Genomic DNA, 67086 nt, shown 5'->3' on the forward strand with positions numbered 1-67086 from the left:
TAAATATATTTTTCGTATTTTATAATATGGATGCAAAAAGTAAAGATGCAAATAAAAGTAGATTCAAAGCAAATATGATAAGAGATAGACCCGGGGGCCATAGGTTTCACTAGAGGCTTCTCTCAAGATAGCATAAGTATTACGGTGGGTGAACAAATTACTGTCGAGCAATTGATATAAAAGCACATAGTTATGAGATTATCTAGGCATGATCATGTATATAGGCATCACGTCCATAACAAGTAGACCGACTCCTGCCTGTATATACTACTATTACTCCACACATCGACCGACTCCTGCCTGCATCTCAAGTATTAAGTTCATAAGAACAGAGTAACGCATTAAGAAAGATGACATGATGTAGAGGGATAAACTCATGCAATATGATGTAAATCCCATCTTGTTATCCTCGATGGCAACAATACAATACGTGCCTTGCAACCTTTTCTGTCACTGGGTAAGGACACCGCAAGATTGAACCCAAAGCTAAGCACTTCTCCCATGGCAAGAAAGACCAATCTAGTAGGCCCAACCAAACTGATAATTTGAAGAGACTTGCAAAGATAACTCAATCATACATAAAAGAATTCAGAAAAGATTCAAATATTATTCATAGATAAACTTGATCATAAACCTATAATTCATCGGATCTCGACAAACACACCGCAAAAAGAGTTTACATCAAATATATCTCCACAAGAGAGGGGGAGAACATTGTATTGAGATCCAAAAAGAGAGAAGAAGACATCTAGCTAATAACTCTGGACCCGTAGGTCTATGGTAAACTACTCACAACTCATCAGAGGGGCAAGGATGTTGATGTAGAGGCCCTCCATGGTTGATTCCCCCTTCGACAGAGTGCCGTCGAAGGCTCCGAGATGGGATCTCGCGGATATAGAAGGTTACAGCGGTGGAAATTGTGTTTCGTTGTGCTCCTGGATGTTTTCGGGGTACGTAGGTATATATAGGAGGAAGAAGTACGTCGGTGGCCGCCCGAGGGGCCCACAAGACAAGGGGGCGCGCCCTACAGGGGGGGGCGCGGCCCCCTATCTCGTGGGGCCCTTGTAAGCTTCTTGACTTGCACTCCAAGCTCTCTGGATCACGTTTGTTCCAAAAATCACGCTCCCGAAGGTTTCATTCCGTTTGGACTCCGTTTGATATTCCTTTTTCTTCGAAATACTGAAATAGGCAATATGGGCTGGGCCTCCGGTTAGTAGGTTAGTCCCAAAAAATGATATAAATGTGTAAAATAAAGCCCATAAACATCCAAAAGGGGTAATATAATAGCATGGAACAATCAAAAATTATAGATACGTTGGAGACGTATCAAGCATCCCCAAGCTTAATTCCTGCTCGTCCTCGAGTAGGTAAATGATAAAAAGAGAATTTTTGATGTGGAATGCTACCTAGCATAATTCTTAATGTAATTTTCTTTATTGTGGCATGAATGTTCAGATCCAAATGATACAAAATAAAAGTTCATATTAACATGAAAATGGTGATACTTCAAGCATACTAATCAAAGTAATCATGTCTTCTCAAAATAACATGGCTAAAGAAAGTTATCCCTACAAAATCATATAGTCTGGCTGTTGCTCTATCTTCATCACACAAAGTATTTAGTCATGCACAACCCCGATGACAAGCCAAGCAATTGTTTCATACTTTAATAATCTCAAACTCTTTCAATTTTCACGCAATACATGAGCGTGAGCCATGGACATAGCACTATATGTGGAATAGAATGGTGGTTGTGGAGAAGACAAAAAGGAGAAGATAGTCTCACATCAACTAGGCGTATCAATGGGCTATGGAGATGCCCATTAATAGATATCAATGTGAGTGAGTAGGGATTGCCATGCAACGGATGCACTAGAGCTATAAATATATGAAAGCTCAACGAAAGAAACTAAGTGGGGTGCATCCAACTTGCTTGCTCACGAAGACCTAGGGCACTTTTGAGGAAGCCCATCATTGGAATATACAAGCCAAGTTCTATAATGAAAAATTCCCACTAGTATATGAAAGTGACAACATATGAGACTCTCTATCATGAAAATCATGGTGCTATTTTGAAGCACAAGTGTGGAAAAAGAGATAGTAGCATTGTCCCTTCTCTCTTTTTCTCTCATTTTATTATTTTTTTCTCTTTTTCTTATTTTTTTCTTTTTTCTTTGGCCTTCTCTTTTTTCCTTTTGGCCTTTCTCTTTTTTTTGTAAAGTCCAAAGTCTCATCTCGACTTGTGGGGGAATCATAGTCTTCATCATCCTTTCCTCACTAGGACAATGCTCTAATAATGAAGATCATCACACTTTTATGGATTTACAACTCAAAGCTAGAACAAGATATGACTCTATATGAATGCCTCCGGTGGTGTACCGGGATATGCAATGAATCAAGAGCGACATGTATGAAAATTATGAAGGTGGTCTTTCCACAAATACAATGTCAACTACATGATCATGCAAAAAGCAATATGGCAAAAGTAATGCATGTCATATGAACGGAATGGTGGAAAGTTGCATGGCAATATATCTCGGAATGGCTATGGAAATGCCATAGTAGGTAGGTATGGTGGCTGTTTTGAGGAAGGTAAATGGTGGGTATATGGTACCGGCGAAAGTTGCACGGTACAAGAGAGGCTAGAAATAATGGAAGGGTGGAAGGGTGCGTATAATCCATGGACTCAACATTGATCAAAAGAACTCATATACTTGTTGCAAAAATCTAGAAGTCATCAAATCAAAGCACTACGTGAATGCTCCTAGGGGGATAGATTGGTAGGAAAAGACAATCGCTCGTCCCCGACCGCCACTCATAAGGAAGACACTCAATAAATAAAATTGTGCTCCAACTTCATCACAAAGCGGTTCACCATACGTGCATGCTACGGGAATCACAACCCTTAACACAAGTATTTTTCATAATCACCTCAACTATCATGACTCTAATATCACTACCTCCATATCTCAAAACAATTATCAAGCATCATATTGATCATAGCATCCAATTCTTTTCTATGATAGTTTTTATTATACCCAACTTGGATGCTCATCATTCTAGGACCAACTTTATGATCATAGAAAATACCATGCTGTTCTAAAAGACTCTCAAAATAATATAAGTGAAGCATGAGAGACTAGCAATTTCTTCAAAATTAATACACCACCGTGCTCTAAAAGATATAAGTGAAGCACTAGAGCAAAAACTATCAAGCTCAAAAGATATAAGTGAAGCACATAGAGTATTCTAGCAAATTCTAATCAAATAGGCTTCTCCCAAAAGGTGTGTACAACAAGGATCATTTTGGTAAACTAAAAAGCAAAGACTAATATAATACACGACGCTCCAAGCAAAACACATATCATGTGGCGAATAAAAATATAGCTCCAAGTGAAGTTACCAATGAACGAAGACGAAAGAGGGGATGCCTTCCCGGGGCATCCCCAAGCTTAGGCTTTTGGATATCCTTGAATATCTTGGGGTGCCATGGGAATCCCCAAGCTTAGGCTCTTGCCACTCCTTATTCTATAGTCCATAAAAGCTTTACCCAAAACTTGAAAACTTCACAGCACAAAACTCAACAGAAAATCTTATAAGCTTCGTTAGTGAAAGAAAACAAAACCACCACATAAGGTACTGCAATGAACTAATTCTTTATTTATTTTGGTGTTAAACCTACTGTATTCCAACTTCCTTATGGTTTATAAACTAATTTACTAGCCATAGATGCATTGAAATAAGCAAACAACACACGAAAAACAGAATCTGTGAAAAACAGAACAGTCTATAGCAATCTGTAACTAACGCAAACTTCTGGAACTCTAAAAATCCTACCAAAATAGGAAGTCCTGGAAAATTTGTTTATTGAACAGCATCAAAAAGAATCAACGCAAAAGCATGTTCCTGTGATTTAACAAAATTATATTTGTATGTGCAAAGTTTCTATTTTTCAGCAGAATCAAATCAACTATCATCGTAGGTTATCCTATAGGTTCTACTTGGCACAAACACTAATTAAAAGATAAAAACACATCTAAATAGAAGGTAGATGCAAGATTTATTACTAAACAGGAGCAAAAACAAAAAAACATAAAGAAAATTGGGTTGCCTCCCAACTAGCACTATCGTTTAACGCCCCTAGCTAGGCATAAAAGCAAGAATAGATCTAACGAGTGCCATCTTTGGCACTAAATTCATAAGTAGCACGCATGATAGATTCATAAGGTAATTTGACTTTGTTTCTTGGAAAGTGCTCCATGCCTTTCTTTAATGGAAATTGGAATCTAATATTCCCTTCCTTCATATCAATAATCGCACCAATCGTTCTAAGGAAAGGTCTACCAAGAATAATAGGGCAAGAAAGATTGCAATCAATATCAAGAACGATAAAATCTACGGGCACCAAATTTCTATTTGCAACAATAAGAACATCATTGATTCTTCCCATAGGCTTTTAATGGTGGAATCCACAAGGTGCAAATTTAAAGAGCAATCATCAAGATCATGGAAACCTAGAATATCACATAAAGTTTTCGAAATCATGGAAACACTAGCACCCAAATCACACAAAGCAAAAGACTCATAATCTTTAATTCTAATCTTTATAGTAGGTTCCCACTCATCATTAAGTTTTCTAGGTATAGAAACTTCCAAATTAAGTTTTTCATCATAAGATTGCATCAAGGCATCAACGATATGTTTGGTAAAAGCTTTATTTTGACTATAAGCATGAGGAGAATTAACAACGGATTGCAACAAGGAAATACAACCTTTTAAAGAACAATTATCATAATCAAATTCCTTGAAATCCGAGATGGAAGGTTCAATATTATTAGAAGTAGAGGATTCTCCAATCTCACTTTTACCAAATTTAGCATTAAGATCTAAAGACTCCGAATTCTTGGGACGCCTTCTAGGCAAAGTTGATTCATCATCACTCCCATAATCATCAAAATTCATATTGCAAAACATAGATCTAATCGGAGACGCATCAATAACTTTAAGATCCTCATCATTATTTTCATGGAAACTAGAAGAACACGCTTTTATAAAGCTTTCTTTTTTAGCACGCAATCTAGCGGTTCTTTCCTTGCACTCGTCAATGGAAATTCTCATTACTTTGAGAGACTCATTGATATCATGCTTAGTAGAATAAGATCCAAGTTTAAGAGAATTAACATCAAGCAAAAGTCTATCAACGTTCCTAGCCAAATCATCAACTTTGAGCAATTTTTCTTCAAGCAAGGCATTAAAATTCTTTTGGGAAATCATAAATTATTTCACACTATTCTCAAAATCAGAGGGCATCTTATTAAAATTACCATAAGAATTATTGTAGGAATTTCCATAATTATTAGAGGATTTACTAGGGAACGGTCTAGCAATAAAGTTTCCTCTATAAGCATTGTTTCCAACAAAATTCACATCCATAGATTCATTATTATTCTCAATCAGGGAAGACAAAGGCATATCATTGGGATCAAGAGGAGTATTTTTAGTAGCAAACATCTTCATAAGTTCATCCATCTTTCCACTCAAAACATTGATTTCTTCTATAGCATGCACTTTTTTACTAGAAGATCTTTTGGTGTGCCATTGAGAATAATTAGCCATAATATTTTCAAGAAGTTTTGTAGCATCTCCTAATGTGATTTCCATAAAGGTGCCTCCCGCGGCCGAATCTAAGAGATTTCTAGAAGCAAAGTTCAAACCGGCATAAAATTTTTGTATGATCATCCATAAATTTAAACCATGAGTAGGGAAATTGTGAAGCATCAATTTCATTCTTTCCTAAGATTGGGCAACATGCTCATGATCAAGTTGTTTAAAATTCATAATATCACTCCTAAGAGTGATGATCTTAGCGGGAGGAAAATACTTAGAGATAAAAGCATCTCTGCACTTGTTCCAAGAATCAAAACTATTTTTAGGCAGAGATGAAAACCAAACTTTAGCACGATCTCTAAGTGAAAACGGAAATAACTTCAATTTGACAATATTGTTATCCGTATCTTTCTTCTTTTGCATATCACACAAATCAATAAAATTGTTTAGATGAGTAGCGGCATCTTCACTAGGAAGGCCGGCGATTGATCTTTCATAACAAGATTCAGCAAAGCGGTATTGATTTCACAAGACTCAACATCATTAAGAGGAGCAATCGGAGTACTAAGGAAATCATTATTATTGGTATTCGAGAAATCACACAATTTGGTATTATCTTGCGCCATGGCAACAAGTAATCCAACACACAAGCAAACAGAAAAACGGCAAGCGAAAAAGAGAGGAGGAGATTGGGAAAGAGAGGGCGAATAAAACGGCAAGGGTGAAGTGGGGGAGAGGAAAATGAGAGGCAAATGGCAAGTAATGTAAATGCGAGGGAGATGAGTTTGTGATGAGTACTTGGTATGTCTTGACTTGAGCGAAGACCTCCCCGGCAACGGCGCCAGAAATCCTTCTTGCTACGTCTTGAGCTTGTGTTGGTTTTCCTCGAAGAGGAGAGGGTGATGCAGCAAAGTGTAGCGTAAGTATTTCCCTCAGTTTTGAGAACTAAGGTATCAATCCAGTAGGAGGCTCCTCAAAAGTCCCACGCACCTACGCAAACAAACTGAGAACTCGCAACCAACGCAATAAAGGGGTTGTCAATCCCTTCACGGCCACTTGCGAAAGTGAGATCTAATAAAGATAGTATGAGAAGATAAATATATTTTTGGTATTTTATAATATGGATGCAAAAAGTAAAGATGCAGATTGAAAGGAAATATGATAAGAGATAGACCCGGGGGCATAGGTTTCACTAGAGGCTTCTCTCAAGATAGCATAAGTATTACGGTGGGTGAACAAATTACTGTCGAGCAGTTGATAGAAAAGCGCATAGTTATGAGATTATCTAGGCATGATCATGTATATAGGCATCACGTCCATAACAAGTAGACCGACTCCTGCCTGCATCTACTACTATTACTCCACACATCGACCGACTCCTGCCTGCATCTAAAGTATTAAGTTCATAAGAACAGAGTAACGCATTAAGCAAGATGACATGATGTAGAGGGATAAACTCATGTAATATGATATAAACTCCATCTTGTTATCCTCGATGGCAACAATACAATACGTGCCTTGCAACCCTTTCTGTCACTGGGTAAGGACACCGCAAGATTGAACCCAAAGCTAAGCACTTCTCCCATGGCAAGAAATACCAATCTAGTAGGCCAAACCAAACTAATAATTCGAAGAGACTTGCAAAGATAACTCAATCATACATAAAAGAATTTAGAAAAGATTCAAATATTATTCATAGATAAACTTGATTATAAACCCACAATTCATTGGATCTCGACAAACACACCGCAAAAAGGAGGGGCGCCGGATAAGGGTGACAAGATCTGCGACAGCCCACCATCGCCTTCCGTAGGTAGTCGCCTCAACTTTTTTTTGCCGCCGTTAACGCTAAAGGAGGGCCCAAAATTAGCGCTATGCGGTGGTATTAGCCTACAAGGTGGCGTTTAGGGCAGGCTCAAACATGTAGCACGTGTGAGATTTTTCTTTAGTTCTTTAATCAATTTGTTTCACTGTTTTTACACGGTTTTTTTCTTTCTTCATTTTTTTGGTTTTCACTAGTTTCCTGCTGTTTCTTATTCTGTTTTATTAAACACATGTCTAAGTTTTTCATACACATTATACATTTTTTCTATGCATCAGGAACATTTTTATTCAAGATTAACATTTTTTATTCATGATTAAAACTTTCTAGCGATATATTTTGATGTCTACTCCCTCCGTTCCTAAATATAAGTCTTTTTAGACATTTCAAATGGATTACAACATACGGATGTATGTAGACATATTTTAGAGTATAGATTTAGTCATTTTGCTTCGTATATAGTCACCAGTTGGAATCTCTAAAAAGACTTACATTTGGGAACGGAGGGAGTACATTTTTCCATACACATTGACATTTTTCTTGTATACATCTAATTTTCTTGTTACATTGTATAACATTGTTTTGAAATGTCAATTTTTTACTGCTACATACATTGAGAGTTGAGTGACCATTTTTTACAGTATGTCTACATTTTTCTTAAAAATAATTTGCTTTTTATAATTTATGAATATAGTACTTTTCTAAATAGAAACAAAAATTTAAAAAAAGCACGACACCAGTGTGGCGAGACGATGTTGCTACTCTCTCCCTGCAGACAAACCTCATCTAGGAGACGCTACGAGCGATATATAGTCGCTCCCGGCGCTCTCCTATTTGGCGTGCAGGTCACCCGCGAGCGATCTATCGGCCGTCCCATTTTAGGTATATTTTCTCACCAGTTTTCGTGTCTTTTCTTTGTTTTTCGTTACCGTTTTTTATTTATTTTTCTTTTAACTTTTACGTTTCCTTTTCTTTTTTTCGTTTCTTCTCTGTTTTTTCTTTTCCTTCTTTTTCTTATCTCTATTTTTTCTGTTTGTTATTCCTTTCTCTTTTTGGCGAACATTTTTAAAATACGTTGACCTTTTTGCGAAATCATGAACTTTTAATATTGTTTTTTTCTTCTGTTTGTTATTTTTTCATTTTTATTTCTTTCATCTTTTATGTGTTTTTTCTTTTTTAACTTGCGTACATCTTTTCGAATTTATGAACTTTGTTTTGGAAGTTTTGAACATTCGTGATCATATGAACATTTTTTAAAATGGTGAACATTATTTAAGTTCATGAAATTTTTTTAGAAATTTGAGATCATTTTGAAAACCCAGGACATTTTTTGAAATTGCATAGCTACTTTGAAACACGTGAACATTTGTTTTTTAAGTTACAAACATGTTTTGAGATCATGTACACTTCTTGAATGAGCAGATTTTTTTTTGAAATGTGCGAACATTGCTTTGAAATTCCTGAACATATTTGAATATTTTCTAGGAATTTTTGAACATTTTTTGAAATTCATGATTTATTTTGAAATTCATGTTTTTGAAATTGTAAACATTTTTTGAATAGATGAACATTAATTTTGAAATCACAAGAATTTTTTGAATCCATGAGTATTTAACATTTCTAAATCATTTTTTCAAATCATGTGTTTTTGAATTCATGAACATTTCACAGTTTGCAACTTATTTTCATATCATGTTTTTTGAAATCACGGTGGATCAGGTGGCAAATAGATGAGGGCATGCGGCAATCCCTGCAGCACAGCCAGGCTCAACTTTGTTGCACGCATTGTGTTGTGTTCGTGAACTGTAGTTCGTTTGTTTTCTCTCGTTCGCTATTTGTTTCTTTATGCCAGTTCTTTTCTGTTTTTCGTTTTTTTTGTACTTTAAGGTTTTTTTTCTTTTTGTTTAATTTTCACTTTAATCTTCTTAGTACATGGTGAACAATTTTGTAATACATGATGAACAACTCATTACTTTACGATGAATACACACTAAACATTTTTGTAATATAAAATGAATATGCTTTAATATATGATGATTTTTATTTATTGCAAAATGAATATTTTTTAATACACGCTGAACATTTTTTATATATAAGCGCTCTTTTTCAGTATAGGGTGAACGTTCCTTTAGTATACACTGAGATTTTCCAAAATACATACCCATATTTTTCTAAAATATAGTTTTATTTTATGATGTTTTATAAATATCTAGCTCCGTAAAAAGCAACCGATGTTTTGGAGGAAACCCGATTAAATGCGAAGACAAAAGCAGAAAAACTTCTTGAGGGAAAGTGGGCCGGCACATTTGCCCAAGCTTTCAGGTGTAGCCTCTGCTGTTTGATGATGTCTCTAAAATCGCATAGTTGTAGCGGCACAACTATAAAAACGTGATAGCAGGGAGAAAACGGATAGCAGCGACCAAAAAAATATATAAGTCCTTGTTCAATTTTGAGGCTATTTTGATCTTGAATTTGGCTAGTACTTTCTTCGTTCAGAAATACTTTCACCGTTTCTTTTTAGTCTGCATATAAAATTTGGTCAAAGTCAAACTTTGTAAAATTTGACTAACTTTGTTGGAAAAATATAAACATCTACAATATTAAAGCTATATGGTATGAAAATTAATTTCGTGATGCATATAATAATATTGGTTTTATATTCCGAATGTTGATATTTTTTTCTATGAACTTAGTCAAAGTTGATAAATTTTGACTTTGACCTAATCTTATATGCAAACTAAAAAGAAACGGATTAAGTACGAACTACATACAAATGAGCGAACAAACACACTAAAACGTGTCTATGTACATTGGATTTTAAAATAAAAGTTAGAGATCTTATATTCATGGAACGGAGGGAGTATTACGATGTTATATAGGGAAATACATTTGTGTTCCTGGTTGTATATGGACCCTATATGGGGATTATTTTAATATTTTAATAAAAAGTCAAAATAGGTAAGAACTATTTTGACAAAACACTTGACTTACTTTTGCACTAGTATATAAATCTCGACGAAAAAAAATAAAAGTTGACCTCACAGCAAAAAAGACAAAAATTATTTGCTATTATAGGTTACTATCCACACTATTTTAGCCAAAAATTTGTCTTTTTTGAAAAGAAGTCAAAGGAATATTTATTTTTTTGGATTTTTTCTCACAAGTATAATAGAAGGTCAAGTTTATTTCAAAAATATTTTCAGGAATATTCGACTTTTTGTTGTATTATTAATTTTTTTTCCATATAGGATGCATATGTCCCATAGACCAAAAGTTCCCCTCCATGTTATATATCCCTTCTTTTGTCGAAGGAGGCAATGCCTAGCCGCCTAGGAGTAGAGAGTCCAAGCCAAGTTCACACCCTTTTTTCATCGGGAAAAAACTGCACGCCTTCTTTTCAGCTGAAAATTCAAGCATTTCGCTCCTCTCGCATCTTTTTTCAAAGAGCATTGCTAAACAGGTGACAATTGCTAGCCAATACATGCACGACATGGCTCCTCACACCATCGATTAGCAATTCCGAACAGCCGTAGGCGCTTGGATTTGCTATCGTGCAGGTATCGTTCAGCCAAAATGAAGTAATATCACTGGAAGACACAGAACTTGCGCTTTAATTTGGTGCTAAAACTTTAAAAATACGGTTTTGTGGCCACCTAACTTGACTCAAGCATGCAGATACGGTCATAGTACGTGTTTGCGGGTGTATCCATGTGTATGGCCCCACTTGTCGGTGACTAATGGCGCTAGGCGCGACGTATTTTTACACAGAACATCCTGTGTTTATTTATTTGCGGAAAAAGTCAACCACACTGATGCATTTTTTCCCAAAACACCCTCACTCTTTTTATTTACAGAAAACAGGACCACAATGTTGCACATATATGCGAAAATTAACAACAAAAAGCGTATGCCAGGACTCACCAACTAATTTTTAACAATTGAATGCAAATGCGAAAATTAACACCAAAAAAGCATCTAAATGTACATGTATTGAACGAGGACAAATGTATGTGGAACTTAAATGGCCTACAGATACTACGGCCTATTCTGCCCGCGCTATTTTTAAACATATCAACATGTGTACTATACAAATGTGCATACTGCATATTTGTATTCAAAATTACAATTAAAAATATTATATTAATTATACGAATATTTCAATAATTATGTGTACGCAGACTTGTATAGTTTAATGTTTGTATAGTTTAAAATATTAATAATTTAAATTTTTTGTATAGTTAAAAATATTAATAATTTAAAATTTAAACTGTTAATATGAATATTCAGTCATGGCTAATACTTAAGTTATATATTTTTTAAATATAAGTCCTGAATATTTTTTTACACAAGTGAATAGTCATGAATATTTAGTAAATGTTTGTGTTCAATGTTTTATATAATTTAAATATAAGCTGCAAGTGTATATTTTTTGGATTCATTAAACATATTTATCTAATAAACATTTTCAACGTCCAAATTAACTAAATATTTTTTACATAATACACAGATTTATATTTAAAGGTTTTATTTACAAATGATCCTTTGCATATATTGTATTTATACACACAAATATTTGAACATAATTTTATAAATTATGGTTTAGAATTATCTTAAATGTTTTTATTACTTATGTAGTTATGTTTTACTAAGTATGAAATACATAATACACAATTTTATATTTACATGTTTTTATCTACTAATCGTTTTCTGTACATATAATATTTTTTAACACAGAAATATGTGAACGTAACTCTATTACTTTTTAAAGGGTTCGTAACTTTAATACTTTTTTTAGAAACTCGCAACTTTATTACTTTTTTTGTGAGATCCCTGACTTTATTACATTTTTTGAGACACCGCAACTTTATTGCTTATGTTTTACAAATTATCTCTAAAAAGTTAGCACGCGCAAAATGGGCCGTGGTATCTGCAGCCCAAGTAAGCTACACATGAGTCGTTGTGAAGTACATATAAGCTGCTTATCCATATAAAAGAACATTTTTTTGCGGGAAAAGTGTGTGTTTTATTCCTCGGTAATAGAATTACAGTATGCTAATACATCTTCAGCTACACTCTCTGGCACACGGCGCAACCAACAAGCGGTGCTACCGCTACCAATATTAGCAAGGCTATGAGCAACTCTATTTTGATGACGCTCGATTTTCCGTGGAATAAACCCATGCAACTCTAGAAGTTTCTTGATCTCTAAGATAAGATGTCCATAGGAGAACATGACTATAAGTTCTATTGGCTAGACCGTTTTCTGTTGCATAAATTGTTTGTGGGTTTGATTCCGGTGCACGCTTTTTTGTTTGTTAATTTTGGCATACATGTACAGTTCCATGGTCCTGCTTTTCCGTGAATAAAAAAATATGAGGGTATTTTGTGCAAAAAATGTGTCGCTGTGGTTGAAGTACTCCAGTAGGGACACGGCTCCTCTGCCGTGAGCTAGGTGACGTTGGGCCGCTGACATGTGGGCCAGGTTTTCCACAGGCCCACATGTCAGTGGTAGAACGGCATGCTGCCGAACGGTAGAGGATCCTCGTCCCTCCAGTAGTTCTGTTTCGTTTTCAAATTTGCTTGAACTGGCGAAGACTTCGAGGTCTTTTTTTTAGAGAATCTGGTGAAGACTCCGAGGCCAGTGGAATCCGGGCCGTCGAGTCGGTTCCGCCCCGCCCACGAACCCGCCCGCCCCGCGGCTGTTGGTTGGCGTTGGTGTTGGTGGGTCATAAATAACGGCGACCCTGTTCGCCTCGCCTCCTCCCCCCGGAGACCCAACCAAATCACTCTGCTCCGCTCTGTTGCCAACGGGCAAGTCGCCAGACGAAACCCCAAACGGCAGCGCAGCGCAGAGCAGAGCAGAGCCCCCCGCTTTTCCGCCTCCGCCACCGCGCCCATGGCAGGCGGCCGTGGCCGCGGCGCCGGAAGGAACCCGGCGCCCTCCTCCTCCTCCTCCTCCTCCTCGTCCCGGCACCGGAAGCCCCGGTCCTCGCGCGAGTTCGTACGTCCCTCCTTGCCCTAACCTTTTTTTTCCGCCTCTTCTGTTCCGTTGAACGCGAACATACGGGGGGTTTCTTTTCTTTCTGTTCGTCTTCCCGGCCCGCCGCTCCGCCGGGGCTAGGGTTTGGGGTTCGCCGCCGGCCGTGGATTGACGCGGCGACATGGCGCCGGGATCATGGGACGCGCGACGCCGCGGCATTTGTGCGGAGTGGCGGGCACGGGTCAGAACAGTGCCCGTTGCGGGTTTTGGTTTGGTACGAAATTAGGAATCTTCTCGTCTGCATCCGCATCCGCGGAAGCCGAAGTAGTAGCATCGAATTGCGTAGTTTCAGCATTGGTGCCCCTGATTGGGCCTGGAAATAGGGTCTGAATTGCTGGCTGACGGACTGTACAGGTACCACCTCTCATGTTCTTGCAGAACATCAGAGTTGTAGCCTTGTCCTGTGGATGGACGGAGCGTGTTATTTCTCGGGCTCTCTCTGTTTCTGCGCTGAAGATGGGATTTTTAGTTGTCTGCAGAGGTTTTCTGTTCTGTCTGTCGGTTGAAGTATCAGAAACTTTCTGCTTTCGAACAAATTATATACATGAATACAGTCACTTGTTATCCGAAAAACATGAACGCAGTCACCCATTTGCAGTGTGGGGTGGCCATTTGCTGGACCTGAATGAAAGAATGCGGGATCCTATGCCATTGCTTCAACTTCCATTTTGCATCGCTTTTTTCTATAATCTCTGTAGGATCGTGTGTTTGCTCGCTCAATTAAAATTGGTATTGTTTTAGACTTCTGCTTAGTCATGGATATGTCCATTAAATGGTTGTGAGCATTAACATGGTGAAATTCAATTTGATTACTTCTCAAGTTAAGTACATTATGTGTCTCATACTATTACACATTTTTGCTTTCTCTTCAGATATATCAATGTTCTCTTGTTTAATGATGACAGTTGTAAATATCAACTTTATTCTGCAGGGCCATGAAAGTCCCTTACAATCTCAAAAGGAGGGGTCGAGTTCATCTTCTCCCTCAGTCAGCAGTAAAAAATCACCGCAACAGATAGTTACACCAGTTCTACCAAAGTCTCTAGATTCACCAGTTCAACCACCAAAGTCTCTTGATTCATCACTGATGATGGCTGAACAAGTTCAACCACTGGTCCAAAGGGCTGCATCGATTCAACTATCAAAACCTCTAGACTCCAGTAGCGCTTCATGTGTCTCTGGAACTGTGGGGTCTGATTTAGGAGCTGCTCCATTTGACATATGCATGGGTAACAGCAAAGGCATTGTCATTCTCAAACATGGTCTCCTTGAGATCAATAGAGAGAAACGCCGTGCAAAGGAGCTTTCGAACATTGCTCCAGTGCAACATTTGAGACCTGGGATGGTTCTATTGAAAAACTTCTTAAAGCCAGATGATCAGGTATGCCTATATTTACACATTTTGCTCTGTGCATTATTGCATGTTAATTTGTTTAGTTTTATTCTAGCTTGGATGATTCTTATGTACCTTGCAAAAAGAAGCTGTTGTTTGAAATTATTATACATTTTGTTTTTCTTGTATTGTATGCCTTCATAATTTTGCTTGCTCATTACTGAAGTGTTACGTGTCCAGTGTCTTGTCTGCACATGCATATCATTTCTCACAATTTTGCTTGCTCATTACTGAATTGTTACGCGCCCAGTGTCTGTCTGCACACTTTGCTGCAATCTGCATAACACTTCTCACAATTTTGCGTGCTCATTACTGAAGTGTTACGCGTCCATCCAATGTCTTGTCTTCACACTTTGCTGCAACCTGTATAACACTTCTCGGAATTCTGATGGCAAAAACATATGTTTCTTTTACTGATTTGGTCATTGTGCCTCTCTTTACCATGTGTTCAAGTATGCCTGAGTCACATTTACTGCAGAAAGCATATATCAAAGCCATCTTTCGTTCCGTATCTCAGGTTAAAATTATCAAGCATTGTCGGGATCTTGGTGTTGGCCCAGGAGGATTTTATCAACCTGGGTACAGAGAAGGTGGTAAGTTAAGTCTACGGATGATGTGCTTAGGGAAGAACTGGGACCCAGATTCAGGCAAATATGGGGATATACGGCCTTTTGATGCTGCTCAACCACCAAAGATACCAGAAGAATTGACCAAGTTAGTGGAAGATGCCATTAAAGCTTCCCATGAATTCTTGGAACAAAGAGGCAAGGGTGCTACCAAACCTGCCGTAGAACTTCCTTTGTTGTCACCGGATATCTGCATTGTTAACTTCTACACCACTAGCGGGAAGTTAGGTCTTCATCAGGTACAAAAGAAAAGCTTTCTCTAATAATATGTTTCCATGCATTAGCATCATTGCTTTTCATAACTCTGCTACCAATCTATTGGATGAACTGAGCGCTGATAGATTAATTCAGTAAACATGCATTTGTAGTATAATGTCTCATACTTCCCCCTTTTTACAGTTGGATTGCTAATGCCGCTGCGCTCTTGTTTCACAAAGGGCCTAATTAATTTGTGCCACTTGACAGGACAAAGATGAAGAGGAATCTAGCATTGCCAAGGGACTGCCTGTTGTTTCCTTTTCATTGGGCGACACTGCAGAATTCTTGTATGGCGATGTCAGAGACGAGGATAAGGCCTCAAAGATTAAGCTTGAATCTGGTGATGTTTTGATATTTGGTGGTCAATCAAGGCGCATATTCCATGGAGTCTCAAGCATTACGCCGAAAAGTGCACCGCTCTGGGTGACCGACAAGGCAAATCTTCGACCTGGGCGCCTGAACCTCACATTCAGGCAGTACAAAGATTGAGACCAACCTCATATAGTAGCAGGCAAAGGGCAAAGATGAAGACGAATCTAGTCTTGCCAAGTGCCCTGTTAGCAAATGTCTGCAAGAACCACCTATATAGCTATTTGAAAACGTGTGTTCGTCACTATTATGTGTTATTTTCATGCAAAATATTGCTGCCTCTTTTAGGTGTCTCGCATCATGAGTTGAAACAGTTCAATAGGTAACTAGTACTCCATCCGTCTGGAAATACTTGTCATCAAAATGGATAAAAGAGTCGGATGGAGGGAGTACCAAACTAGATCAAACTCTTATCTTAACTTGTCCAATTCAGCCAACTGATCGGGAAGCTGGAGCAATTAGTGCCACCGCTAGGATTCGAACACACGACCTGTTGGTTGTGGCCACGACTCATTACCAGCTGAGCTGACTACTTACTATGTTTCATGTGCGGGTTAATCTGTATTTCTACCTTAGTAAATGAGAACGAGAAAAAATGACCACAACGCCTTTGATGAGGAGACAAAACCATTTGCTCCAAGTTTTTTAAAGGGCCGGTGCAACGTGTTTTGTACTCCATTTGTCTCTTTTTTGTAGTGATGAATGTTTTCTAAAGAAATAAATGTTTCACTCCTATAGAATTCGAACAACGGTCTTCTCGTTTGTCATATCTCGGTAAATTCTTTTGTAATGAGATTGATAATTATATGTACCACAAACCTGATAGCTTAGGTACAAATATCGTCGTAGGTTTTGTTTGACAAAAAGATTCCTGCCGACTGTTCGTTAGCGATAGTCACACACGCTTCGATTGTCGTCGGATGCGCATCGAACGATCCTGCGAAAGCCTCCCGAGCGCCACAGTTTCCTTTTGTTTTCTCTGTTGCATGCACGCACGCAAAAATTGGTGTGAACAAGAGAGGATTCGATCCTTGCACCACTAGTGAGCCAACTCAACTAGCCTACCACCTGACCTACGATCCCTTTCTTGAACAAAAGAAAGTAAATGGGCTATTTAACATGTCTCCTCTACTACGTATGCATAAAAACGAGTTAATTTAGTGTTCGATTTTTTCCGCGCTTAGGTACCCCGTTCCTGCTAACTTTACCGACCGGGAGGGGGGGGTGATAAAATATCCTCCGTTAACTTTCGTGTGAATAACATGGTAAGTCAAATTTCATAGACCTGATAACTTATGTACCCCGGTCCTAAAAACTTTGTCGGCGAGGGTGAGGGTGGGGGAGTTGTTGAAACATACCACGGTAACTTCTGTGCAAATAACATGATAACTCAAACATGCCGGACCTGATAACTTATGTACCCCGGTCCTGATAACTTAGTCGGCGAGGGTGAGGGTGGGGGCAAGTCGCTGAAACATGCCATGGTCACTTCTGTGCAAATAACATGATAACTCAAACATGGCGGACCTGATAACTTATGTACCCCGGTCCTGATAACTTGGTCGGCGAGGATGGGGGTGGAGCAAGTCGCTGAAACATGCCACGGTAACTTATGTGCAAATAACATGATAACTCATACATGGTAGACCTGATAACTTTGTCGGAGGGGTCGGGGTGGGGGTGTTGTTGAAACGTACGACGGTAACTTCTATGCAAATAACATGATAACTCACACATCGTAAACATGATAAATTATGTACCAGTCCTGGTAATTTTGTCGGAAGGGCCGGAGTGGGGGAGTCGTTGAAACATACCACGATAGCTTCTATGCAAATAATATGATAACTCACACATCATAGACATTAAATTATGTACCCAGTCCTGGTAACTTTGTTGGTGGGGTTGGGGTTGGGGGGGGGGAGTCACTGAAACATATCACGATAACTTCTATGCAAATAACATGATAAGTCACACATCGTAGAAATGATAAATTATGTACCAATCCTGATAACTTTATCGGCGGGGGTAGGGTGGGAGGAGTTGTTGAACCATACCACGATAACTCTTCTGCAAATAACATGATAACTCACACATCGCAGACTTGATAATTTGGCGTCTGTGGCGGGGGGGGGGGGGGGGGGGGCAACCCCGGTAATTTAAATGTAAATAGCTTGTTAATAGACACATACTAAGCTGATAACTCATATACAAACGCCATTATAATTCTTGACCTGAATTTTTATTGTTGAAAAATATACACCCGGTAATTTCTATGTAAAAAACATGATAATGTATACATCACAGATTTGATAACTAATATCTTACGTTTTAAACACCATGATATCTTTCATCCAAGGGAAAAAAGTTTTTTTAAACATTTTCATCGGTAATTTATGTGTTAAATTACCATACTTCCTTATGCCTTAACCTTCTCGTACTGTAGTTATCAGCCTTATCATGGTATAGTTATCATGTTGCTCATACCCTAATTATCATGCTGATCATGCCAAAGTTACCAAGCCAAACTTTATTTATTTTCTGATATGGCAGAAATAAGAAATGTTCAAATAACATTGTTTACCTACAGTAAACAACAATAAAAGGTGGCTTAGTTGGTTATTAGGCTCAATAGGTATTGCATTGACCTAGGTTTGAATCCTCTTTCAAGCACTTTTATTTTATTTTCATATTATGCGGCGAAAAAACAGAAAAAAACTATTAGCGATTTATTACGGTTTTTGAAAGAAGGAAAAAAATCAGTGGAAAGCGAGCGTGAAATAGCACAGTCCTTTTATTATTTCTAGCTCGTGACCTCTCTTGTTCGGCGTCGTCGAGACGTATACCCTCCAGAACCACGGTGAGGCCCAGGACGAAAGCATGGTAGACGCCTTCGTTGACACGGACGTCATACTTCGCCGGACTCAAGAATCCCCCCGAGCTTTCGATCTGGGCAACGGTGGCGCCGGCGTGGGTGATGGCGCAGTCAGTCCCGCGGTACCAGGGGCGAACGCCGACGAAGTCGCGGCGCCTCTCGCCGTCGAGGTGCACGTGGATGTCCCCCGTGTTGGTCAGCGAAGGCCGCACGACGGCGGAGAAGAGCAGGTCGTCGGAGCTCGTGCTGTCCCCCTTGAACGCCTTCCACGTCCGGCGGGCCTCGAACAGGGACGGCCGGCGCTGCACGGTGAGCACGGGGCGCGACGCGGCGTCCAGGAGGACGGAGCGGCCGAAGAGGAAGGACCCGTCCACCCGCATCACCGCCGCGCCGCTGGCGTCCGTGACGGTCAGGTCGCGGCCCCACGGCCAGCCGGTCTTGGCCACGGTGAACGCCGTCGGGCGCCGCGCGCAGAACCGCGCGGCCACCACCGAGAACTTGCCGATCGGTGGGTGCTCGTGACGTCGAGAGTCTGACACAGAGCCGCAAGAGATCGTCAGGTACACGCACACGTAGGTACTATGTGCACATGTACATACGTACGGACCTCGTACTCTCAAGGTTTCGTTCGTGTATCTGAATTCTGAGGGGTCGCTGTTTCCTTGCTGTACAAGACATTATCCCTGGCATATTTCAGTACGATGAACACGGAGCTACAAGCATAGAATGAAAAGGGCTTGGTGTTAAAAACTGCGATACTTATTGTTCTCGAAGGAAGTATGAAACTTCTCGGCGACTCAACCAAGACCGGAGAGCTTTAAGTTTTATCTTCATCTAGGTCCTCTTTGATTCGCGGGACTCTAAATACACGGGAATAGGGAAAATCTAGGAGTGAAATGTGATGGTCATCTCAATTCTAGAGGATTTTAAGTTGTTTGGTTGATGGGAGCTAATAGGCGCCGGCGCGCCGGCCCAACTTTGGGCCGGTCACACCAGGACCGCACGATAAAAGCGCTTCGTAGCCGCACGATCTTGTTTCTCCCCCCCTGCTCGTTCTTCCTACTCGGACTCTTCATGAACGAGCACACAACCGACCTCGAAGCACTCACCCTCGCGCGCTCGCCCGTCACCGCGGGTCGCCGCACTGGCCCCTGATGCTCGCCGTCGAATCTCGCCCCGACGCTTCGTCGCTGTCAAACGTAAGAAAAAAAATCTGTTGACTGTGCATTCATGATAGTAGCAAAAACAGACAACGGATGTATCAATTCGTGAACACCGTAGTAGCAAAAACAACAATGGTTGCAACCTCGAGGCATCACCGTGCTGCCGGCGACGGCCGTCCGCCACCACAGGTCGTACGTCCCAGTGAAAGAAAACCACACATCGGTGACAGCAAAAAAACACTGGTTGTAGCTTTTTCCCTCAACTGTCGTAGCTTTTCTCTTGTCCCCATTGCAGATATGAAGCTCTGCCGCTCGTCGTGATGCATCGACAGTAGCAATCCAAAGTGACGCTTCCAGCAAAAAGAAACATGACTTCCAGCAAAAAAGTGTGTTGTTCCATCATCGTAGCTCTGAAGAGCCTAGTTCGAGCAAAACAAAATGTTGCTTCAAACAAAACAAAAAATTACTGCTTCCAGAAAAAAAGTTGTTCGCAGCTTTGAAAGAAGTGTTCCAGCAAAAGAAAATGCTGCTTCCAACAAAATAAATCGATGCTTCCAGCAAAAAAATGGGCGTTGAAGCTCAGTCGCACGCCGTACCTTCCAGCAAAAAAGTCAAATGTTTCCAGCTCCTTCTCAGGCCGGTTCCAGCTCCGCCGCTTGCCGGTTGCAGCTTTGCCCCTTGCCGCTTGCAACTCCACCGTAGCCGGAGACCAGCTCCACCACTCGCCAGTTGCGCGCGGGGGTACGCCATCACCGGCGTGTGTACCCTTCCCCTGTCGCAGCACGGTCGGTGCACGACACCTACAGCTCCCCCGCTCCATCGTCTCCTCCTTCCTCGGGAGATCCGCGCGAACGTGGAGCACCCTACCATGGTTTCCTCTCACGTGGGTGGAAGGACATGGCGCGTGGTGGCCCTCCCCCGCGATTTGCCTTGGCGGGGGTAGGAGCCGGCCATGGCCGCTCGCTGATCTGGAGCAGGGGAAAGGGCCTGCCCAGGCATGCTCTAGAAGAGAAAGGAGAGAACGAGAGAACGAGAAAGAAATTGAAGGGGATAAGGTTGCTCACGAGCGGTGCGTGGTCCCACCGTCTTCACGTGTGTGTGCGCTGGCTGACTAGATGACGTGGTGTAAACTGGAGCGTTCGTCGCGAGACAATTCAACGCTGTGCGCGCGACCGGCCGAGCATTTCGTCGGTGCCCCGGCTCCAAACGTTTACCTTGATTGATTGCATCATAGAAAAAAAAAGGTCTGTCTAGAGCACTAGTTATTATACATCTAAGTGACTAAATCAAACTGAAAAGAAAAAAAAAGATACAAGCAAATGCCCGCATGAATCTTCGCTTAATTACAATGACAGAGGACTTAAATGTGCAATACTTAGACGGAAATTTGCCAGGGCACACTCACCTGCTAAGTCATGTCGCCCGCTCGTTTTGCTTTGCAATTCGTGCAGTAGTTCAATCCCGCGTGAGGGCACACTAAGTTTTTTTTTAAAAAAAAAGAGATCCATGAGCACTAGCACCCATGGCATTTTTTTAGGAAGAAGCCCACCCGGAGAGATCGTGGAAATTCGCTCACGACGAGAGCCGATCCCCGGCCTGCAAGGTAACGCCACTGCGTCCTTGCCACTGAACTACTGCCAAGTTTTAAGTTTCAACGTTTGAGTGAATGCTAGGAATCCTATAAGAAGAAGTGTGACAGTGTCCTGAATAAGAGGGTACTAACCCAGACAGCCCATTCTCCTCGGGTTGGGCCGACGAGCCCATTCGTGATCAAGATGGACTCCGGAAGCCGTGCGTAGGAGGCGACTGCCTCCCCCGAAAACTTGACATATACTCCAAGATCTCTGCCCCTGCCTAGCTCCTAGCTACCGACCTTGTAATCCTAATACCCTCCTGGCATGTATATAAGCCATAGAGTTTAGCCCGTAGAGGGGACACATCAACGCAAATCATTCACCTAACCCTAGAGTTAGACCACACATTGCGATCTTGATGTAGATCAACTTTGTACTCGATACATCTTCATCAATATAAACAAGAGCAGTACATTGGGTTTTACCTCCATCAAGGCGGCCTGAACCTCATCTTCTCCCCACAGCCTCACGGCATCAAGACGGCCTGAACCTCATCTTCTCCCCACAGCCTCACGGCGAGACAGAGGCAACAAAGATATGGCAGCAGCGTCCCAGGTGGCCATGTGGAGGGGAGTCGGATATTTGACGGGCTTGGTGTGTGTGCGCGCGGGGAGGAGTGCTGAGAGAACTCCGACGATTGGATCATTCGGGGTTTAGAGGTAGGCCGGGAGCGGCGGTTCAGGGGAGGCCAAGGCACTTAGGCGCGCCCGGTATCACAATCGAGGGTTGGCGTTAGAGGGGGTACGGGAGGAGGAAGATGACCCGGTGAGGAAGAAAGGTTCTCGGTTGTTCGATCTAGATCAAACGGTGTTGATTGATTTGACTAGATTAAAAGGAAAATCAGGCGCCCCCAAACTATCCAAAACAGACACTTTCAGTTCTGCAGCATCAGTTTCCATAGAGAGCACGTAATAAACTAAATCATATTCATATCGCATCTTTGATTAGAGGTAATATTGCATGAAAAGAACCCATAAAATTGAATTGGAACCGGCCGGCACTTCAGTTCCTGTGCCGCCAAGATTCGTCGACACGTATCTCGTCCAGAATCACGGTGAGCGCCAGGATGAAAGCACGGTCGACGCCTGGGTTGACACTAACCCTATACTCCGGCTGCTCATCGGACGGTTCGGTCGTGCGGTTGATCTTGGCGACGGCGGGGCCGTTGGCCCTGCCGAGGGAGACGGTGCACTCGCGCCCGTCCTGTCCGCCGCACACGACCACGTAGTCCACGCGCCTCTCGCTGTATCTCCGGTTGCCGCCGGCGAGGTGCACGTGGACCACGCCCCTGGAGAACACCCATGGCTGCGACACTGTGGCGAAGAGCAGCTCCTCCGGGCTCGTGCTGCCCCCTCTGAACGCCTCCCACCTCCGGGTCACCGGCAGCAGCGACGGGCAGCGCTTCACCGTCACCACCGTCTGGCACGACGCCGCGTCCAGGAGGATGGACCGCCGGGGCCAGCACCACAGCTGCCCCTCCACCCGCATCACCGCCGCGCCATCCGCGTCGTCCCTGATGCTCATGTTGCGCTCCGGCTTCTTGCTCACGGTGAACGCCGTCGCGTGCGGCGCGCAGAACCGCTCGTCTACCACCGGCCCCGTCGTCGTCGGTGCCATGGTCGTCTTTGTCGATCGGCGGGTGCTCGTGGTGAGTCGTGACCGGATCGATCGACGCCGAGAGTCGACAAAGAGCCGCCGCAGACAGGCTTAATACCAAACGAAACGACGGCCTTCCCTTGTATCGTGCACCACCCGGAAGGTTTTTTTCTTCTTAAGTTATATATATACAGGCCGAAAGATTAGTATTTCTTGTTGAACAAGACATTGCCCCTGGCATATCCATGACGTCGGTGACATTTTATTTCGTCAGAACTTCTGTGAAAAATCTTTTTGAACTTGCCAAGAGTTTAGCCCATGCATGGTTGCGCGACCAAGTTATTTTACCGGCGGCGGGATGTACCGGTGTTGGATCCACCCTTTGTCCATTTCGTCAACATCCGTCCGGCCTTTGTCTGTATAAACTAGTGATTGCAGCCCTAACTCTATACATTGGTAATACAAGTGTGTGTCCTTTTACATGCAGCAACTTTTGTCAGGGGATAGGACCTTTGCATGCATGGTATATATATTATCCTCCTCTCTCTCCCACCGCAAGACGTCCATTAAATTTTTTGGAAACAAATTGGATGATAAATATGCTTTGAATCTAAACTCTGTTTTTGGAAAAAAAATTGAATTCAGAGCGACAAGACCTTTGAAACAAGACCGGTCTTGGATATATTTTGAACAATTTGAATTTTATAGCTTTCATATTTTAGTTCTAGTTGTATTTCACAAACATCAGTTTCACACATTGAATAAACAACTTGACAATCACATTGAAATATGTTTCATGTATTTCATAAATACCAATTTCATATATTTTAAATAATCATTTGAATGTATTTGAAATAACCCATTTAACATATTTCCCCACACCAAAAAAATTGATTTCACTCTTTTAAAAAGTCAGTTAAGAAAACAAATTTCACTCGTTCCAAAAATAGATTTCACAATTTCAAAAAACACATTACACTCATTTTCAAAAGATATATTTCACTCATTTCAGAAAACACATTACACTCACTCAATTGAAATACTATACTATATTTCACTGGTTTAAAAAATTGATTTCACTTATTAAACAATATAGATCTCAAACTAGTTTAACTCATTTTAGAAAACACATTACGCTCACTCATTGTAATATTATGTTTCACTCGTTTCAAAAAATAGATTTCACCCATTCCACTAGTTTCAGAACATTGAAATAGACAGTTTCACACACTGAAATAGACAGTTTCACAGAACAATGGATATATTTTACTTTCTTCAAGTATCTTATTGCTCACATTTCACTCATTTCAGAAAACGCATTACACTCACTCAATTAAAATACTATATTTCACTTGTTAAATCTGATTACACTAATTACAAAAGATATATTTCACTCATTTCACTAGATTCAGAAAAAGTCATTACAGTCACTAAATTGAAATAACAATTTCACTTGTTTCAAAGATAGATTCCATTCATCCTTCTCACTATATTTTTTCCGAATCACATTTCACTATATTTAACGTATTTCACACCGAAATATGTGACATGTGTATAAAAAACAAATTTCACTCATCTCAAGTAAATAATTTCACACGGTTGAGAAAACATATTTCAAAATTGATTTCACTCAATGAAAATAACTAATTTCAATTATTTCAAAAACCTATTTTACTCATTTCAGAAAATCTTTCAGTCAGTTTCACGTTTCACTAGATTCAGAAAACACATCACACCCGTTTACTAAAGTTAGATTTCACTCATTTTAGAAATCATATTTCACTATATTTAACGTATTTCACACCGAAATATGTGTCACGTGTATGGAAAACAAATTTCACTCATCTAAAGAAAATAATTTCACACGGTTGAGAAAACATACTTCACTCAGTTGAGAAAACATATTTCAAAATTGATTTCACTCAATGAAAAAAAACTAATTTCAATTATTTCAAAAAACATATTTCGCTTGTTTCAGAAACCTAATTTCAGTTATTTGAAATGTTGACATTAAAACATGTTTGAAATGCATCCAAATTTGGTCTTGTACTAAAGCTCTTGGCTTCAGGAATTCAAATATATAAAATATTTCAAAAATAACAGTTGGTTTAAAAGATAGAAATGATTGAAAATCCTAAAGAGAAAATAAAAGGAAAGGATTTGTACCACGGCACCACATGCAACGTCAGGATAGACTCTCTCTCTCACCTGACATGTGTCCCATCAATCTGACATTGGTTTGACATAATGATGAATACAGCAGTCCAGAAGATGGAATACACTGATATACAAACATGTGGGCCATCGAAGCGCATGAATCACAACCAAAGCCAACGGCGGATGCGGCTCCGGTACCTCCCGCCTCCGGTAAAAAGGAGTTTGCGTCCCGCAGGTTTTAATGTGTAAATGCTATTCCAAAAATATTTAGGAAAATGATTCTGATCTACCGCCTGATCTAACGCGGAGCGTCCACCGCTTCCCTTGCTTGACACATGACCTACTGGACCACACACGTCTCTTTCATCTTCTGCAACAGCGGTGTTGTTATGGAACAAAGGCAGTGAGCGACAACTGAGCAAGTGCGCAAGTGGCCGGAGATGCTGTTGCAATTTTTGCAACATGGATCTTGTTGCAGAAAATTAAAGATGAGTAGGTTTTGTATCAAGGGTCTTGTTGCAAAAATTATAGAAAAGAAGGTTTTGCCACAAAGATTTTGTTGCAGAAATATAAAATTCTGCAACAAAAGCCCTGTTGCAGAAATAAGAAAAGAACTACGGGCAACTCCATAAACGAATTGGACGGCTCGCGAGGATTTATAGTCATATATGGTCCCCAAAGCTCATGGAGCTTGCCTACCTAACTCTTGTTGAATAATTAAGCAATATTTCTACTATTAAAAAGCATTTTTTATGAAGTTTAATCCAAAAAACAGTGATAAAGCATGATTAACATAATAGAGACGATAATCGAGTCAAGCAACAGATCGTTCAAACTCGACATGCAATAGGAAACAAAAGGGACAAACATCATGCCCACACCGATTGCTACTGCTAGTAGACCAAAAGAAAAAGAAAATGCCATGTTTAATTTTTTGCCAGGATTTGCCGTGCTCGCTAAAAAATAATCCACCCCCGTGTCAACATAAATTGCCACAAAAACCGTTCGATTTAGATGCTTAAGAACCCAACATCAGATTTTAAAATCACTGCTTCTAAAAATATTTATAATCACATGGGTCACAAAGCCCATGTAGTTCGGCCCTTTCTATAAAGTACTTACCTAACTCTAACTTATCAACACCCCAGCCCTAGGCCATTGAGGATCTCGCCACGACTGCCACTCTTACTTTGAGATTGGAACCATCAGACCACTGGAGGAGCTCGTCATCGCCAGGACAATAGAGATGTTTGTTGCCGTGCCACTTGAGGAGCTCACCATCGTCGGGCCACTGGAGGAGCTCGCCATCGCCAGGATAATAATAGAGGAGATGATCATTGCCATGCCACTTGAGGAGCTCACCATCGTCGGCCCACTTGAGGAGCTCAGCTGCTGCCGTTGGTGAGATTTGTTATGTTCCTCCCCTATGCCGCTGCTGCACTACCAGTCTACCATGCATGGCTGGGAGGTGAGGTGGTGGATGTTCTTCACAAGATCCGTCACAACGTCTTCGTCGGCCACTCTGACAAGATCTAACTAGCACGTGAGGCGGTAGATCTTCTTCCCAAGATCCGGCACAATGTCTTCGTCAACTACTTTGAGCAGACCCAACTGGGACACAAGGTGGTGTCTCTTCCTCAAAAGATCCGATGAGGTTGCATTCGCCAACTAGAGGTGGATGTCCGACACGGGCTGTAGCTGGAGATGGACCAAGGGACGCGAAAAGCATCGAGATGGACCTAGAGGGTGTGATAATCCCCAGGTGCATAGAATTATCGTACTACCTCCGTCCGAGTTTATTGGTCCCCATGGTATTTCGTGTCAAATTTTGATCATAGATTAAACTAACAAAATGTTCATTCATGTTATCAAACATTATATTTTTGAAAACTATGTTAAAATATGAATCCAATGAAATGATTTTTCTTGACATGCATTAACATTTTGTTAGTTAAATCTTTAGTCAAAATTTGGCACAAACTATAAATGGGCCCTATAAACCAGGACGGAGGTAGTACCACTTTTCAAAGTGGATGTGGAAATATATGAGTGTCAATACCTCATAGGAGGTAAAGGTAGGTTTCCTATTCGACCAAGTTATGTATGCTAATTACACAACTATATATGCAATTTATGTTTGCTTTACATAGACTCTATAAGTAAGATAGGTTTTTCATGTGCAACTCAGGGGTATTATACTATCGAAAACACTCACTATATGTTCTACGGAATCATTGGCCACTTTCCACCACTGACATAAACTAATTCAAATTGCGCATCTTTGAAAAGAACATATTTTCAGAAGAAAAGAAGAAAAAACATATTGATGAACTGATCGCAAAATAAGAGGCAGACATCTTGCATGCAAAGAGTACATAAAATTGTCGCGGAAAATTCAATTCCTGAGCTGGAGCCTCTGGACGCGTCATCAACTAGTTTCATCGAGACGTATCTCGTCCAGAATCACGGTGAGCGCCAGGATGAAAGCATGGTCCACGCCTGGGCTGACACTCACGTTATACTCCAGGCGCTGTTCCGACGTATCCTCGATCTTAGCAACGGCGGCGCCGGAGCTGCGACGGTGGACGGTGCACTCTGGCCCGCGGCACACGACAACGAACTCGCGCCGCCTGAGGCTCTCGCTGGGGTCGCGGCCGGCGAGGTGCACGTCCACCTCGCCCCAGCTGAACAGCGCAGGCCGCGGCACGGCTTCGAAGAGCAGATCCGTTGGGCTCGTGCTGGCCCCCCTGAACGCCTCCCACCTCCGGTCGTCGGGCATGAACAGGGACGGCGCGCGCCGCTGCATGGTGACCACCGTGCGGCGCGACGCAGCGTCCACGAGGCTGAAGCGGCTGCGAAAGCTCACCTTGGCCGCCTTCACCCGCATCACGACCGCATCGCCGGCGTCGTCGGTGACGGTGAAGTCGCGCCACGTCCAGCCGTTGGTGATGGTCACGGTGAACGCCGTTGCGTGCGGCGCGCAGAACCGGGCGTCCACCACCGGTTCCGTCCTCGGTGCCATTGTCGATCGCCGGGTGCTCGTGTCCGGTTCCGCGTCGAGAGTCGAGACAGAGCCGCAACAGATTTTGCCGTGGCCAACGTGCACGTACGTAGAGTACGTAACGAGGCTGGAAGGAAACCACGGGGTTCCACTGCTTGTATCGTGCATCGGAAGGGTTATTAATATTTCCTTGTCGTACAAGTCATTATCTCTCGCGTATCCATGAGGTCGCTTAGGAAACAGTAACGCATCCTACCTATATCTATTTTACGGGAAAAAAAACTTTGTATCACGAAAAGCAAGTTCATACTACAAAGCCTTTTTTCCCACTCACAAGTCACAAACAGATAAGTTTAGAATTGTTTCTCTTTGGGAAAAGATAACACCCACACATGTGGGCTTTTGCATCTCGCCCACGTGCATGGATCAACGTCCGTTTGTGTTTGCACGAATCTGGGCATGTTTTGCCAGATTTTTTATGCCACATAGGACTGGGCTGGTGTGTGGGCATTCATCCGGTCGCCCACACGTTCGTTGCACCACGTGGAGGGGCTGGTGTGTGGGCGTTTAGCAGTTCGCCCACACGCCAGTTTTCACGCACACAGAGGGGCTGGTGTGTGGTCGTTTATCAGTTCGCCCACACGCCCGTCTTCTCTCCCACATCCAAAGTTGTTAGTTGTCATGTGTTTTGCAGGGTACATGGCAACTGCCCTAGTATAAGCAGATGACAACTCTCTCTTTATCCGAACATGTTATTTTGCCATGTCTTCTTGTAGTGCTACATGGCAACTGCCTAGTGTTAGTAGGTACCTATTTTGATGACATGTGATTTCAGGTACGTATGATTTTTTTTCTTAGTCTTCACATGTACAACTAAATCCATGGTTGATTGATTTATGGAGAAGGCAGTGGGTTTACTGGTACGTACTCTGAATTTTGGATATAACTAGAAGACAGATCTGAGCAACTATTCTATTAATAAGCTGACATTCTTCCTATATATCGATCTAAATCACACTTATTTCAGTCAAGTTGGGTAGTGGGTATTTTTTTTGCATGGTAATACGTGTCTCATTTATATAGAATAAAGATCAAGTTACAAGGCACGTAAGCACCGACCATACAAGACTGAAAAGATAGGAAAATCCTATGCAAAATACCAACGTCTGTCCCTCTCCTTCGACACCACCGAAGCCGCCACCAAAGGATAAAAAGACAGATCACCTCTTCACCCAAACTCGACGCGGCTCCATCGCTGATCAACAGCTTTGCGGACCTCCAAAGTAGTTTGCCAGAAGCAAAATCATAGCCGTTGAAAGAATCAGACCGGGGCAACATGTCCCCGGACACGCCATCGAACTTCAGAACTGACACCCCCGCATGACGACGACATCGGAGGAGGAAACCAGAACTGTCAGCCTTCAACCACAGACCCAGCACAAGATTCTCCATCTTCCAGCTGTCACTTGCGTAGACAAAAGTTGGGTAGTGGGTAGCGGGGCTCTATACGTAATGAGCTAAGTAGAAAATCAGTATTAGTGCACTTGTTTTTTTTTGCTGTTCACGTGAAAGACCAGAATTACTCACTACTAGGAAAAGGCCTACTAATGGCGCGCCAGTTTTGCCTACTAATGGCGTACTACTGGTGCGCCATTAGTATCACGCCACTAGTTATTTTTACTAATGGCGCACTAGTGGTGCGCCATTAGTATTTGGTATACTAATGGCGCACCAGGCCACGGTGCGCCATTAGTATAGGCCACGGTGCGCCATTAGTATTTTTGAATTTTGAAGGCGGGAAAATAGTAGTGGCGCACCGTCTAACCCCCACCGTGCGCCATTGCTATTTTTGAATTTTGAATTTGGATCTGGATCGCGATTTTTTTGCCCATTTTTTGCTCGTTTTTTTGCACGATATTATTCCAAATTTTGTTCCCGTTTTTGGATCTTGTACGTTCTTTTGCCGTGTTCTTTTGCCGGAGAGGAGTTCGCCGGAGAGGAGGAGGAGGTGACCGTAGAGGCGCTCGCCTACATCACCGGAGAGGAGGAGGAGGTCGCCGGAGAGGAGTTCACCGGAGCATCGGAGAGGAGGAATGAGAAACCATGAGGGGATGGGAGGAGAGGAGGGAGGAGGAGCTCACCGGAGAGGAGGAAGGAGGAGCTCACCCGAGATGAGGGAGGAGGAGCTCACCGGAGAGGAGGTAGGAGAAACCGTGAGGGGAGGGGAGGGGAGGAGAGGAGAGGAGGGAGGAGGAGGTTGCCGAAGAGGAGGAGGAGGTCGCCGGAGAGGAGGAGGAGGAGGGTAATATGGTGGAGGAGAGAGGGGAAGATGGAGTGGAGGAGTGGAGGAGAGGTGGAGTGGAGGAGAAGAATGAAGAGGTAAGGAGGAGAGGACACGTCCAGCCATATATACAGCATAGTAATGGCGCACCGTGGGCAGGTGCGCCATTACAATTTTTTTTATTTTTTTTGAATTTTGAAGGCGGGAAGATACTAATGGCGCATCATGGGCAGGTGCGCCATTAGTAACTTTTTTTTGATTTATTTTGAATTTTGAAGGCGGGAAGATAGTAATGGCGCACCATGGGCAGGTGCGCCATTAGTAATTTTTTTATCTTTTTTATTTATTTTGAATTTTGAAGGCGGGAAGATAGTAATGGCGCACCATGGGCAGGTGTGCCATTAGTAAGTTTGAATTTTTTTGCCTCTCCAGATCTTAAAAGCCCCGTATCTTTTTTCTGTAACTTTTCGAGTAGATGATTTTTCATATAAAAAACTTTTTCATCCGAGTTCGTATGCAAAAGTTATGCCCATTTTTACAAATTCTGGAGAGATTTTGCAAAAAAGTCAAAAATTCATGTTTGTAAATTTTGCTAACAACTAGACCACATATCACATGGGAATCTTATTTTCTTTTATTTTTTTGACATTTCTATCATTTTTTCTTTTTTTTTGAAACTGAAAAGGCGGTCCGGGGGTGCATTTGGGGAAATGTTTGGGCCAAATTACTAATGGCACACCGTGGGATGTGGTGCACCATTAGTATTTGCACACTAATGGCGCACCAACACATGGTGCGCCATTAGTATTTAGTAATGGCGCATCACATGTAATGTGCGTCATTAGTGTCCATCCCATCTATAGTCCTTTTCCTAGTAGTGACTTGTTGATGTTATTTTGCGTGCAACCCAATTAGTGTAAGGCTGCTACAGAATTTCACTACTGAGAATTTGTGACATATACTGTAGCATATAGGAACCATCAAAGCATATTGTGTTAAGGGATGAATTAACAAGATTGTTGATAATTATTTTGCAGTGGAATGGATTCGTACCCACCCGGCGGTTTCTTAAGTTATTTTAAAAATTCGTCGATTCCTGCTATTTCACTGTAAACTTCTCATCAGCCACACATGCCACACAACATCAATGTTGGTGGTGGTCATCCCTCATATGCTCCAGTCATGGCACCACATCCATCAATGGCCAAAAGCAGCCCTCCCCCTTCTGATGGCATGATTGCTGATAATGTTGAAGTCTATAGGACTGATAAGCATTTAACATGGACAAAAGAAGAGGACAAAAGTCTATAGGTGCTCACATCCTTTATATGGATCTTATCGAATGAGTACTTGTTAACATTGGTACCATTTTCTTCAGATTTTCTTTGGGGGTCTTCTGATTGATTTGGAAGGAAGAATTCTTGGTATGAATTTCATAGATGAGAATGAAACTCCCTTTTTGCCCGTCCAGATTGTTGGGAGATGCCTGAAACACTTCAGAAAGTTTGGGTATGTTTTTCTTTTCCTTTGCTCTTGAACTTCTAACAGGATGATGTAGTTCGTAATACATGGGTTGCTCACTCATTTCTGAAGACCAAAACTATATAATCTGATTACCTATTTTACTGTAGAGTAGTACTTCCTCCGTCCCATAATATAAGACGTTTTTTGATACTACACTAGAGGCAAAAAACGTCTTACATTATGAGACGAAGTAGGAGTAGTACTATATAGCTGAATGTATTCCATTTTATGAAACCGTTATTTTATTTTATTTTGAAAGTGAAGGTATATTCCATTTTACATTGATAGAATATAGAGAAAATGAATTTTTGTCATGAGCACAGGCGAATCAAACAACCATTGCTTGGAATAAGGGGCCAGGCGCTTCACATGTTGGAGTTAAAGGACTTGGAGAAAATATGCGCCTAGTGGAGCTCGAGTCGCAGGGATATCTGCCGCCATCAAACGAAGTTTGGCGTCGAGCGGGGCTGGTCTCTGTAGATGGGATTGGCAAAGCGGAGCCTGTTCCCACGCCGAAGAGGCTTGAACGGGTGTGCTTAGTCCCGTACCTCTTGAGAGGTTTGTCTTTCCCAATCCATCCTTTCCTGCATTGTTAAACTTCTACGGCATCCAGCTTCATCACCTCACCCCTGCTTCGATCCTGCACATTGCCGGATACGCCGCCCTGTGTGAGATGTATCTGGGAATCGAGCCGCATTTTCAGTTGTGGCAGAAATATTTCTGCCTTGTTCCTCAGACCAGGAGCGAGGCTGTCCATGAGGTCGGAGGGGCTGTAGTGTGGAAGATCGCCAACCAGGGCTATCCAGAGGGATCACCCAAGGAGGATCCTGAATTTTGGACCTTTGAATGGTTTTATATTCACAACGTTTCCCTGTATGATCCAACTCGTCAGGGGCTCCCGTCGTATTCTTCGGAGCCACCAGTAAAGCGGCGTACTGGGCGCACAAAGGGCGGCGAAGAGAGCCCCCAAGTGGCTATGCTCGGCAACCGAGTTCGACTTTTCACGGAGCAGGGCCTGACAATGCCTGAAGTAACTGCCACTTTTCTCCTTTGCCGGGTCCAACCGCCGCAACAGCGATATCATCCCATTTGGGAATTTAACGGAGAGGACGACTCCACCCAAGCCATTACTATGCCTTTTGCCGATCGAAAAGCTCTGGCGGCCGTACTTGCCGATTTTTACCATGGAGACGAGCAGGCCTTTGCAACCATGAAGCTACGGGAAGGGTATAGTGCCAACACATCCATTGCGCTCCTAAGGGTGATCCTTCTTCGGAATACGCCTCTACTTTATGTGTCCAAAAACTGATCTTTTAATAAGCAGTATTAAATCAAGAGTAACAATTCTAGCGTTAGTATCTAAGTATCACACTGCCTCCATGATCTTTGATATTCCAAATTGTTTTAGTATCAAAGGACATCTTGGAGCTGAAAGAATTGTTTCAAGAACGACCGTATGTTGAAGATATTATGATATCTAAAACAATGTCCGGTTGCAATGTGATAGAGTATAATTTAGTAAGATACATGTTCTCATACTGTACGAAAATATGTGACGGTTCGAGATGCTAGGCATCCTAATCTCCCAAAAGGTTTTGGTAGCTAACATTATACTTGTGATTCGTCCCTATGAGCTATAGTAGCTTGATCATGAAAGATGTAGGTAAAGTGTTAACTACATTAAAAGATTACTAAATAACAGAACTCGGAAAACCGACAATCATTTGATGATGGTGAACCTCAAAAGTGCAAAGTCCAAAGGTTTTAGTGCTTGACTAACACACTTTTGGACTATGTGTCATGCGTATGGCGCCACTATTGATGTTGATAGAATATTCTAAAAACAGAAATGCTGAAAAAGGATCTGGAAAATATTTTGGCAGAAAATAAAAAACTGGAATTGTCCAGCTCGGATATATAGAAGATACACACATTATGGGTGTATTCATTGCTTGCTAAACAATGTGGTTCTTGGGTATTGGATACTGGATTGGTTGGTATGAAGTTTCATAACAACACAATACAAGTTGTGGATGGTCATGCCAGTACCAATTTTAGGATGGTAATTTCAAGAATCAGAAGTTCGGGGTTCAATTCCCACTACCCCGCAAAACTCAAGATTTAAGACAGACATCACAAGTTGGAAGACGTACAGCCAACCACAAGTTACAGCACATAGATCCAGAGTTCCCAACAAATAGAAACCTGAGTTACTAGCACCAAGCTAAGCGACGATAAAGGTTAAGTGTAACACTTTCGAAGAGCACATGTTCCAAAATATGGGATAGCAAAAGTATCATTTCCGTGCTTCTACGAGCCAGATACAGCTTATGCACATGGATCAGCTTCAGGAAAGATGTTTACTCCTTGATCAACAGTTAGACCATCAGCTTCACCAGCTCGCACAAACATAGTGAATAATTAGTTCTACTCCATGATTGATGATTAAGTTATGCTGCAGTTATCACTTACAGTCCTAGGCATGGAAAGTATGTCCAAACTTCTGCACCACAGTATAATGTCTTCCACATTGGCAAGTTCCTACTGGTTTGTACCTCAGATGATACTGCTCAATCAATTTGACCAGTTCTTGTCGCAATGCAGCAGCACTTTCGGGTGGATACCAATCCCTATTTATGCCCTACAAAAGGGGGATTAGACAAATGAGCCATGAGCATATGCACTGTAGGATCTCCCCCCATACAATTTTCATCAAGAAATAAAAAACTAGAACATGTAATGACTTGGTGACTATTATGCTGAAAGCGGCCCAACACACAAAACCTTAACAATGTCTTCCAACTGAGCTGCATGGACACATGTAATGACTTGCTGAATATTATAACAAGAAAATAAGGCATAGTCGGCTTCCTCCTGCTGTGAAACCTGGCAGTAAAAGGTAAGATTGTAAGACTAATAACAATATCGAACAGAATAACAAACCATCAAGCAAATAATTTTGAATTTTCAAATGCAAGGAAGGAGAGCTGCCCATTCTATTGAGGAAGCTGAATGAAAGTACTTACCTCAACTACATCCCTCTTGATTTCTTGGCCGTCGCCACCCAACACATTTGTTACAAAGCTGTCAATAATATACTAGGTTTCAGAGTGTACCACAAAAATGTACACTATAGATGCAAATTTGTTTTGACTTAGCATACAACACATAGTGCAGCCGCTAAACGTTCCTAACTTTTGGGAATAGTTACCTTTCAGCAATATCAAAAACACAGTCTGAGTTGTCCTTTTCCAGTGAATCCATCAAGTACATGGTGGTAGTTGCACTCTTTCCACTGGAAGGCCTATATATGACAATCAGGCCCCAGTGTTATCTAATCAATTGGGAACATAAGAGAAGAACTTGATCAGCAAGATAGTATTCTCAAAATGCTAACTGACAGTGGTCATTGCTGTAATACATGATAGTTAATTTTTAACAAAATAGAGAACAAAATTTCTTACCTCGAGGATTCAAACACAAAGAGAAATAGGTACTTGATGCGATCTAGGGCTACCCCTCTCCTCTGAAGTGCAGATTTTAACCATGATTTCTGCTTAGGAAGAAACCAAGATATATTAGGCAAGAAATAGTTAGTGACAGGGAGGCAATAGAGCTTGGAAATTTATGAATGTTACCAATTTCTCAAAATCCTTTGTAACTAGCTTGGACCAGAAAAATAGGCTGCAAACATCATACTGTTGCAATATTTCACTTGGCAAATCAAGAGATGGGAAAATTCCATTGAAATGTCTACAAGAGGTAAATAAATAAGATGTTAAAAAGGGAACAAACAGGAACCTAGAAACGTTGCATCCCAAAAGAGCGATACTTACCCAGTGTACATTTCAAGAACTCTGTCAGTGACAAAGCCCCCTTCTAAGGAATAAAAGTCAGAATAGTAAAGACTGGCATTGGAATCCTGGTAATCATCGCCGGCAGGATATTCATGTCAGGCCCACTCTTTTTGGAACCTTAATTGGTTAACTGGACTAAGTCACTGCTTACATTCACTTTGCGACGACACTTCGACAATTTTTTCTTGTTGATTCCCATGCAATCATTGATAGCTCGATCGATTGGCTTGAGCACATCAAGGGATTTAACCATTGGTTTCGCAAAAGCTACTATATTATCGGAGTATTCTACATCAAAGCATGGGATGTCACTTTTTCAAGAACCTCATAGGGCAAGTTGTACTCCTCTAGCAACTCCTTCAACTCTTTCAGAATTGCAGCTTTCCTCTCCGGTATAAATTCAAATGCCTTTTTATATTGGTTCTGGAAGCAATGAAGATTCTGCAGCTGAACAAGTAGAAAATATTAGTATTTTAAATATGCTGAAATAAAGACAAAAGAATATAGAAGAGGACAATTTTTTTATTTGACTTACCTACTGTTTTAAGCCTTCAAATTTTTCAACCTCACTACCCTTTTCTTTACTGTTTACATCGACCTCTAAAGGTGTCCAATGTTATTATCAACCTCATCGTCAAAAACATCATCTTCAGTACCTTTGCCCAGTTTGTAATTTGTTTCCATATTATAAACCTTTTCTGCTGCATAACAACTATCCTCGAGTTTCTTGATCTGCAAAAAATCTAGCATTTCACATATGCCGATATGAAGGCAAAAAATGTTGAGTATGTAAGTCAGCACTCACAGGTACAGTGTCATATTGGCCCGCATATTCCTTTATGAATTTGAAATGGCAATCCTCTATATGTTGTATCCGTGGGAAACCATCAGCGGGTATCCATGGGAGAGCATGATTGTGCAGTTTAGCCAGATCTACCATGTCAAGGAAAATAATCTGTAGAGAAACATATAAAAACGTATGTAAGTTAAAAAAATATTGGTAAGTAAAATCAAGGCAACACGAATCATTTAGAGGTTATTAGGTTGCTTACATACAGCAACACTGCAGATCCAATCAGATTTTTCGACCCATTTCTCAGATCTTTGATGCCCTTTACCAGTAATTTGACAGTTAATTCAGTGAAGTTCCATGCCACTGTTTTATCAATATCTTCCACCATTTTCATTAACCTTGAATCTATAACTGACTGAGAACAAGGGGCCAAGAGCCAAGCCAGTATGGCATACATATATACTTTGCATGTGTGTTTCCTCTTGTTCCCGCAGTCACGGAGTTGCTCATAGAAACTTTCCACATTCTTAACTGGAATATTCAATCCCCTTTTGCACTTTGAACTATGTTTTCTATTACCAGAATTTTCAATCGGAAATGTTTTCCCTTTGTTCATTACACCATACCCCTTAGCTGCAGCCTCAAATAAGTCAATCTAAACAGGGTCATCCTCGGGCCCCAATCTTAATGTGTAGTTGTCAGTGTTAACTTTGTTTAACAGAAAGGTAGTCAGACTATCAGGTGGTTTGGTCATGATGAGAAACAGAAAAGAGCGACCAGAAGACTAAAATTAGGCAACACCTTATTGGTAAAATTCACAACCAAACCAGCTGATAGTCTGACAACCTTTTTGGTAACAGAGTTAACACTGACAACTACACATTAAGATTGGGACCCAAGGATGACCTGTTGGCATTGACTTATTTGAGGCTGCAGCTAAGGGGTATGGTGTAATGAACAAATGGAAAACATTTTCGATTGAAAAATTTGGTGATAGCAAACATAGTTCCAAGTGCAAGAGGGAATTGGATATTCCAGTTAAGAACATGAAAAGTTTTTATGAGCAATTCTGTGACGCAGGAACAAGAGGAAGCGCACCTACAAACTATATATGTATGTCATACTGGCTTGGCTCTTGGCCCCCTGTTCTCAGTCAGTTATAGATCTAAGGTTAATGAAAATGGTGGAAGATATTGATAAAATAGTGGAATGGAACTTGACTGAATTAACTGTCAAATTACTGGTAAAGGGCATCAAAGATCAAAGAAATAGGTCAAAGATCTAATTGGATCTCCAGTGTTGTTGTATGTATGTAACTTAATAACCTCTAAATGTTTCAAATTGGCCTGAATTTTACTTACCAATATTTTGTCAACTTATATACATTTTCACATTTTTCTCTACAGATTATTTTCCTTGACATGGTAGATCCGGCTAAACTGCCCAATCATGCTCTCCCATAGATATATACCCGCTGATGGTTTCCCATGGATATAGCATATAGACGATCGCCATTTCAAATTCATAAAGGCATATGTGGGCCAATATGCCGCAAATTTTTCACTGATGGTCTTAATCTGACCACCGCTTATCTTATTATCATTGGCATGCAAGGCAGTGACCTGGGTTTTTTGCTCACTATCGAGGAAAAGAATTATGCCTTCTTGTTTTTGAGTGTTAGGATCTTCTTCAGTGATAGCACAAAATAGCTGCAAAAACTAACATGTATTAGAATGTTGATGTATTATCATTGAGTGTATTATGAGTAGAATACTGGACTACTTACGAATCTCTGCTCTACCCTCCATCTTTTTTGCTGCTCCAGATCTCTTTCTTAATCACTTGCACAAATTCTTCATCCAACTGCACTCAAAAATAATTTGCTATCAGACCAGCTTTTAACTGACAACCAAGGCTATGTTTCTTGCACAAAATTTACCTGATGTTGTGGTTGGATAATTATTCTTTTTTTATTATTGCCGTTCTTGTTATCATCCTGCTTGAGGCATTCAACAAAAACACCCAGAAGATTCGGGGCACTCTTAGGATCCTCTATACACTTCAGCAGCTGAGCCCCCGTCATGATAGTCCCACCCAAATTTAACACTTCATCACCATTGCTTCACCAATTAAAAACAATATATGAGTTTACTGATAAAACTAAACAGGCGAACCCCTGTCTCACCGAATGCAATGCCTAGGCTGTCAATACAAACATCTAACGGAGCCTAGCAGAGTCAAAAGTTCAGTGAATAAATGAATAAACTTACTATTTCTCTTTGAGAAGTTTACAGATCTCCTCACAGTCTGTAGCAGGCAATAATTCCTTTACCCCAAAAGTAACGGGAGACACCGCTTTGGCGGAAAAGTTCCTCTTCCTCTTGTCATGTCTCTCTTTTGGTGTCATTACTGTTGTATTCTTATCAGCAGTATTCTTATCAGCACTCCTATTCCAGCAATGTTTCCTTGCTGGTGTCCTTGCTATTGTATCAGCAATATTCTTATCAGCACTCTTCTTACCACCTTCCTGAGCCTTTTCCTTGTCATCTTCCTTTTCTTCTGTATCGGATCTCACGGAAGAGTCTTCAATGTCTGTTGTATCGGGGTTACGGTTACCACCTTCCTTGTCATCTTCCCTTTCTGCTGTATCGGAGCTCACGGAAGAGTCTTCACTGTCCTCATCCACCTCTTCTTTTTCTGCTTTATCGGAGTTCACAGGAGAGTCATCCATCTCTTCGGCGTGGACAGTCTCTGCCTCATCCATCACTACCTCTTCGGAGATCACGGGAGAGCCTTCAGTGTGCTCATCCATCTCTACAAGACTGCCTCGAGGAGAAACGTGGGCTTCGCGCTGATGGGCAGTGTCAGCTACAACGGCTAGAGTGCTGTCCTGGACAGTGTCTCGAGGAGAAACGTGGGCTTCAGACTGATGGGCAGTGTCAGCTACAACTATGCCCTCATCCATCTCTTCGTCCTGGACAGTGCCTCGAGGAGAAATGTCCTGGACAGTGTCAGCTATAACGGCACCCCGAAGTTCCTCAGCCTCGTTAGCATCAACTGTTGTGTGGGCATCGCACTGATTGGGACCCCAAAGTTCCTCAACCTTGTCAGTGTGTGGAGGAGGAACTTCCTCAACCTTGTCAGTGTCAGTACTGTGGGCAGTGTCAACTGTACTGTCAGCTTCATTGACTTTGGTCCTTGGATCATCCAGGAGGCGTTTTACAAGCTTCTTTCTGAACTTTAATACCTCAGCCTGCATATTTGAGGCATTAATTATTTGTTCTAGAATTTGAATAGAACAAAAATTAAAAAGAACAAGGCTTAGTGTTTACCTAGGTGATGCCATATATCTTCATTTCCTTACACCGTTCGATATATAATAAAACATGAAATCCACAATCAAAACTACAACAATTGCAATTGATTACCACATAATTATTTGTTCTAGAATTTGAGGTATCCACTTACTTGTTGTCTTGAGGCTCAACATCTGGAATTTCGTGAGCATACGAAGAGATGTCGATGTCGTGCTTACTCAAATATGACTCCAGCTCCTTTAACACAGTATTTGCCTGCTTTTGATGGAAACCTGGAGCAGAGTCAAGGACATACTTCGTCTTCATCTTGACGGAAACAACAACCAAGGAAATGTGACCATCATCAATAATTGGAGCAAGTATCTGAAAAAACACTACTGTCAAACTCAGACATGGAAAATTTTCATATGTAATCAACAATAAACAGGAAGAGAATAATTGGTAGTGTTGCAATTGCAGAGGATGCAAAGGCTTTGGAATCAGAAATATACAAAAAGAACAATGCTCCTTAATGCTATACAATGGGACATAACATTATGTCACTATCTTCCCGGTGTTTCTTGAAAGGAGGCGCTTGCCAATAATGCAAGAAAAGATTATCAAGAACTTAATGAACGCAAATACAGCATACCCTGCCCCACAGAGGCAAATGAAAAGATCAGATGACCACAAGACAAGGATGACTAATTAGTGTGGCAACATGCCAACAACCTTGATCAACCCTGGAACCATGCTGACCACAGAAAGTAGGAGATCAACAGATGCTTGGTTCAGATTGATACTTGAACCCCAGATGCCCTTCAAGAAAAAGAGTTCCAAATCAAAGAATATGCAGTCAACTGAAAGAATGCTATTCAACTCTTTTTTTCTATCACACTAGTACAGAACCGGCCTTTAGTGCCGGTTCGTGACGGGCTTTAGTGCCGGTTCGCCAACCGGCACTAAAGAGTGGGGACTAAAGGTCCCCTCCCTTTAGTACCGGTTCGTCACGAACCAGCGCTAAAGTGCCACCACGTTGCACGAGCCAGGCCCGTTTGCGTGGAGTCATATTTGAGTAAGCACGGCATCGACATCTCTTCGTATGCTCACGAAATTCCAGATGTTGAGCCTCAAGACAACAAGTAAGCGGATACCTCAAATTCTAGAACAAATAATTATTTGGTAATCAATTGCAATTGTTGCAGTTTTGATTGTGGATTTCATCTTTTATTATATATCGAACGGTTTAAGGAAATGAAGATATATGGCATCACCCAGGTAAACACTAAGCCTATGAGTGTTGACTTACATACTCAACATTTTTGCCTTCATACCGGCATATGTGAAATGCTAGATTTTTTTTTGCAGATCAAGAAACTCGAGGATAGTTGTTATGCAGCAGAAAAGGTTTATAACATGGAAACGGATTACAAACTGGACAAAGGTATTGAAGATGATGTTTTTGACGATGAGGCTGACAATGACATTGGACACCTTGTAGAGGTTGATGTAAACAATAAAGAAAAGGGCAGTGAGGTTGACACATTTGAAGGCTTAAAACAGCAGGTAAGTCAAATACAAAAATTGTCCTCTTCTATATTCTTTATCTCTATTTCAACTTATTTGAAATACTAATATTTTCTACTTGTTCAGCTGCAAAATCTTCATTGCTTTCAGAACCAATATAAAAAAGCATGTGAATTTATAGCGAAGAGGAAAGCTGCAATTCCGAAAGAGTTGGGAATTGCTAGAGTACAACTTGCCCAATGAGGTTCTTGAAAAAGTGGCATCCCATGCTCTGATCCAGAATAGGGATTACTCCAATAATATAATAGCTTTTGCGAAACTATTGGTTAAATCCCTTGATGTGATCAAGTCAATTGATTGCATGGGAATCAAGAAGAAAAAATTGTCGAAGGGTCATCGCAAAGTGAATGCAAGCAGTGACTTGGTCCAGTTAACAATTGAAGGTTTCGAAAAGTGGGTCCGATATGAATATCCTGCTGGCGATGATTAAAAGGATTCCAATGCTAGTCTTTACTGTTCTGACCTTTGTTCCTTAGAAGGGGCCTTTGTCAGTGACAGAGTACTTGAAATGTACACTGGGTAAGTATCGCTCTTTTGGGATGAAACGTTTCTAGGTTCCTCTTTGTTCCCTTTTTTACAGCTCATTTATTTAACTCTTGTAGATATTTCAATGGAATTTTCCCATCTCTTGATTTGCCAAGTGAAATATTGCAACAATATCATGTTTGAAGCTAGTTACAAAGGATCTTCTCTTGCACTTGGAACTATGTTTTCATGGAAATTATGTTTTCTTGGTAATGAAATGGGGAGTACATATTTCTTAAGATGTTCATTTCAACTTCTTACGCCTGAAACATGTTATTTATTTTAATTGATACCACGTGCATTGCAGGTGCACTATTACTAGTATACATACAAGCAACATAACAACACAATGAAAGACAATACTTGGACCATACGGAGGCCCCCCCCCCCGGCCCCCGCGTCGTCCGCTTCGGGCGACTCGGGCGGCGACTAGGGTTTCCTCGTCGCGCCGCCGATCCCTCACCCTTCCTCCCTCGCCGCCACCTGAGAAAGCCGCCGGATCCGCTCGTGCGGTCGCCCGTGAAGGTGGCGGCGAGGCTTCGGTCGCTCCCTCCTCGAGGAGGACCTTGGATCTTGGGCGGCGGCCCTTCTTGGCGAGGCGGCGGCGCCTTCGCGGCCGGCGTCGTCCGCGGGTGAGCTCTGGCCAGCGGCCTCGACCACGCGGGTGGTGAGACGACGGCGGGTGGCGGCGGCGGCGCGGAGGTCTTCCCCGCCTCGTCAGATCTGAAGGTGGCTCCTTTCCCCTGTCTCCCTCGTCCCCGCCACTTCTCGCCTGCCTCCCTCCGAGCGCCGGTTTGATGTGGATGGGTGACCGGTGGTCTGGTTTTGGGCCGCGGGAAACCGCTGGCCGGCGTGGCCGGCCTGGCAGCAGCGATGTTCCCGACGCCGTCTCCTCCTTGGAGGTGCCGCAGAGGCCCTCCCCTTTCCACCCCTGCTCCTCCTCCCGGGTGAAAGCCCAAAATCCGGCTTGGATTGGGCGGCGACGGCGCGCTGTGCGTCGTGCTCTTCCTTGGGGGCGCCGCCTGGGGAGGGATGCGTTCAGGTGAGGGGTTCATGGTCGGAGCTTGGGTGGCTTGGGTGGTCCGGTGACGATGGGGCCACTAGGTTCGGCATGGCTGTAGGCGTTTGGCTGCCTGGCAATGCTCCTCGGTGGCATGTCGGCTCTCCTGATGCCCCTGCTGCCTTTCTTCAGTAGCCGCACCTGGTGGTTTTCCTGCAGCTCTCAGGCGCTCTAGGTTGTGGCGAGGCGGCAGTTGTGGAGAGCTCGAAAGTTCAAGTGGTGATGTGCTGCGGCTGCTCCAGGTCCTGAAGCTATCACGTCCCCTGCTCTAGGGTGAGCGTCTCTCAAGTCCGCCGGGTACGGCGCCTTGCGAGCCATGGCGAGAGGGAAGGGTCCCTCTGCGGCGAGAGAGACGGCGGATGTGTAATGTCTTTCTACTTGGGCGCTGGTCGGGCTCACTTTCCACACTTTGTTGCAAGCAGGTCCTCGGCGTGCTCGTGTGTGCCTCATCCCTAGATGGTTTGTTTGGCTGTAGTCTTCGGCTAGGACAAGCTTGTTCTTTGTGTTTGTGCGAACCGTTGAGTTGTAAGCCTCCTAGAGTGTCCCCTTGTATCGTTCGGTCGTGGGGTCTGTGTGTGTCTGTATCTCCTGGCCGGTTGATGGCTTTGTTAATTCAAAGCCGGGCTCTTCGCGAGCCTTCGTTCTAAAAAAAAGACAATACTTAACATGAGGTGGATAGTCACCTTCTGTACTTAAATGCCATGTGCATGGGGGAAGCTGTCATGTACTTCTTCACGGACACACAGTTTTTCAGCTTGAAGTGATCCAGTCCTCAGACCATGCCATGGCTGCAGAACTCTCCTACACATATCACATCATTGATCATTCAATATATTTACTAACAATAGATCAACTAGAAATATAGATGACATAAAACTACATAGAACTAAACATGTGAGACAAGTAACATCAGCTACACAGAACCCAGGGTAGCAAAAGCAAGTTTGGTAACACCCGAGGAACCGTGACCAGCATATATTAAGGGGATTAGAACTGCTTAGTCGCAGCTAGTGGCTACAACAAATAGCTGGTTTCTGGTGGCTCAGATGAATAGGATGTGACCCTCCTATCAGCGGTTAATACTCGAACGAGCCAACCGTGTAGCCATCGTGGCTGCCACTGATCAGTTGGGTAGTGGCAGCATAATTTTAGCATCTCCCAAGTATCCATCCAATAAACTTATCAATTTAAGAACCATAAAATGTTAGCTACGACCTATGATATCCTAATTTCAATCTCAAGTCCTGACCTAATATCTTCACAATAAAGAAATGATAAGAGAGTGGTAAAAAATTGTTTAGTATCTTGGCAACATGCGACTGAACTAAATAAATTCCAAGTAATACAAGTAAGAACTTTAATACATACCCAAATTCATTGAAGTGCTTTAAGCATTTCTGGAGGATAGTGATTGGTAAGAAAGGAGCTCCATCCTTATAAAAAAAGCTCATGCCTATGAATTTTCCATCAGCAGCAATAATGGGGCTCCCAATTCCAGCCTAGCACAGAATACAATGGCTGTGAACATGCTTTGTTTAGAATAATATATTTCATATTTAGGTACGCTATATAATATTGTTCAATATGAACAATTTTGAAGATATTATGTATGAATATCTTACTAATGCGAACAAAAAAGTCCTGCTCTAGTCATATTACCAGTTTCTTTTTATTAATCTTTCTATGGAGCGATAAAAGATTACGGTAAATACCTTTGTGTCCTTACAAGTAAATGCCATGAGTTGCTGGCAATCGAATTTGCAAGTTTTGTACAACAGTGTCCCACCTGTAGCCATTAATTCTCCAGATTCGAAAACTCGTCCATAGCTACCAGTTTACTTTGGGAGAATTTGACAATTATTTGACAATAGCTAGCACCTCATTATGAAAGCATGCTGCACGAAGTTCTGGAAAAGCCTTGGTGTTCACAACAACAATATTATAATAAAGATCATATTTCCACAGTTTTCCTACAACAAGCTTGCCATTGGGCAGGCGCACCTTAATCTGCATGCAAGTACAAACTGTATCATCTTCATCTCATGGGCATAACAAAGCAATAGGATGGAAAATTGACTAGTAGCACTAACCTCCAGTTTATCAAGCATCTTACTTTCATCTTCAGAGGATCTAATCAAGCTCGCAGAGGTTAGAATGCTCATGCTGGATGTTGTGTGCTGTATGATTGTGCCTGTGCATGTTAACTGTCTAGTTTTACCTACACAGGATCAAAGTTTTTGTTACTGATTAACCTAAAAAACTTGGAATCCCTATAACCAAACGATTGCATTGTTACCCTTAAAAGCAGCAAGTGAAACAATGGATTGACATAGGCTCAAAGCAAGCAACTTAGTACTGGTTTGCTCTTCACTGTAGCCATCTAAATTTCCAAAGCAGAGCTCAAATGTATTCACCAAGCGCATGCCCCCTAATCGAAGAAACATACCATACCATGAGGGCTAGAATAAATATCTTGAAACATATGAAAATAACGGGAGGGGAGAATCATAAAAATGGAAAATAATAACTTGCCAGCAATCTTAGATGGCATAGGATAACCACGGGGAAGTAGGCTCTTGCGTAATATGCGTGAAAGGTCTGGTGCAATAGGTGAAAATGTGTATCAATTAGCATTCAGAGCCAATATGCAAGATAAAACTGGCACATGCCAAAACAAAAGGAATAACTTTTGGTCAGACAAGTTTCAACCAAACAAAAAAAAATAATCACATGAGTAACATGTTTCTGTCGAACAAGACTTTTAACATTGAACCAACCTAGCAAGCAATGTTTCATTTCATTAGTACATTTTTATGTTGCATATATTTTAAAATGATGTTTTCGTTTATCGGAAGAAATAATTTCAGGGATGTCCGATCCAATACTAGGATCGAACGCTTCCAATCCCTAGGTGTCCTCAAAACAAACAAACCATCCCTCGGAGGCGGAGAATCTGCAGGTAATGAACAAGTAATAGCATTAATAATATATTTTAACTAGTTCCATTATAATTCACAATTCAACAGGGACCAGGAATGGCTCACCTTCTCGGTTGGAGTTGGACTGTAAAGAAGCCTTTCTCTTCTTACATGTGCTTGCTTCTCCTCCCGTGCGTGTACATTCTTGATTCTTTGTAGGCATGTCCTGGACCTATAATGAAAGAATGCCCTAATTATTGGCATAGCATAGTTATAACTAAAAGCTCAAGTGGAAGTTGACCTATATCTAATGAAGATCCTGACTGCACCGTATGCTTTTAGGACTTTTTTTTGACGAAAAGGCAGGATCACTGTTTTTCATCGCGCTTAGAAGGAATAAAGGTTTACAAATTGCACGAGAAGTACAAGGGAGGGAGTTTAGGTCATATAGTTACATCAATCTGGTTCTAAGGGTCTTCCGGACAATTTTTTTTATCAGGACAAAAATTGCATGTAAATATATGATGTATTATGGTGTGAATCAGTAGAATATCGACCTTTAAGTTTCTCGTCATGAAATCTCAAGTCATGCTAGGAGAAACTCAGTAAACTCAGGTCATGCAAGGTACTATCCACCGGAAGCGTGACCGGCCCGCATCGGGCAGTGCATGCAAGAAGACGAAGAGAGGATGAGGCAGTAAACCAGTTTCCGCAAGACTCGCCAGAGACGTGGAAGAGAAACCAGGATGGCTGTCGGCGCAGATCGACGAAGCTATTAGTGCTTGAGAGGAGGGCAGAGGCGCGGCGACAGGGTGGGACGGGAAGCTGCGCCCCTTCCCGGGTAGTGCTCTCCGCCGCCAATAGGAGGGGGGATTGGGGACGGGGGCATGGCGCCGGGGAGTTGGCTATAGGGCTACGAAGAGGACGGCAATCCTTTTTCGGATGGCAAATTTTAGCAGATCCAGGGCCCGGCCCGGAAAATTCCAGCTGATAATGCGGGTTTTGCTTGTTTGACGGCCCGAACCACATATTGGGCTGGCCCGTAAAAAAATATGAGGCCGGCCTGATGAGCATGCCGGCTCGGCCCGCCATGGGCCAGCCATGGCACGGGCTAAACGGGTTGTGCCCAGCACGCGGCATGTCTAGGGCCGTACCTGTGCCTAGAGGTGGGGCACATGGGCCGGCACAAAATGGCCTATTATTTATATATACTAGATGATACCCCGTGCATTGCTGCGGAACTTTCTATCTTCTATGAGTGGATTTGGAGAAAAACTTGTGCCTAATGAATGAATAGGAAATATGGCATGAGCTTAAGATACAATGAGTTATTGATATTTACATTCGTATTGTTAAAGAATCTATATGTTTGTATGAACATAAAGAGATTTCACACTACAGTGTAGTTGTTTCAATCCTCATTTGTTCAAATTGGCAGGTAAGAGCACGGAAAGAATTTTAGTATAATGGATTGGATTATAATGACTTGGGAAAAAAATGAAATATGGACATAACAATAAACTATGGCGCCCATATGATTGTAGCGATAAAGAGCACCTAAAATTTAGCATCAAGCAAGGCATGAGCTAAAGCTGAGATATATGCTCCAAACATCCAGAGGTATCAAGCAATATTGTAAGCAAATAGTTAGTATAGCCTGAGAATGAGAACAATTTATATAAGCCTGGTAGCTGTAGGTTGTATTTTCTACACAGAATTCCCGACTTCGGATATTTTTATCTTTTTTGTTCCAACCAAAGCAACAATTTCTAAAAGGCTTGTAGATGTAGTAAATACCCAGCAAGTGCATGTTGACTTTTAATTTCATAAGCAGGCAGCACTGTATACAGAGCAACCAGAGCGGCAAGGATTAAAAGAAGAGAACATCTAGAGAGAAAAGTAAAGGTCAGGGGAGAGACAGAAGTATACACCATGCATCTTGTTAATCGATGAGTTTCTTACAATATGCAGCCTGCACTTTCTACTTACAGAACTGAAGCACAACTACTACATTTTTTTAAAGGAACAGAAATACAATTATGTATTACTAACAGGCCTGGGTTGTCCTTGGCGGCCTTGATTCTTGAAAGAACCTGAAATAAAGAATAAGATGGGGCTTGTACATACCAAACCTGCCAAATAGTTATATATGAATTTGGGAAGTAGGATTAGGTTGCACATCAAGAAGCGCTAATTCGTTGTCAGGCCCTTATCTGAAAAACAACATCCTCTCAAGAAACAAGACAAAGAAACATGAGCATCTGAGACTGGGCAATGACGGTCGAGCAAAATTGAATATTGATACGTACTCCCTCCGTAAACTAATATAAGAGCATTTAGAATACTAAAACAGTGATCTAAACGCTCTTATATTAGTTTACAAAGGGAGTATTAATCAAGCAAACAAAAGATGGAGAAGTAGAACATTGTGTACCTATAGCATGTACGGTTGCACATGGATAAAACTACTGAAGGACAGGAGTACATCGCCTTCAACTGTAGAAGCGTTATAGTCGTAGTCTCCTCGCCCAGTTAAACGTAGCAAGCACCTCAGAGTTATAGCAAGCGCCAACAAACATGATAATACCAGATCTGCAGAAACACCAAATCAAGCAAATCATGAGACAAGCAAACCAGATCCAGAACAGATCGAAGGCTCGAGCTCACCATCGATACACATGAAACCCAAAACTACAACAGTAAATAGGTGCATGAAGTGACCGGCCAATCATCAGAAGATATGCTCACGCTCTTCTTCAGGTTGGGTTTGCGGACTTTGATAGCGACAGCGAGGACACAGGTTTGGATGGGATGATTCGGCTGCACGGAGACGGCCGCATCGATCAATCCTATTCCTTCCACGGAAACGATGATGCATATCCAACGCGAGCGTAATAAAAAGAAAAGATTTGTTTTTGAGGTTTGTTTGATGCTGAGGTGGACTATTGATGACGTGGATAGCTTGCATGTTAAGATAAATACCATAGTGGGGATGGACTTCTTAAGTATACTAGACGACACCCCATGCGTTGCCGTGGGAGTTCTATCACTGCATAGGAGGACGATCATGGAGTGAAGAATAGTAAACCATGAAAAGAAATATAATATAGATTTGTTTGATTCATTTTAATGCAATTTTATGAAATCAGACATATATATTTGTCTGTTATAGAGTGTCTCCAATGGGAATTGAATGTATCTTTTATTTCGGAATTTTTTTTTCACTTACGTAAAAAGGAACATGTAGTCTGATAAGATTTGTCACATAATAATTGAAGATAATATAATTTGATTGGCTATTAGGAATGCATCTTGCCAGGAAACAAAGAGACTCCATGCCACTTAATTAATGGACGAGGCAAATCTTTTGCTTCATGTCAGATAATTTTGCGACCCTTACTATGTTAATGCGTCCAAATAGAAATTAGCTTCCACTGTTTACCTTGGTACATTTTTCAACAAAGAATAACATTGGTGTATAGAAAATGGCATAGTTCCTGAAAAATGTGGGCATGTGTTTTACTGAAATGCCTGGAAACCTGAAGGTGTGACTCAGGCGGTCAGGCCTGCCAAAAAAAACTAACATGGATGCAGGTTTGGTTATCTGTAAAAGGAACGCACACCCTTCAAAGGAAACGCACAAAATATGCACACATCTAGCAGCAACTCATGCATACATTTTAGAATTTGTGCATTTGTACATAACCTTGCCACAAACCAATCGCCAGTGTCAGAAATTACTAAAAGGGTGCAAAAGGAACATGCATATGCAGTTATATATGCATGCATTAGGAACCGCAAAGCACATGCATCAGTTATTCAGTACAGTACCGAAAGTTTAGGCACAGACGCCGAGATCTGGAGAAAGATCGAAGGGAGCAAACTCATCTTCATGCTCCTACCTTGGACGACAGAGGTGCTACTTGATTGGGATCAAGTAGACTTGCCCATGCTCTGCGCGGCATCCATCAGCGCGCCGCCAAACTACACCCTGCGGCCGCCGCACTCGTTCCCAGAGATCCTGATTTGGAATTAGAACTTCCAATAAAGTTGACTCAAAAAAATCAGTTAGATATGAAGATACAAGGAGGAAGGAGAGCCCGCACCTCTGGCGCAGATGATGCTGGAGGAGGACGTCGGGGATGTCACGTGTGGTTCACTAAGAGGTCAGATCAACGGCAAGGCGGGGGGGGGGGGGGGGGGGGGGGGGGCTTGGGCCAACATAGTTCGCACCGACGGCCATGGCTCTAGGCTCTAGGTCGACAACAGCATAAAGTGGAGAGCTGCATAAATAGAGGGAAGAAGAGGAGAATCACAAGGATCGCGGTGGATATTTATTGATTTGGGGAGATAAAAGGAACCATGGGTGGAAGGTAGAGGAAGAGATGAAACACCAAGGGGTGGAAGAGACTAAAAACGCTTCGAGGCCGGCGGCCGTGCGGAAGAGTCGTCGATTGTTTTTTTTTTTGAGCAATAGTGGTCGATTGGTGGGGATGACTGTGAGGATGTGGAGGCCTAAATTACAGTCCAATAGGCCTAAAAATAAAGCCAAATAGGCTAAAAACATGCAGCCCAACATGCTAAACGTGGCATGGGCCGGCTCATTTAATAACCACGGCGTGTCTGGGCTCGAGAAGTGACGCATGTGGGCCGGCATGGCATGGCCTGGCTATTAAACGTGCCACGGCGGGTCGTATCATGCCAGGCATGATTAGCACGGGTCGTGCCATGCCGGGCTGGCGCGTTTGGCTAGCTTTGGAGCGGACTAGGGCTATGGAAAGGATGTCAATTCTTTTCGTCCGGCAAGGTCACACGTTAGTAATACACAAACGGGCTATGAGAAGGACAGCAATCCATTTCGTGTACATGCAAGTGCTGACAAGATCATATGGAAGTACGTCTTTTAACGTAGCATTACCTTCAACATGAAGAAAGTAAATACTAGATGATGCCACAAAGACTAATATTGCATATTAGATCATACCTCAACCTAGAACCGAATCAATCACTCAAACATAGATGAATATAGACACAAAGAGAAATGCTTCCTCATTGATGTCATCAACATATTCAGTTTTACAAATTACAAGTGCGAGGATGGAGATGGGTACCGGCGCGCACGGCGTACGGCCGACACCTGGTGGTGGTAGCGACACCTCTTTCTCCTCCTCTTGTGTGGCCTTAGTGGTGGTGGCGATGGAGGGAGAGGCCTCCCTCCAAATGATATATGAGATCCTCCCGGCAGCTTCGTGGAGCTACTGTGGAATGATGATGATTATTCCTGGCAGCTAGGGTTGGAAGTATTTACATAGGAGACCTCCTCGGGTCTCCTTCGTAGATATGACTCCTTTTGTTTCATCCAATGGCTCCGTGGGAGCCAAATTCTCTCCCCAAGCATCCCGTGTCGTCATGGATCGTGTAGGAATAATTTGAGACAAAATTGGCAGAGTTATGACATATTTACTGGGCGCTTGTACCAATGGTCATCGAACACTTTGGACTTCAGAAGTACTTTCATATTTTGGCCATCATTTCTTTGGATAAACTCCGATTTTTATGTTTTTGGTCTCGTTGGATTCCTCTCGAAAATCTCACTCCACCTATGGCATACGATTTTCAATTTGTGTACTTTGATAAATGTCAAAACATCAAACACTCCATAGGGTCTAAATTTGGTGCCTGGAACTTCTCTGGTTTGTCCCCCCAACTTGGTGCTTTTAACGTGTCAAGTCCATGAACATGCCAATACACCTACAAACACCACAAAACAAATGAAAACTAATAAAAACTAAATAAACTAAAGTTGTGTGACAAACTTGGTAAAATGAGTAAAGACCGGAAATTATGCATTGTGGACATGAATAAGTGCTAGATGGTTCTGATATGAAGGGTATTGGAACTAAAATATAATCCAAAAGGTATGCATAAAATCCATTTAATCATCAGCTCCTTCCTCGTGGAGCGGGCTATCACTTGTTGGGGTCCGGCAGTCCGCCTAATGGGATGTTTGAAACGCTTCTCGGTGTGCATCCAATATTTTGCGGCCGATTGATATTTATTGGCGAGATATCTCCCCATGCGAAGACAAGCCCAATATCCTCAGCAGGCTTAATGTCCGATCCCTAAACTGATTTCTTCTTCGACGAGCCGTAGGCCTCGAATTGATCAAATTTCACATCTTGGATGGACTCGTGATAAAAAAAAAGTGACATTGATGTGCCCTCGAGATGGACATCGTTTCTCTCAGAATCACCAATCATACTATTGAGAAATGTGTCGCCGTTAAGGGCCGATCCCCTAAACTTCAGAAAATCATCGCCAAATCAGAAACATTGCAAAATTGCAAACAATTATCCACGATCATATCACGTTGAATTGACCAAAAGCCGAATACAAGGAATAGGATGGATATTTTTTTACCTCTTAGACATTGTTGATCCAGCGTATGACTGGGAAGCCGCCCTACTTTCGCCCGCTGTCGGGAGGAAACAGGGAGGGGCAAAGGCGCGGTGCTCCCTTCCCCATCTTCTTCTTCAGCCCCTTCACTAAGGACTGATGCGGCACTAGTGGGTGTGGGGGTGCACCTCTACGCAGCATATGCACCTATGCGTCGGACTTCTCACCGACAAGGTAGAGGTCGGTCGTCCAAGCCGTCGGAATCCGGATTTGACTCCAATTCGATGAATCCGTACGCGGGGTCAGGTGGTCACCCATGGCCTCGTTGGCCGGGACCGGGACAGCTGGAAGCGGTCAAAGACGGCGCTACGGCGCTGAGTGGAGGCAGCGACACGGGAGGGAAAATTTCGCTTGCGCCAAACCGTTTTCCAGATGCAGTGCGCTCGCTGGCTTGGTTTAGAGCATGCATGCTCGGTAAACTATGGCGATCGAGGGTGAGATGTCAATTCTACTAGAGTGACCTTTTCAGCCAAAATCGTCACAATGATGGTTATTTATACCGGCCGGGCCAATATGGCGACTTTGCTGGAGTTGCTTTTATAGATTGACTAGCTCAAGCCAATTGCTCACACATTCGTTCAACATTTACGGTGAAACACAATCAAGAAAAAAAGATGTATCGTTTGCCAATCGTTGAATGCAATTACATTTACATTGCCTGGCATGGGAGCATACTACGCAAAGAATAGTCTTCTAAGTGTAAAACAGCCATGTACATGAATCCGTTAAATTCTACTACTACGCAAACAAAAACAAAAGGTTAAATTCTACGAAATCAGCATTCCAAATCTGCAAGCCTTATCCTCTTGCCTCTCGACCTCGTGTCAAGCTTTATAGAGCATACCTGGATTGCCTGCAAGAAGATCACTGTTCTGAGTCCTGACTTCAGACACAAGCTTGCACATGTTAGTTGGAAACTACTCCCTCCGTTTCAAAATAGATGACTCAACTTTATACTAACTTTATATCAGTCGACAAATACCTTGCATATAGTTGCAGACTCAATCCCTTCCCGGAGCACTATGTCGGTGTAGTTAGTTGCTATCCTGCAATCGAGCGTAAACTGCAGTAGAAAAATACCACTACATTTAGACAAACTGAAGTTCAGAAGAGCATATACTACAATAAAACAACAAAAGAACTTCTGAACATACCTGAATAGCTTTGTCAGAGGGAAATTCATGATGTGCGTGGTGGCGTCGATGCTCCCGGCGATCCTGATCTCGACGAGCTTCCTCTGCGCCGACAGCTCGCTGACGACGAGCCGGCTGACGTTGGACTCCTCGAACACGGCGTGCATGAGCACCATCACGATGCTGCTCCGCGGCGGCTGGTAGAACACCGGCACGTCCATGGCGCCGACCGACTCGGTCGCGTAGGGGCAGGGCCACGCCGAGGTCCGCCCCGCTGTACCTTATCCCGATCCCGTTCAGGTTCTGCGCCGCGAACAGCAGCGACGCCACCAAGCACGAGGACGACGACGTCGCGTTGTCGCCGCTGCGGTTCGAAGACGCCGGTCTGAGGCTGAACGACCTGTCCATCTGCACGGACTGCGGGTAGAAGGTCGGCTTCTTGAGCCTCGTGACGAAGACGACGAGCAGCACGGCCGCGACGAGGACGAGGACGATCAGCGAGAGCAGCAGGTAGAGGCAGAGGCATTTGGCAGAGTGAGGAGGTAGGCAGTGGCCATGGCAGCTCTCCTTGCAGCCGTAGCCTCCTCTCCTCCTGCTGCTGCTACTGCTGGTCACGACAGGATCCATGGAAATATTGTGTGCGTTGATCGAAACAGTTGGCCAGCGTGATCAGGAGGCATGGATGAGACGAGTGAGATGAATATGAGGGTGTTTGTTTCCAGGACTTATTGGTTTAGGGACTTAAAAAAGTCCCTATAAGTTTCATCTAAATCAAACAGGAGGGACTTATAGAGACTTAAAGTGGGCATTTGGGACTTATAAAATAAGACTCTCAAGGAGAGTTTTATAGGGACTTATAGTTGTAATATGGTTTTATAGGGACTTATAAGTCCCAGGAACCAAACAGGTAGGAACTTTTTAGGGACTTGAGACTTATAAGTTGGGACTAAAAAAAGTCCTAGGACTTATAAACCAAACAGGGCCTATATATGTTATTGTTTTGCACGAAGCGAGAGGGAAAGCCTGTCGACTTCTCCTTGGTCGCAAGCCTCGTGCAATACTTGGGCTTGCCTTTATTCCTTTCTTGAAAAGTTTGTTGGCGCAGCCCTAGCCTACCTCGCTCTCTCGCTCTTTGGACGAAGGTAGAAGAAGCACAACAGTTTTTCGGCGATGAACCCCGCGGCGACGAACGCCTGTATCTTGGCCTTTTATTCACTGGACTCGGCTTGAACACATACATGGAGACTCTCGAGCGCCCATACGCTCCGGGCTACATCTCTCTCAAGCCACACTCCATGGCACTGCATTCTGGCCCCTTATATAGGCAAGACCTGTGCGTAAGCCACTAACACCACCTAGCACTCACGCACGCTCACAGGCAACTACCTGATCCTATTTCTACTACCACTAACTCACGCCCTACATGCACGCACTAACAGCAAGAACCGCACGACCACCACGCACGGCCACCATGCAAGTCCACTTCCAACGCATCCGTAGCATGCTCTCAACGGCCGTACGACCCGGCCGTTCAGCTAACTACATGCAGCTCCGGCCCACGCGCTGCCTCCAACAGACCGCAACAACCCCTGTGCATGCAGCTCCTTCATGACACAGACGCGAGAACGAACTCCGGCCGGCACACACCCCCGTGTCCAGCACGAACCAGACCTGGCGCGCCGACGCCGGTCACCACCACACGGGCATGGACATGGCTTATTGCCAACAAAGTTTGCGTGAATTTGAGCTTCTTCATGGAGAAGATGGAGATCACTTGGAGAGGTGACTCGCGGCCGGATACTACTCTTGATCGTTAAGTGTAACTTGGCAGAGCAGAGTATATAATCTACAACTAGGCCTCCTAGACATTCTATTTGACCGAACCGATCACGTTCGGTTTCTCCGTATGCAAAGAAATTTGATCTTTGAAAATTGTTGTGCTGTCAGTTTTTTGATAAATCAAGATCCGATTTTTAACCAGATCTTTTTGTCCGGTTATTGGTTTTAACCGAACAGAACCGAAGTAGACTAACAGCACAACAACTAACAAAGTTTTGAAAAACAATTGCCAGCACTTCCATGTTTTTCATCACTTTTCACAAGTAATAGTAGCAACATAGTGATAGTATCACTGCATCAATTTATCTTTTTACAAACAATAACAACAAAATAATACTAGAATCATCATATCATCATGGGGTTAGGTCCTTTTTAGTTTCTCCAGGTTTCACATTAATTCGGGTACCGGAGGGTGTGAGCCGAATTTCCCGAACTAAATTTGCTTCTCCAAAAATGATGAGTTTGAAAGCAATTTTTATTTTTGTTTCAATCTTTCGGTCTGGAACTTTGGTTCTTGGTAAATATACCTGCACCCCATGTACTCCCTCTCTTTCTAAATATAAGCCTTTTTAGAGATTTCAACGCACACTACATATTGCTCGGTATGTAGTCTGTACTTCTCTAAAAGGGCTTATATTTAGAAACGAAGGGAGTACAACACATGTGGATTACTAAGGCTTGAAACAGTAAAGGTAGAGGAAATAAAGAAAGATCTATTTGTAAGATCATGGCGTCGTAAAAATATGAAAGAAAAGGGTCGCAAATGAAAGGAATGCTTTTAAACCTATACTAGTACAAATGCCCGTGCGTTGCACCGGACGAAATATTAAATATAACTTGCTCAATGTGCCATTATGAAACACATTGTTTTTGGGCTTGGCCCAAACAGAAGGAAAGATCTCCTCTCCCACTCACTCCCCTGATTTTCATATCCCCATTGTTGCTGATGTCGGCGGTGGAGGCGACAAGTGATTTCAGATCCGACCAACTTGTTCCGGTGGGCGTCGTTCGACGGCCGGTCCTCTCCATCCCCTCCCCTCCGGCTATCCCCTTCGTGTACATCCCTCTAGGCCTAAGCTTGCCCGCGCCCCACGGCTCGTCCGCAGCGCCGCCCCTGCTCGGATTCGTTCCTCCCCAAGCGTCGCCGAAGCCCGGCACTGCCCCGCCGTTGACCTTCAGCTCCGCTGCGCTCTGCCGAATCAGGTGTGTTGATTTTCTATCAGTTGGGGTTGCTAATTCTTACATGGCATTTGGTTTGCTTTCATGAGCATATATGTTCAGAGTTTGGCGCAAGTATCTGTGTCGGCCGGTTTAGTTTCGGTGGCCCGCGCGAGGTTTAGGGAGTGATTTGCTAGTCATCATCACGTGTGGATACGTTTCCGGCCAGTTATGCAAAATAATGTGCGCAAGCCGTGATCTGAGCGTGCCGTGCGCGTCTAGTCCAACCCGAGGTCGAGCTCGGCGCCGGGCTTCGTGGTCATGGATGACACAATCGAGCATGCGAGGACGAGGCATGGTGCAAAGACCGGATCCTTCAGTTTATTTCGAAAAGAATAAATAATAGCAAAGAAGAAACAGAAAAGCTGTAACAGTTACACGGAGCAAAATCCCGTGTTCTTGAGTATATTCTTCCTCCACGGTGCAGAAAAGCTAGCCATGATGGGTCACACAGGAAGAGAGAGAGAAAAGCCCATGCACATGCAATGGCTCGCATCCCCATGGACCAGCGAGGATACTGATTTGCGTTACGCGCTCAACTGGTTAGAATTCGCCTTATTCGGCCATGGTGGTATTTCCTAAGTGGAAATTTGTTGCTGTTTCGAATCATGAGTTGGGACAGTTCAATTATAATAGTAACATAAACAAGATTATATTTAATATACTCTGTCTAAATTGATCCAGTTTAGCAAACTGGTTGGGAAATATTACAGTGGGCAAACATGTGGCAAGAAAAGACAGAAAAGAGATATGAAAATAGCGGCAGTTCACTTCTTGAGGTAGTATCTCGTGAACTGAAGGATTAGAAGGCGGCGTGCTGTCCACGCTGGATTCCGTCCTGACGTATCTCGTGCAGAATCACGGCGAGCGCCAGGATGAAAGCATGGTCCACGCCCGGGCTGACACTCACGGAGAAAGCCAGCCCCTCGAACAGGAACAGCCCCGTCGTGCGCTTGATCGTGGCAACGGCGGCGCCGCCGTCGGAGCGGCCGCGGGAGACTGTCCACTCGCGCCCGCATGAACTGAGTCGGATCACGAAGTCCGGGTTCTTCTCGCTGCGGTCGCCGCCGGCGAGGTGGACGTGGACCTCTCTGATGACGAACAGCCAGGGCTGCACCACGGCGGAGAAGAGCAGATCCCTCGGCCTGCTGCCGTCCCCCTTGAACGCCTCCCACCTCCGGCCGAGCGTGAACAGGGTCGGCGAGCGCTCCGTGGTGACCAAAGGCCGGCGCGATGCGGCGTCGACGAGGATGGAGCGACGGACAAAGGTGAACGGGGGGGCGTCCACCTTCATCACCGCCGCGCCGCTGGCGTCCGTGATGGTGAAGTCGCGGAACCAGCTCTTCGTCTTGGTCAAGGTGAACTCCGTCGCGTGCGGCGCGCAGAACCGCGCGTCCACCACAGCTCCCGTCCTCGCTGCCATTGCCTGCCGCAACAGATCGGTGGGTGCTCGATCGACTGCCCTCTGCTCCTGACCGGATCCACGTACACGTATCGTGAGGCGAGACAGCCCGCAACATATTGCCGAGGCCAACGTACACGTATCGTACGTGCATCTCAAGGACTAGTATTTATTTAATTTCCTTGTTGTACAAGATACTAGTATTTCCCCTGGCTGGCATATTGCAGTACGCGCTTGCCAAATTAATTCTAACACCAACTTACACAAATTAATTCTAACATTTAGTGATGGAGGAATTCATGATCATTCTTGCATCGGCATACAAAGAGTCCAGATTTATGGTCAACATCTTGGCGTCCTCCGCATCGATAGCGATCTTCAACTTTTTTTTTCTTGAGCGCGACCTTTCTCTTTTCGATCATGGTTCTCCTCTCTTCGAGCTTGACCTTCTTTTCCGTCGCCTCCATCAACAATGCGAAACTCTCCGCCTTTCTCTCCTCCTTGAGGTCCGAGCGCTTCACGCATGCCTTCTCCTTCTTCGACAAGATGTCCTCGAACCTCTCCGTCAGCTTGGCCGCCACACCTTCCACTTCGCCCTCTCCTCCTCCCACTTCTTTATCCATAAAAAAATTCTAAAATTTCAACCAACAATGCATGATGGTGAAGTTTTTTCTCTCCGGCTTTTTGTACACAAAACAAGCACCAAAAGGCTACAAAATAATGCATGTTCGGCTAGTGAGTAACAAAACAAATGCATGTCCAGCAAGTGGGCCACAAAAGAATGCATGTTCGGCTAGTGATCACTTTACTTGCTCGATGACTTATGCACCCCTAGGCCACCATGCAATGAGACGCTTCAAGTGCCTGCAATACTTGGACACGGCTTTTTGGATGGTGTACCATTGATGGTTGAGGGATTTTCATTCACGGATGTGGATGACCGCGTCGGTGTAGGGCGCGAAATGCTTATATTCAGGAAACCATATATGAATGTTGTTCCAAAAGGTTGTGCCCTTTTGCTCCATGCCATGGATAGGATCAAGGCTAGTGGACAACCATGCATCATACAACAGCTCGTCCTCCTGCATGTTGAAGCTTTCTCATCTACCCTTCTTCTTCGGATCTCCAGTTGTATTAGCCGGGTCATCGTCTCGCCATCCTCCCTCTCCTCCTCGTCCCTCTCCTTGTTGTTGTTGCGTCTGGGTGTAGGGCTGCTGCACGCCCGTTTGGCTGTAGAACTGTTGCGCGCCCGTCTAGGTGTAGGATCTGGGTGTAGGACTACTGCACCCTGTCTGGATGGGATCCAAGTTATCCACCTGCCCGTCCTCACAGCCCGTGCCGAGGCCAACGTACACGTATCATACATTTATCTCAAGGATTAGTATTTACTGTAATTTGTGCTTCAAAATATCCATGGTTTTTAATCTGATCTATGTTTATTCTGCTCAGATAGTTTTCCACAATAGAACCTTGCATCGAAATATTGATTCTTAAGCATCCAATGTTTCTGTATATGTACTTAGAAGTAGTGGAGAAGCTTCTTTATAATGCTAGTTGTTCCTTCCTACTCCCTCCGTCCGAAAATACTTGTCATCAAAATGAATAAAAAGGAATGTATCTAGAACTAAAATACGTCTAGATACATCTTTTTTTGTTTATATTGATGACAAGTATTTCCGGACGGAGCGAGTACCTTATATTCTTATGCATCATGCCTAAACCTTTAATGCTTCAAAGGTATTCAAATGATTCCGACGCCGGCCCGGTGACATGTTCGCCAGGGGGACCAAGGAGCTCAAGGGTAGGGGACAGTGGCATGCAGAAGGGTCATGACAGCAAGCAGCCGAAGGTTCTGGGCGCCGGAGTCCGAGGACGGTTCTGGGCGCTAGTGGAGAGTGGCGAGGAGGAGGACGAAGACGACGGCCGACATCTTGACGCCGGTTCACCGGAGACGGCGTCACCTACGCCTTCAGATCACATTTGCGAGGCTTTCAAGATTGGATATTCTGAGGATGAGGTTGCGCTGTTGGTAGATGTTGCGATCCCGCAGGACGATCCGGCGAGGACTGGACTGGAGAAGACGGAGAGGATCGAGATCGTTCGGCGAGTCGTGCACCGGAGGACGGCGGCAACGGCGATCCGGCCATGGCGTGGCCCTCTTCCAAAGGTACGTCTTCCGGCCCTTATGTTCGGTGGTTTTCTCGGTTCGGAATGGAAAGTTGTGCCCAGTCGCCGGAAGAAGGGCCGGCGGCCGGAGCCGACGGTGGTGCAGCAGTCCGGTGAGATCCCGATCGGGGTAGCCAGGCGGCTGCGTTTGAATTCGTTGATGGGCTTGGCTGGGCCGGGAGATCAGGACGATGGGTGTGAGGCCCATCGGGTGGCATCTCCGTGTGGGCCAGAGTTAGCCGGGTATGAGGCCCAGGCTAACGCGGTCTCCACAGGCTCTGCGGGCGACGAGGCAAATGGCCTTTGCATGCGTACGTGCCATCGTGTTTCGTCGTGCGTCCTGTCTCCGCCGACGCTGTGCCCTAGGTTTAGGCGTCGCGAGGGTTCAGCAGGTATCCGTCGCTGTGGTCCAGGCCGGGCGACTCGGATCCCTCCCCTGATGGCGGGACGGGGGGATGCTGCAGCCTCCGGCCCCAACATGCAGGCGCTCGCCGGAGTGACACCGGCGGCCCTTGGAGGCGGTGTTCCACAAGGCCAGCGGCCGGTGCTGCCGGCTGGCCGTGGTGCGCCAAAGGGGCCGCGACCTACGGCTGCGGCCGGCCGAGGCACCCCGCCAGGGCCGAGACCTGCGCAGGCTGTGGGGGCCGTGCCAGCCGCCGGGCACGGTGCTCAAGGTCTCCGGCCGCCGGCGCCGGCTACTTCTCTGCCGATGGCTGTGGGGCGTGGTGCTCAAGGACTCCGGCCGCCGGCGCCGGCTGCTACTCTGCCGATGGCTGTGGGGCGCGGTGCTGCTCCGCCGAGGCCGCCGCTGACTGCGCTTGTGGCTGCGCCCCGAGGTCAATGGGGGGATGACGGCTACGATGCTTATGGGACTGGCCAGCACCATGGCTCTTCGTCCACGGGTGGCGGTCGTGGTTATGCTTGGCAAAGTGATGGGTCAGTTGAGAGGCCATTCTTGGGTCCTTCAGGCGGCTTCGTTGAGGGGCCTTCTGATCCGGGTCATCGGCAGCGAGGAGGTTTCCGGGGGGCCGGTACCGTCCACGTCCTCCGCCACCACCTGTTGTTGTCGACCAGATGACAGTTGACGGGACTGCCGAGGAGCCTATACTGACCGGTCACGCTATGGAGGTGGTGACGGCTCTTGCTACTGTTCAGGTTCCTGAGAACGAGGTTATGACCGATGTGTCTGTGGAGTTGACAGATAGGACTGAGGCTGATAGGGCGTCCAAGTGGGCGCGCAGGAAGGAAAAGATGCTTTGCTATCGTTGCGGCGACAAGGGCCACTTCATTGCAGAGTGTGTGGCTCTGTTATGTGATACCTGCGGTAAACTGGCACACGACTCTGGGGAGTGTCCGTTACTGCGAGATCAGGCACCGTCCCTCATGATGTATGGAGTTTACTGTGCTGAGCTAACTTTTTTCGAATCTCCGAATCAGCGAGAGGTTTCTGATGAGTCCACGAGTATGACCACGGGGATTGTCAAGGTCACCAGAGGGGAGGTGTCTGAGACACAGATCGTGCAGAGGCTCCGAGAGTTGGCCCCTGGGGATTTCCAGTGGGACCTTGTCAGTCTCGCTAATAAGATGTTCAGAGTTGAGTTTCCTTCCGTGGAGGATCTGCAGAGGTTGTTGAGTTTTGGGATGTGTAAGGTGCCGGGAACGGATGGTATCCTTGAGTTTCAGGAGTGGAAGTAGGTTGAGCCTCAGGGCAAGCCGCTTACTCAGGCGTGGTTGCAATTTTCCGGGGCTCCCTCCAAGCCACTGCAGGATGCTCGGGTTGTGGCCAGCATGGGCATTTTAGTGGGGAAGCCTGAGTGCGTGGACATGGAGTTCACCAGAGCTCACGAGATTGCTCGGGTTCTGGTTAGTATTTTGAACATTGAGTATGTGCCGGACGTGGTTAAGTGGGCTTATCGAGGCAGGATTTATGATCTGGTTATTGAGTTTGAGGATGAGAGCCTTTTGGTTGCGCCGGCTCATGAGTCTAACGTGGATATGCACGAGGGTGATGGCTGCGCGGCAGCACGGGAGCCGCCGGTCGAGGACTCTGGACGACAGTTGTCCAAGGGGCCGGGGTCCGAGACCGCGACGACCGGGGATGGAGCAGCCCCACCCTCCTCGGTGCCTTCGACGACTCTGAGATTTGGGTCTTTCGAGCCCTCTTTTGCACCTCCGAGGCTGTGGAGTGATCGGGTCGAGTCCGAGGAGGCTTTTGAGCTCGAGTTGCCTGCTTTGGGGTTTGAGGGTGCTGTGGATACCATTCCTGGGGATCTTGGGGTTTCATCGATCTCGATCTGGGGGGAGGAGGAGGTGAGTCGGCAGGTGGCCACTCCCTCTCGTGCTCAGCACACTGTACCTCCTCAGGAGGTGACGCAGCTTGTCGTGCCTGGCTTGTCGGGTGGAGCCCTGGGGCAGGCGGCCTCGGGTTGCTCTCCTACTGCTGAGGAAGGGGATTCGGGGCAGGTGGCTCCCGTGTCCTTTTCTTTGTTGGGAGTGAAGGAAATATGCCCTAGAGGCAATAATAAAGTTATTATTTATTTCCTTATTTCATGATAAATGTTTATTATTCATGCTAGCATTGTATTAACCGGAAACATGATACATGTGTGAATACATAGACAAACATATAGTCACTAGTATGCCTCTACTTGACTATCTCATTAATCAAAGATGGTTATGTTTCCTAACCATAGACATGTGTTGTCATTTGATTAATGGGATCACATCAGTAGGAGAATGATGTGATTGACATGACCCATTCCGTTAGCCTAGCACTTGATTGTTTAGTATGTTGCTATTGCTTTCTTCATGACTTATACATATTCCTGTAACTATGAGATTATGCAACTCCCGTTTATCGGAGGAACACTTTGGGTGCTACCAAACGTCACAACATAACTGGGTGATTATAAAGGAGTACTACAGGTGTCTCCAAAGGTACATGTTGGGTTGGCGTATTTCGAGATTACGTTTTGTCACTCCGATTGTCGGAGAGGTATCTCTGGGCCCTCTCGGTAATGCACATCACTATAAGCCTTGCAAGCAATGTGACTAATGAGTTAGTTGCGGGATGATGCATTATGTAACGAGTAAAGAGACTTGCCGGTAACGAGATTGAACTAGGTATTGGATACCGACGATCGAATCTCGGGCAAGTAACATGCCGATGACAAAGGGAACAACGTATGTTGTTATGCGGTTTGACCGATAAAGATCTTCGTAGAATATGTAGGAGCCAATATGGGCATCCAGGTTCCGCTATTAGTTATTGACCAAGAATAGTTCTAGGTCATGTCTACATAGTTCTCGAACCCGTAGGGTCCGCACGCTTAAGGTTTTGATGACAGTTATATTATGAGTTTATGAGTTTTGATGTACCGAAGGAGTTCGGAATCCCGGATGAGATCGGGGACATGACGAGGAGTCTCGAAATGGTCGAGACGTAAAGATCGATATATTGGACGACTATATTCGGAGTTCGGAAAGGTTCCGAGTGATTCGGATATTTTTCGGAGTACCGGAGAGTTACGGGAATTCGCCGGGGAGTATATGGGCCTTATTGGGCCATACGGGAATAGAGGAGAGAGGCCGAAAGGAAGGAGGCGCGCAGCCCCCCTCTGGTCCGAATTGGACAAGGGGTGTGGCCCCCTTTTTCCTTCCTCCTCTCCCCCTCTTTCCCCTTCTCCTACTCCAACAAGGAAGGAGGGATTCCTACTCCCGGTGGGAGTAGGACTCCCCTTGGCGCGCCCCTCCTTGGCGCGCCCCTCCAAGTTGGGTAGTGGGTATTTTTTTTGCATGGTAATACGTGTCTCATTTATATAGAATAAAGATCAAGTTACAAGGCACGTAAGCACCGACCATACAAGACTGAAAAGATAGGAAAATCCTATGCAAAGTACCAACGTCTGTCCCTCTCCTTCGACACCACCGAAGCGGCCACCAAAGGATAAAAAGACAGACCACCTCTTCACCCAAACTCGACGCGGCTCCATCGCTGATCAGCAGCTTTGCGGACCTCCAAAGTAGTTTGCCAGAAGCAAAATCATAGCCGTTGAAAGAATCAGACCGGGGCAACATGTCCCCGGACACGCCATCGAACTTCAGAACTGACACCCCCGCATGACAACGACATCGAAGGAGGAAACCAGAACTGTCAGCCTTCAACCACAGACCCAGCACAAGATTCTCCATCTTCCAGCTGTCACTTGCGTAGACAAAAGTTGGGTAGTGGGTAGCGGGGCTCTATACGAAATGAGCTAAGTAGAAAATCAGTATTAGTGCACTTGTTTTTTTTGCTGTTCACGTGAAAGACCAGAATTACTCACTACTAGGAAAAGGCCTACTAATGGCGCACCAGTTTTGCCTACTAATGGCGTACTACTGGTGCGCCATTAGTATCACGCCACTAGTTATTTTTACTAATGTCGCACTAGTGGTGCGCCATTAGTATCTGGTATACTAATGGCGCACCAGTCCATGGTGCGCCATTAGTATAGGCCACGGTGCGCCATTAGTATTTTTGAATTTTGAAGGCGGGAAAATAGTAGTGGCGCACCGTCTAACCCCCACCGTGCACCATTGCTATTTTTGAATTTTGAATTTGGATCTGGATCGCGACTTTTTTGCCCATTTTTTGCTCGTTTTTTTGCACGATATTATTCCAAATTTTGTTCCCGTTTTTGGATCTTGTACGTTCTTTTGCCGTGTTCTTTTGCCGGAGAGGAGTTCGCCGGAGAGGAGGAGGAGGTGACCGTAGAGGCGCTCGCCTACATCACCGGAGAGGAGGAGGAGGTCGCCGGAGAGGAGTTCACCGGAGCATCGGAGAGGAGGAATGAGAAACCATGAGGGGATGGGAGGAGAGGAGGGAGGAGGAGCTCACCGGAGAGGAGGGAGGAGGAGCTCACCCGAGATGAGGGAGGAGGAGCTCACCGGAGAGGAGGGAGGAGGAGCTCACCGGAGAGGAGGTAGGAGAAACCGTGAGGGGAGAGGAGGAGAGGAGAGGAGGGAGGAGGAGGTCGCCGAAGAGGAGGAGGAGGTCGCCGGAGAGGAGGAGGAGGAGGGTAGTATGGTGGAGGAGAGAGGGGAAGATGGAGTGGAGGAGTGGAGGAGAGGTGGAGTGGAGGAGAAGAATGAAGAGGTAAGGAGGAGAGGACACGTCCAGCCATATATACGGCCATTACTATTTTTTTATTTATTTTGAATTTTGAAGGCGGGAAGATACTAATGGCGCATCATGGGCAGGTGCGCCATTAGTAACTTTTTTTATTTTTTTGATTTATTTTGAATTTTGAAGGCGGGAAGATAGTAATGGCGCACCATGGGCAGGTGCGCCATTAGTAAATTTTTTATTTTTTTGATTTATTTTGAATTTTGAAGGCGGGAAGATAGTAATGGCGCACCATGGGCAGGTGTGCCATTAGTAAGTTTGAATTTTTTTGAATTTTTTTGCCTCTCCAGATCTTAAAAGCCCCGTATCTTTTTTCTGTAACTTTTCGAGTAGATGATTTTTCATATAAAAAACTTTTTCATCCGAGTTCGTATGCAAAAGTTATGCCCATTTTTACAAATTCTGGAGAGATTTTGCAAAAAAGTCAAAAATTCATGTTTGTAAATTTTGCTCCACATATCACATGGGAATCTTTTTTTTTTATTTTTTGACATTTCTATCATTTTCTCTTTTTTTTGAAACTGAAAAGGCGGTCCGGGGGTGCATTCGGGGAAACGTTTGGGCCAAATTACTAATGGCGCACCGTGGGATGTGGTGCACCATTAGTATTTGCACACTAATGGCGCACCAACACATGGTGCGCCATTAGTATTTAGTAATGGCGCACCACATGTACAGTGCGTCATTAGTGTCCATTCCATCTATAGCCCTTTTCCTAGTAGTGACTTGTTGATGTTATTTTGCGTGCAACCCAATTAGTGTAAGGCTGCTACAGAATTTCACTACTGAGAATTTGTGACGTATACTGTAGCATATAGGAACCATCAAAGCATATTGTGTTAAGAGATGAATTAACAAGATTGTTGATAATTATTTTGCAGTGGAATGGATTCGTACCCACCCGGCGGTTTCTTAAGTTATTTTAAAAATTCGTCGATTCCTGCTATTTCACTGCAAACTTCTCATCAGCCACTCGTGCCACACAACATCAGTGTTGGTGGTGGTCATCCCTCATATGCTCCAGTCATGGCACCACATCCATCAATGCCACATCCATCAATGGCCAAAGCAGCCCTCCCCCTTCTGATGGCATGATTGCTGATAATGTTGAAGTCTATAGGACTGATAAGCGTTTACCATGGACAAAAGAAGAGGACAAAAGTCTATAGGTGCTCACATCCTTTATATGGATCTTATCGAATGAGTACTTGTTAACATTGGTACCATTTTCTTCAGATTTTCTTTGGGGGTCTTCTGATTGATTTGGAAGGAAGAATTCTTGGTATGAATTTCATAGATGAGAATGAAACTCCCTTTTTGCCCGTC

At 43.8% G+C, this 67086-nt stretch overlaps 3 protein-coding genes, 4 long non-coding RNA genes and 1 pseudogene across 10 annotated transcripts; 1 reads left to right on the plus strand and 7 right to left on the minus strand.

Moving 5' to 3' along the window:
* The first annotated feature begins 13181 nt into the window (after positions 1-13181).
* On the plus strand, positions 13182-16400 carry LOC123113935 (alpha-ketoglutarate-dependent dioxygenase abh1-like). The gene is made up of 4 exons (XM_044535267.1): positions 13182-13430; positions 14401-14850; positions 15380-15727; positions 15954-16400. The coding sequence occupies exons 1-4, from the start codon at positions 13326-13328 to the stop codon at positions 16233-16235; spliced, it is 1185 nt and encodes a 394-aa protein (XP_044391202.1). The 5' UTR covers positions 13182-13325; the 3' UTR covers positions 16236-16400.
* A 2065-nt stretch (positions 16401-18465) lies between these two features.
* LOC123113936 (protein LURP-one-related 9-like) lies at positions 18466-21199 on the minus strand. Of its 4 annotated transcripts, none has more exons than XM_044535270.1 (3): positions 20747-21196; positions 20294-20594; positions 18466-20177 (listed from the first exon to the last, which is right to left on the minus strand). In XM_044535270.1, exon 3 carries the CDS (start codon positions 19365-19367, stop codon positions 18834-18836), a length of 534 nt encoding a protein of 177 aa, XP_044391205.1. In that variant the 5' UTR covers positions 19368-20177; positions 20294-20594; positions 20747-21196; the 3' UTR covers positions 18466-18833. The 4 variants fall into 4 exon arrangements, with proteins under 4 accessions (XP_044391205.1, XP_044391203.1, XP_044391204.1 ...); XM_044535268.1 differs by having other exon boundaries at positions 20294-20569; positions 20747-21193; XM_044535269.1 differs by having other exon boundaries at positions 18466-19519; positions 19595-20177; positions 20294-21193.
* Positions 21200-34409: 13210 nt separating this feature from the next.
* Positions 34410-35669, minus strand: LOC123117421 (uncharacterized). Its single transcript, XM_044538185.1, has 5 exons — positions 35555-35669; positions 35370-35427; positions 35128-35229; positions 34816-34984; positions 34410-34733 (listed from the first exon to the last, which is right to left on the minus strand). The coding sequence occupies exons 1-4, from the start codon at positions 35614-35616 to the stop codon at positions 34820-34822; spliced, it is 387 nt and encodes a 128-aa protein (XP_044394120.1). The 5' UTR covers positions 35617-35669; the 3' UTR covers positions 34410-34733; positions 34816-34819.
* Positions 35670-36026: 357 nt separating this feature from the next.
* LOC123117422 (uncharacterized) lies at positions 36027-36796 on the minus strand. The gene is made up of 3 exons (XR_006457367.1): positions 36736-36796; positions 36180-36647; positions 36027-36096 (listed from the first exon to the last, which is right to left on the minus strand). It is a non-coding gene; the product is annotated as an uncharacterized lncRNA (long non-coding RNA).
* A 1742-nt stretch (positions 36797-38538) lies between these two features.
* On the minus strand, positions 38539-39443 carry LOC123117423 (uncharacterized). The gene is made up of 4 exons (XR_006457368.1): positions 39264-39443; positions 38933-39113; positions 38780-38856; positions 38539-38702 (listed from the first exon to the last, which is right to left on the minus strand). It is a non-coding gene; the product is annotated as an uncharacterized lncRNA (long non-coding RNA).
* A 398-nt stretch (positions 39444-39841) lies between these two features.
* LOC123117424 (uncharacterized) lies at positions 39842-40664 on the minus strand. The gene is made up of 3 exons (XR_006457369.1): positions 40462-40664; positions 40326-40352; positions 39842-40246 (listed from the first exon to the last, which is right to left on the minus strand). It is a non-coding gene; the product is annotated as an uncharacterized lncRNA (long non-coding RNA).
* Positions 40665-44144: 3480 nt separating this feature from the next.
* On the minus strand, positions 44145-47106 carry LOC123117425 (uncharacterized; annotated as a pseudogene).
* A 471-nt stretch (positions 47107-47577) lies between these two features.
* LOC123117426 (uncharacterized) lies at positions 47578-50571 on the minus strand. The gene is made up of 3 exons (XR_006457370.1): positions 50486-50571; positions 50282-50400; positions 47578-48971 (listed from the first exon to the last, which is right to left on the minus strand). It is a non-coding gene; the product is annotated as an uncharacterized lncRNA (long non-coding RNA).
* Positions 50572-67086: the final 16515 nt, after the last annotated feature.

This window comes from Triticum aestivum, chromosome 5B (genome assembly GCF_018294505.1).
Source record: "Triticum aestivum cultivar Chinese Spring chromosome 5B, IWGSC CS RefSeq v2.1, whole genome shotgun sequence".
Taxonomy (NCBI): Eukaryota; Viridiplantae; Streptophyta; class Magnoliopsida; order Poales; family Poaceae; genus Triticum; species Triticum aestivum.

Bases quoted from the DNA above. Each gene is read 5' to 3' on its own strand.
- LOC123117421 (XM_044538185.1), bottom strand. From the start codon at position 35,616: ATGTACTTGATGGATTCACTGGAAAAGGACAACTCAGACTGTGTTTTT. The intron at 35,230-35,369 runs GTAAGTACTTTC...TTTTACTGCCAG, and splicing joins TCAAGAGGGATGTAGTTGAG to GTTTCACAGCAGGAGGAAGC. The intron at 34,985-35,127 runs GTTTTGTGTGTT...CCCCTTTTGTAG, and splicing joins AGTTGGAAGACATTGTTAAG to GGCATAAATAGGGATTGGTA.
- LOC123113935 (XM_044535267.1), top strand. From the start codon at position 13,326: ATGGCAGGCGGCCGTGGCCGCGGCGCCGGAAGGAACCCGGCGCCCTCC. The intron at 13,431-14,400 runs GTACGTCCCTCC...TTTATTCTGCAG, and splicing joins CCCGGTCCTCGCGCGAGTTC to GGCCATGAAAGTCCCTTACA. The intron at 15,728-15,953 runs GTACAAAAGAAA...GCCACTTGACAG, and splicing joins GGAAGTTAGGTCTTCATCAG to GACAAAGATGAAGAGGAATC.
- LOC123113936 (XM_044535271.1), bottom strand. From the start codon at position 19,367: ATGCGGGTGGACGGGTCCTTCCTCTTCGGCCGCTCCGTCCTCCTGGAC.